Source organism: Homo sapiens, chromosome 3, assembly GCF_000001405.40.
Source record: "Homo sapiens chromosome 3, GRCh38.p14 Primary Assembly".
Classification (NCBI taxonomy): Eukaryota; Metazoa; Chordata; class Mammalia; order Primates; family Hominidae; genus Homo; species Homo sapiens.
In genome coordinates this window covers 145,593,523-145,665,611 of record NC_000003.12, presented here as the reverse complement: position 1 = coordinate 145,665,611, position 72,089 = coordinate 145,593,523, and the positions used below count along the sequence as shown (strand labels likewise).

At 34.4% G+C, this 72,089-nt stretch overlaps 1 long non-coding RNA gene across 2 annotated transcripts, besides 2 other annotated features; it reads left to right on the top strand.

Annotated features, from left to right (window-relative positions):
* The first annotated feature begins 15,053 nt into the window (after positions 1-15,053).
* On the top strand, positions 15,054-42,530 carry LOC105374144 (uncharacterized). Of its 2 annotated transcripts, XR_001740944.1 has the most exons (4): positions 15,054-15,094; positions 20,205-20,461; positions 39,946-40,052; positions 42,491-42,530. It is a non-coding gene; the product is annotated as an uncharacterized LOC105374144 (long non-coding RNA). The 2 variants fall into 2 exon arrangements; XR_924562.2 differs by lacking the exon at positions 42,491-42,530 and having other exon boundaries at positions 39,946-40,167.
* Positions 41,856-42,150: a silencer, noted in NCBI's record as "tiled region #7261; HepG2 Repressive non-DNase unmatched - State 24:Quies". NCBI's record gives its function as "represses a minimal TATA promoter and a strong SV40 promoter by Sharpr-MPRA in HepG2 cells {active_cell/tissue: HepG2}" and the evidence as "EXISTENCE:reporter gene assay evidence [ECO:0000049][PMID:27701403]".
* Positions 47,607-48,106: an enhancer, noted in NCBI's record as "H3K4me1 hESC enhancer chr3:145335293-145335792 (GRCh37/hg19 assembly coordinates)". NCBI's record gives its function as "activates a minimal SCP1, AML or CMV promoter by ChIP-STARR-seq in primed H9 embryonic stem cells {active_cell/tissue: H9 hESC(primed)}" and the evidence as "EXISTENCE:reporter gene assay evidence [ECO:0000049][PMID:30033119]".

Below are 72,089 nucleotides of genomic sequence, written 5' to 3'. Positions count from 1 at the left end.
GAAGCATGACGATATGATTGTGTAGACCTTGACAGACATCTTACTGTCTTAATTCAAGAACCTGCTTGAGAATGAAGCCAGCCCTCTAAGAAAATAGAGCAGAGAGGTAGAGATAAAGATGAGAGAGAGGGAGAGAATATAAATCAATCCCTGATGATTTTTTTAAGGCTCTTGACTCTAGTCATACTTAAAGCCAAAATATTTTATGAATTTTTCAGTTTTGTCAGTCAATTCTTATTATTTTTTATTTTTCTTTTTTTTCTTTCTTTTTTTTTTTTTTGAGACGGAGTCTCGCTCTGTGGCCCAGGCGGGAGTGCAGTGGCGCAATCTCGGCTCACTGCAAGCTCCACCTCCCGGGTTCACGCCATTCTCCTGCCTCAGCCTCCCGAGTAGCTGGGACTACAGGTGCCCGCCATCACGCCCAGCTAATTTTTTTGTATTTTTAGTAGAGACGGGGTTTCACCGTGTTAGCCAGGATGGTCTCGATCTCCTGACCTCGCGATCCGCCCGCCTCCGCCTCCCAAAGTGCTGGGATTACAAGCGTGAGCCACCGCGCCCGGCCTATTTTTTATTTCTTAAGACATTTTTTTTTTTCAATCTTTTTTCCCTCTTACAACAAAAAGGACAGGGTCAGGCTGGGCGCAGTGGCTGACGCCTATAATCCCAGCACTCTGGGAGGCTGAGGCAGGTGCATCACCTGAAGTCAGGAGTTTGAGACCAGCCTGACCAACGTGGTGACCTCTCTCTATTAAAAATACAAAAATTAGCCTGGCATGGTGGTGGGCACCTGTAGTCCCAGCTACTCAGGAGGCTGAGGCAAGAGAATCACTTGAACCCAGGAGGCGAAGGTTGAAGAGAGCCAAAATTGTGCCATTGCACTCCAGTATGGGTGACAAGAGTCAAACTCTGCCTCAAAAAAAAAAAAAAAAAAAAAATGGTGGGGGGGAGGGGGATGGTAGGGTTATGATTTTTTTTCTGAGGTGTCTGAGTGTTAAACTTTCTTTTTTACAATTTTTTTTAGTAAGACCCACACAGGGTCTTACCCTGTTACTCAGGCTGTAGTGCAGTGGTGTGATCATAGCTCACTGCAGCCTTAAACTTCTGGGATCAAGTGATCCTTCCACTTCAGCCTCCAGAGTAGTTGGGACTACAGGTGCACACCACTGTTCCTGGTCAGGCTTTTCTTTGTTAAACCCAAACAAATAGAAACACATTTCATGCTCGTGGATTGAAAGAATCAATATTGTTAAAATGGTCATATTGCCCAGAGCAATCTACAGATTAAATGTTTTTCCAATCAAGTTACCAATGTCATTTTTCACAGAACTAGAAAAAGATATTCCAAAAATCATGTGGAACCAAAAAAGCCTGAATAGACAAAGCAGTCTTAAGCAAAAAGAACAAAGCTAGAGGCATCACATCAACAAATCTCAAACTGTCCTATAAGGCTATAGTAAGCGAAATAGTATGGTACTGGTTTACAAACAGACATAAAGACCAATGGAACAGATTACATGACCCAGAAATAAAGACACACACCTACAGCCACCTGATTTTTGACAAAGTCAACAAAAATAAGCAATGAGGAAATCACTACCTATTCAATAAATGGTGCTGGAATAGCAGGCTAGCCATATACCGAAAATAAAACTGGACCCCTAGATTTCACCATATGCAAATATTAACTCAAAATGGATTAAAGATGTAAGTATAAGACCTCAAACTATAAAAATCCTAGATAAAGCCTGTGAAACACCATTCTGGACATTGGCCTTGGGAAAGAATTTATAACCAAGTCATAAAAGCAATTGCAGCAAAACCAATAATTGATAAATGGGACTAATTAAAGAGTTTCTACACAGCAAAACATAACTATCAACTGAGTAAACAGACAACCTACATAACGGAAGAAAATATTTGCAAGCTATGTATTTCACAAAGGTCTAATATCAAGAATCTATAAGGAACTTAAACAAATGAACAAGCAAAAACCAAATAACCTCATTAAAAATGAGCAAAAGACATGAACAGACATTTCTCAAAAGAAGACATATATGTAGCCAACAAATATAAAAACGGTTCTCATCATCACTAATCATCAGAGAAATGTAAATCAAATCCACCATAAGACACCATTTCACATAAATCAGAATGACTATTATCAAGAAGTAAAAATAAACAATAGATCCTGGCAAAGCTGCAGAGAGGAAAGGGAACACTTACACACTGTAGGTAGAAATGTAAATTAGTTCAACCACTATAGGAAGCAGTTTGGAGATTTCTCAAATAGCTTAAAACAGAACTACTATTTAACCTAGAAATTCCATTACTGGGTATATATCCAGAGGAAAATAAATCAGTTTACTCAAAAGAGACATGTATGTTCACTGCAGCACTATTCACAATAACAAAAATATGAAATCAACCTAGTTGCCTATGAACAGTGGATTGGATAAAGAAAATAGGGTACATGTGTATCATGGAATACACAAGCATAAAAAAGAACAAAAGTATGTTCTTTACGGCAGCATGGATGAAGCTAGAGGCCATTATCCTAAGCGAATTAATGCAGGAACAGAAAGCCATACTGCAGGTTGTCACTTATAAGTGGGAGCTGAACAATGGGTAATCATGGACATAAATGCCGCAACAAGAGACAGTGGAGACCACTAGAGGGGAGAGGATGGAAGGGGAGCAAGGTTTGAAAAACTGACTTTTGAGTATTTTGTTTAGTACCTGGTTGATGTGATCAGTTGTACCCTCGATCTCAGCACCATGCAATATACCTAGGTAACAAGCTAGCACATTAACCCCCTGATTCTAAAAGACAAGTTGAAATTATATAAAACAACCTTTAGGGTGATCATATATCATTTAAACCATGTTGACTTTTAGAGTGAAAGGGGGAACTATTAATAATTACATAGGACCAAAAGGTATACATTTCAACTGTTACTGGAAGATTCAGAATGGTCATGCTAACCTTATTGCAAATATTGGACTGATTGGCCAGACTCCACTCCTTGCAATGAACTTAAATAAGAGGAGAGCAAACCTCTCTTACAACTGTAGATATAAGGATTTATAGGACATTGAATATGTATGTAATATGTTTTTCAAAAAATAATTAGAATAAGAAGGAGGAAATAAGAGTGTTCTTCCTATAATATTATTACAATTGTTTATTTTTTCCTCTTTTGATCTATTGGCTTTTTTCTATTCTTATTTCATTGGTTTTCTCTTCATGCTTGACTACATTGGAAAATATAGATAAATAATAAATATTGTGCTTTATGTAGCACTTTTCTGAAATTAAGCATATTCAGAAATATCTATATGCCTGAAAATCAAGGCTTTGAGATTTATTAAAACTTAATAGAACATTATGTAAAATATTTTTTTAATTGCAGAGTAGTATTTTATTAAAGAACATAATTGCAAATATTTCCCACTCCATTTCCTCAAATTATGCAAGAAAACGCATATTCTTGCTTTCTAAGTCCTCTTAATTTTAAAAAGTAGAAAACTCTTAATTTTAAAAGGTATTCTTTTAATGCCAGTTCTTGATTATAATTATAAATAAGAGCAACACAGTTCTACTAGGGATTATTAAAACATATCACATTGAGAATGAGAGCCCTATTTATTTTTCTCTACTACAAAGCCTGAAACTTTTTTACTGAATAAAGAAAGTTTAGCTATATTTTCAGCCATAAATAGTGCTTCTGGGGACTTGACAGTTTCAGAGTTTCTGCTTATGGCTAATAATTTATTCCACATGTAGATGCAAATTATCATAAACTTTACATCCATTTGTTAAAACTCTCATTCTGTCATTTTTCCCCTTTATTGTAAATTTCAATCTTATAAGACCAGATTTCTTTCTTTACATTTATAACATGACTTTTCTCAGTGCTAGTGAAAGAACCTTAACAAAATAAAAATTAGAAAGGACTTCCTTCTTTCTGTACAGTTGTATTTGAGCAAATAGTCTTCTGCTTCTTAATTGTTCTTAAGATATTTCCAACAAAGAAGTCTTAGAGAATCTCTGGATTTGGGGATTATTTTATTTCCTATGAAATCTATGTTTAACCTCTCATAATATATAATACGATTGAAAATTGTACTTTAGTGGACATCACTGTTTTCTGAAAGGTATAAATACTTTCATTTTGACTTTTCTTAGGTAAAGATAAGTTCTTAAGCACTTCCTCTTCTATGTGTAGAGAAGTAAAATAAAATGTGAGCCTCTATTAGATTTCTTTTATTTCAATAACAATTTTGAAAATCTTTGAATATTTAAATTAATACAAGTTTGACAAAGAGGCAGATTTTTCTCCATACAATTAAATTTTGAAGATTGGAAGAGTTAATGTACTTTTGCTACTATTGTTATTTTAAATTTATTGATATGATACTTAGGTAATCTATGCATCCCATTTCAAAATAACAGCAACCGGATATGAAGGTACAGAATGTGTACGTGAAGGTTTTATTCTCCTCACTATTCCCTTTCCAAAGTCTCACTCTTCTGAGACAATTTTTTTTTTTTAGTTCTTCGAAAGATTACATTATACATTTATATTTTTATATTTAAAGAACATAATCACAAGTATTTCCCACTCCATTTCCTCAAATTATGCAAGAAAACACGTGTTGGGCAGAAACACATATGGATGAGGAGTAGGCCGGTGGATGAAGATCCCCAGGATTTCCAAATAGAGAAAAGTTAATTTGAGGGTTAGATTTCACTGTTGCCGTCATAGCTTAAATTTAGTTTGTCTCAGAGACTATGGAGGTCTAAGAAGACTCTAATCCTGCTTAGGCTCTCTCTTGCATAGCAACATGCAAATAGTCCAGTAAAGAGCAATGCAGAAAATTGTGCATCCTTGGCAGTGAAAACAGCATGTGCAAATGCACAGAGGCAAGAAAAAATACAAAGCATGCATGGATTGAATTAGTTCATTTTATAGGAACAAAGAAAGTGTTCTGAATTTTCTCCTCTGACATTGCCAAGGTCCCAGAAATTCAAAGTTTAATATTGCCCTCAGCTTATGAAAATTGCTCATTTTAATCAGAAAGTTTGTGTGTGTGTACAGAGTTAGGAGAGAATAGAATAGAGCTGTTCTGTACTTCTCTTATCTGAAACATTTTGTTATCTGGTCAACTGCTTCTGATTAGCTTGATTTGTCTATACACAGGAAGTTTCTGCTTTAAAAAAAGAGTTCTTACATTTGTCTCTCTTTTTTTCTGTCTCTTAAGTAATATGAGACTAGTTCTCTACTAGGAAGGTTTACATCTTCTTGAAACTAAATATACAACACAAGAAATTTGTTTACCTTTTCTTTCTATATAGAATACTAGAGAATTGATAGAGGCAAACAGGTTGTATCCCCCTCCCAAATCTGGACTTTATTTGCAAGTGTAGTCAACCCTCCTTGTCTGTGGATTCTTCATCAATTATTTCAACTGATTATAGATTTCAAAAATCCCAAATAAAAATTGTATCTGTACTGAACATGTAGACTTTTAATTCTTGTCATTATTTTTCAAACAATACAGTATAATCACCATTTACATGTTATGTACATTGTATTAGGTATTAAAAGTAGTCTAGAAATGATTTAAAGCCTATGGGAGGATGAGCATAAATTGTACACAAATACTGCATCATTTTATATCACCAACTTGAGCATCCATGAATTTTGGTATCTGTGGAAGATCTTGAAATCAGTCTTCTATAGATCCTGAAGGACAGCTAATATCAAGTCAGTAGCCATGAAGAGACAGAAAATTGAATGATGATAGTGGTTATCATGTATCTCAAGTTCTTCCTTTTATTTTCTGGTTATTGTTGAGTTTGGTTGTAATTGTGTGGTTAAGTCTGGCCAATGAACCTTGAGTAAAGTGATCAACATTAATTAATAGGGTTTTCCAAAGAAACAATACCAATACTAGATAGATAACACAATAGATAATACAGTCACACACACACACACACACACACACACACACACGGAGAGAGGGATCAAGATTTTAAGGAATTGGCTTACATGATTGTGGGCCCCGGCATGTCCAAAATTTGTCGGGAAGGCCGAAAGCTTACAAGTTCATGTAAGAGTAATGTTGCAAGTTTGAGTTCAAAGTTAGTTAGGTTTTGTATTTTTTTTATTATGCAGTGTTGAGGAGAATTCCTTCTTCCTCAGGAAAGCTCACTCAGTCTTAAGGTCCTCAACTGATTAGATAAAACCCATCCAAATATGGAGGGTCATCTCCTTGACTTAATTTACTGATTTAAGTGTTAATAGTATCTTAAAAAATAATTTCACATCAATTTTGCTTTTATGCTCAAAAGGTTAGGAGTGTTGCCTCTGTAGCTGATGCACATTGTTGCTTATCTTCTGGCTCATCTCCTTGGTATGGAGCAGCAGCCAGGCCTGCCACTGCACACTTGTAGGTTTTCCTTCATCTTCTCCAACCCCATGGCCAGCTACTTCCATTTTGAACCACCTACTTTGTGGATTCGGCTCTGGCATCTGACATGAAGACAACAACAGTCTTACAGAGATGACATCAAAACTGAGGCTGAGCATACCTCAACAAGCTGTAGCTGGCATGAGCGGGAGGAATTGTCAATGGAGGTATTTGCAACCCCAAAGCCTTGTTGTGGAATCCAGATATAGAGAGAAGCAATATTGGCAGGATGGCAGAATAAAAAGTTTTCCAGCATCACTCAGTCAAAAAAAGTACAACTAGAAATTATTAAAAGGCAAGAATGCCACCCTGAATTCACCAGAACTTGGATGAGAAGCAGACAAACTCCTTATGCCCAGAGAACTGAGAGAAGCCACAACTGGAAAGAGGAATGGTCATTTGCAACTGCATCATATCCTCCCCATAGCTGGCATAATGCCACTCATGGAGAATTTCCCTCCACCCACAGTATTGAAGGTGGAAGAGAGGAATTGCAGGTGGATGTTTGATCATTTCACCAGTGTGAAAATATTCAGGCAAAGCCCACTCTTATCTCATCTCATGAAAACCATTGAGAGTGCCAGGAGGGCTGAACCACTTAGTACTCTAAGTTGAGGACAAAAGTGGGGGTGCTGATTGAAGTGACAGGTGCATGGGTCTTAGTAGAGATGTCACACTGAGGAGATTGGCTAGCACCATAACACTGCAGGTAGGTATGATTTACAGGAAGGCCCAAATCCCTGCCCCAATTTTCCACAAAGTCTAAGTGCTCACATGGCGCTTTCCTCTGACCTGCAGACAACTGAAAGGTTGGCAATTAAGATCTTGTGCTTGCTGAAATCTTTCCCAGACCTGGAAATAACAGCAGGACAGTAATTTAGTTCCAGTGCAGCATTGACTCTAAGTCTTCCCCAGACTGAGAAGCAATGGCAAGCCAGCAATTAACCTCTGATATTAAGTAGTAAAGGTTTAGCACCACCAACAAATATCTTCAAAAGCTGGAATAAATGGCCCTTTCTGCAAGTGTGCAGGCATGCATGTAAAGACAGGAAGATTGTAAAATTTCAGGGAAATATGACACCACTAAAAGAAACCAACAAAGATCCAGTATTCGACCAAGGAGAACTGAATATATATGAAATGCTTGAATAAAAATTCAGAATAAATAATTCTCTTAAGGAAATTCAATGAATCACACAAATGCAGATAGAAAACTAAATAAAACTTGGAAGACAATCCAGGAACAAAATATGAAATTTGACAAAGAAAGAGAAACCATTTTAAAAACATAAATCTCAGAAATAAAAAAATGCATAATCAAACTGAAAAACTCATTAGAAAACTTCAAAAGCAGAGTTGATCAAACAGAGAAAAGACAGTGACCTCTAAGGCAGAACACATAAAATTACTCCATCAGATAAGCAAAAATGGAAAAGGAATCAGAAAGCATAAAGAAGTCTTACGAGATTTATGGGAGAACATCAAGTGAACTGACATCCACATAATAGGAGTTCTTCAAGTAGATTAGCAGGAAAAAGTCTTAGAAATTGTAATTAAAAATATGATGGCTGAAAATTTATCAATCCTGGAGAAAGAAACAGCATCCAGGTACAGAAAGCTCAGTAGTCACCAATCAAATTCAGCCCAAGGAGGAAATCCACAAGATACATCATAATCAAACTATTCAAAATCAAAGACAAAAAAATAGTAAGAGCAGCAATAGAAAAGACACACATCACATTCAATGAAGCTCCAATACGGCTTTCAGAATATTTCTTAACAGAAACACTGGAGAGAGCAGAATAATATATTCCAGGGACTGAAGGGAAAACAACGACAAGAGCAACTTACAGCCAAGAATAACATACCCAGAAAACTAGCCTTCTAAGACAAAAGAGAGACTTTCCCAGACAAACAAAAGCTGAAGGAATTCATCAACACCAGATTTCTTACAACAAATGTTAAAGAGAGTTCTTAAATTTGAAAGAAAGGGATGCTAAAATATAACGAGAAAATATCTGAAGCTAAAAAACTCATTTGAAAAAGTAACAATACAGACACATTTAGAATAATCTAATGATGTAATTGTGGTGTGTAAACCACTTATATTTTAAGAATGAAGATTAAAGGGCAAAACTATTAAAGACAGTAATAACTACGACAATTTTTTAAGAAATGAGCAATATGAAAATATATAAATTGAAACATGCCAAAATCAAAATGATGGGTGGGGAATGGTGTTAAATTGTAGAGTTTATTTTTGTCACTTTTATTTGAGATCAAAGTTAAGTTGTTGTTAGCTTAAAATAAACTGTTATGGCTACAATATTTTATTTGTAAGCCTCATGATAATCACAGAGCAAAAAGCTATAATAGGTACCTTAAAAGTTAACAGCACAGAATCAAAACATACTACAGACAAAATCACTTAACCAGAAAGGAAGATAGTGAAAGAGGAAAAAAAAGAAGAAAAAATATACAAGACAATCAGAAAACAAGTAAAACAGGTGGCAGTAATAAAGCCTACCTATACATCACTAACAACCTTGAATGGAAATGAATTAAACTATTCAATTAAAAGTCATAGATTGAATGGATTAGAAAAACAAGACCCAACTGTATGTAGTTTACAAGAACTTCAATTCACCTATGAAGACATGAGAGAAAAAAATGAAGGGATGGAAACAGATACTCCATGAAAATGGAAACCGAGAGAGCCTCTTAGCCATGCTTCTATCAGGTAAATAAACTTTAATTTAAGAACAATGACAGAATACAAAGAAGACCATTATATAATGATAAAGGGATCAATACAGCAAGAAAATATAACAATTGTAAATATATATGCACACAACAGAAGAGTACCTAAATATGTAAACCAATATTAATAGGCCTAAAGGGAAAGATTGACTATAATACGATAGAGGATTTCAACACCCCACTTTCAGCAATGGACAGACCATCTAGACAGAAAAACAACAAAAAAAAAACACTGAATTTTAAACTCTAGACCAAATGTACTTAACAGATATTTATATAACATTCCATCCAACAGCTGTAGAATACGGTTTTTTTTTTCCTCAGTAGTACATGGAAGCTTCCCCAGGATAGACCATATGTTAGCTCACAAAACAAGTCTTAACAAAGTTTAAAAAATTGGAATCACATCAAGTATCTTTTCTGACCACAATGGAATAAAACTAGAAATCAATAACAAAAGAAATATTATAAACTGTATAAGTTTATGTAAATTAAATAACATGCTTCTGGACAAAAAAATGGGTCAATGAAAGAAAGTAAGATTTAAGAATTCATTGTGTGAAAAGAAAATGGAAGCATAACATAACAAAACCTATGGGATATAGCAAATGAGCTCAAAGAAGAATGTTTATAGCAATAACTTCCTACATAAAAAAGTAGAAGGATCTCAAAGAACTTAACATTACACCTCAGGGGAACTAGAAAAATAAGAAAAAAAACAAAACCCAAAATTAGCAGAAGGAAAGACATGACAAAAATCAGAGCAGAAATATACAAAATAGGGATTAAAAAACCATATAAAAAATATCAGAGTTTTTTGAAAAATTAAAAAAAACAACAAACTGTTATCTATAATAAGAAACAAGGAGAGAAGACTTAAATAAATAAAACCAGAGATGAAAATGGAGACATTACAACTTATATAATAGAAAAACATAAAATCATTAGAAAAACTATTATGAACAACTATATGCCAACAAATTGAAACATCTAGAAGAAATGGATAAATGTCTGGACACATACAACTTAACAAGATTGAACTATGTAGACATAGAAAACTGAAACAAACTAGTAAGGAGAAATAAGTCAATAGGTACAAAGTTACAGTTAGACAGGAGGAATAAATTATAGTGTTTTATTACACAGTAGGTTGACTATAGCAAATAACAATGTAGTGTATATTTCCAGATAGCTAGAAGAGAAGATTTTGAACATTATCACTACAAGAAAATGATAGATGTATAAAGCGACAGATACAGTAATTACCCAGATTTGATAATTATGCAATATATACCTGCATTGAAACATCACACTGTACCACACAAATTTGTACAACTTTATGTATCAATTACAAATAAAAATTAATGAATAACAAAATACGTTTACAACAGGATCTAGACTGGTGTTTGACCAAGCAATTGTGCACTGTAACCCAGGGAGATTGATACATAATATTAGCCATCACAGTTAACATTGAGCCTGAGCTGCTAAGCTGTAATGTCCTGTACATTCCTCTTTTTTCCACATCAACCCTGGGGATCACATGATTAGCTTCAAGATGGAGAAGGGATATCTAATCCTCATTGTTTTCTGTTTATTTGTTTCCTTTTACATAGACTTTATGTCTAAAACACTTAGGTTCACAGCAAAATTCAGCAGAAAATCCAGAGAGTTCTCGTTAACTCCGGCCCCACACATGCACACAGGCACAGCCTTGCCCACTATGAACATCTTTCATCAGAGTCATCCATTTGTTATGGTTGATGAACCTACATTGACACATCATTTTTACAAAAAGCCCATAGTTTACATTAGGGGTCACTGTTGCTGTTGGAGGTTCTGCGGATTTTGACCAGCATCTGATAACTTGTACCCATGATTATAGTGTCATAAAGAATAGTACCCTGCCCTAAAAATCTCCTGTGCTCTGTTTATTCATCCCCTAATTCCTGGCAACTTTGATCTTTTTATTGTCTCTATGCTTCTTCCTTTTCCAGAATGCCATATAGTTGAAATTAGATAATATGTAATGTTTTCAGATAAGCTTCTTTCACTTAGTAATGTAAATAATACACATTTAAGTTTTGTCCATTTTTTTAAATCGCTTTATAGCTCATTTCTTTTTAGTACTGAATAATATCCCATTGCATGGATGTGCCATAGTTTATTTACCCATTGACCTAGTGAAGGACATCTTGGTTGCTTCTAAATTTGGTGATTATAAATAATGCTTTTGCAAACATTTGTGTGCATGTTTTGGTAAAAAAAAATGGACTTAAAAAAGTCATAATCAACCTTTTCTTGTCACAGGCACTGAGTTTTGAGTTTTGGAGGTAGGTTTGTTGTAGCTACTAGAATTAATTATATTTACTAGAGCTGGGCATTAATTACATTGAAAATTCTTGCTCAGCACCTGATTTTACAAAGGAATTTCAATCCTACAAACCTACCTTCAAAAAAAGGAATTTGCCTTTAATCAACAATGCAAAATACATTTCACCCTTTACTAATAATTTTATGCCTCAATTATTTATTGTTCATTGTCTTTTAAAGCCTAACTCAATGTCAGAAGACATAATTTTTTATTGTTTGTTTGTTTGTTTTTGTTCTGAGATGGAGTTTCACTCTTGTCAGCCAGGCTGGAGTGCAATGGCATGATCTCGGCTCACTGCAACCTCTGTCTCCTGGGTTCAAATGATTCTCCTGCCTCAGCCTCCCGAGTAGCTGGGATTACAGGTGCCCGCCACCATGCCCAGCTAATTTTTTTGTATTTTTAGTAGAGACAGGGTTTCACCATGTTGGCCAGGCTGGCCTTGAACTTCTGACCTCAGGTGATCTGCCCAGCTCGGCCTCCCAAAGTGCTGGGATTACAGGTGTGAGCCATCGCGCCTGGCCGCAGAATACATAAGTTTATCTAGATCATGAAGTCTTAACCTATTATCTATAAATAAGGCTTAAGGTAGATATGAATCCCCTAAAATATTATGCAAAGTTTCATGGTCGTGTACATATACGTCTCTTTTTTTGGAGACTGTTCACTTATTTCATCAAAGTTCTCAAAGGTTTCTATAACCCAAAGAAATTTCAAAATCCGCTCTTAGGAATTCTGACTAGATTTTAATCCTTGAATCATAAAGCAGTGTATCAAATGTATATAGCTGGATCTTATGGTGCTTACTCTCTAGAAAAATACTTCCATTTTTGAGTTCTATTTGCTTCCTATTTACATCTCTATTTATTCCCAACTCAATGGGGACTGTTTTAATTGAATTGTCTCTTAGTGGTACATATGCTTTCATTGGTGGTTACCATAAAAAAATCTTGTAAACTATTCTTACATGTGCCATATTAATATCCTTAAGATCACAGCATCTCTCTGCATCCTGTAAATGAAGACTTGCATGAGATTTAAATGTCTGTAAAGCTTACTTTGGTTAAGATATTTTTATGTACATTTACAATTTCACCTCAAAAAGTAGAAAGTCATATTTTTATACAGCGATTGCATGGCTTCCTTTTTATCTTGGCCGTGCCACTCTATTTTCATTTAAAAAATTACAAGTCATGGTTTTCAAATTATTTATACCAAGAAGATATACATATATATAGTGTGTGTCTATACGTATATGTGTGTATGTATGTATACAGTCAAATAAATAACATACAAACATACAAAAATGTAAGCCATTCTTTAATGTAATCCATTTAAAATCTTTAGGCATATACAAATGACAGATGTTTCTTATGAAGTTGCTATAGACTCAATGCCAGTAAATGGGAGTTAGACTAAATAGTTTTCATGGTGTTTTCTAATAAGAAAATTCAATGAGTTTATAAATTATCAACTAAATAAATGCATTAGTAGAAAGCTTCAGGTAAAATAAAAGCTAACTCTATGAACTTATTGCTCACCAACAAGATGAAAAGATGGCATCTATCCATCAATTGAATTTGGTTACATTGACCTAAATTAGCTCTAATAAAATAAGAAGATAATATAGATATAGATATGTAGATATATATCTTTTGCATGTGAAAATGTTCAATAAGGCATTTGAACAAAGCTTAAACAAAAATACTTCAGGAAATTATGCCAAATCCCAAGCATAAAACATAAAGGTTGTGTGACCTTCTATAATATGTGTGATGTAGCTTGTATCATTTATTTTGAGAAGTGCTTCATATTCAAAATTTTTAAATCAGTGTTGTGAGTCATGGTGTTTGGCATAACGATGTAAGTATGAAACCCTTGGACTCTGCCCTCAAGTAATTCAATATTGTAGAGAAGGCATATATAAAGAAACAAACACAATGCTTGGTGAGAGGGCATCAATAAATGTCTTAAACATATTACAGTAGCAGCACAGAGGAGAAAAGCAAGGTCACCAAGTGTATAACTCTTTCTAGTGATGGGAAAATCAGGTAAGGATTCATGGAAACAGAATATCTGATGAAAGTTTTAAAGGAGGGGCAAATGTCTCCTATCTGTCGTTATTTATAATTTAAGGCACTACAACTTTTATGCTTTCTTACCCAACCTTCCAAATACATACATATAGATATTTTATCAGATGGGTAAAATTATAAAGGTTTTGAGAAATGCACAATTATAGCTGAAAACTTTAAGATAGTAGTGTCTTCAAAATATCAACTAAGCTAGAGGTACATACTCAAGTTTCAGTAGTACCTGTAATAGCCTCTCCGATAACTTGCTTCTCTGTTTCTGATAAAATGCCTTTAAAAACAATGTCCTTTAGGGTTCAATGGACCATGAAATAGTTTCTGCAGAAGTACCCCTGGTGCCAGCACTGAGGCAAACATTCATTTTGGCTGTCAGCTATAAGAACTTGGAAGAAATGAAGCACATTTATTATGTACTGATATATTCTGACTAGATAATCCTTTTTAGTTGGAAGCACTATAAAAGCAGTGCAGATTACTGTTGGTGAAATAGTAAAAAACAAAATTCAGTCGAGCTGCAACAGTTTTGCTTCCAATTTCACAGCTGAATAATTTCCTTTATAAACCTCTATTAAAAAGTTTTGCTGGCAATGAGTATATTATAAATAAATAATTTATAATATAGTAAAGTTAGATAAATCAATGAACCCCCAAAATGACAATTTTCTATGTTTTCAAAATGTGATGATTCTAAGTGTTATATGTTCCATGGTTCAGTTAAGTAACTTAATTAATAAGGATTCACACTATTATTAGCATGAAGGTGTAATTATAGTTAAATTTTTGAAAACCTTTTTAAAGGAAATGTTAAATAAACATTTGTGTTTATAACTGTGGAAAATAAATCCTAAATATTGACTTTTCAGTATTCTGAAATATTAGAATAATAAACGATTTCCTGTTTACCCACAATCTTTAAATAAGTGGTAAATGTTATTAGAAGGTAAATAAAAGAGGACAAGATTAGCTTTTTAAGAGTAAAGTGTGGATTAACTTTTCAGGTGTTGAGCGCACATATTTTAAACACAGTAAAGTAACAGGCTGACCTGATTTTCATCTTTCGAAAGAAAGAGAGACACATTTAGTTGTACTTCGTATTATAGGAGGTGTTTTAGACATTTGCTAAACTGTTATGTTTTTAAATGGAAACTTCTTTGTCATTGCAGAACTATTCACAATAGCAAAGACATGGAATCAACCTGAATGCCCATCAATGATAGACTGGATAAAGAAAATCTGGTATATATACACCACGGAATACTATGCAGCCATAAAAAAGAATGAGATCATGTCCTTTGCAGCAACATGGATGGAGCTGGAGGCCATTATCCTTAGAAAACTAACACAGGAACAGAAAACCAAATGTCACGTGTTCTCACATATAAGTGAGAGCTAAATGGTGAGAACACATGGAAACATAGAAGGGAACAACACACGCTGGTGCCTTTCAGAGGGTGGAGGGTGGGAGGATGGAAGGACCAGAAAAAAATAACTAATGGGTACTAGGCTGAATACCTGGGTGATGCAATAGTCTGTTACAACAAAACCACATGACACAAGTTTACCTAGGTAACAAACCTGCACTTGTACCCTTGAACTTAAAATAAAAGTTTAAAAAGTAAATGTTTGATTAAAGGCAATATTTGTCATCTCTCTTCCTGATTTGAAGCACCTTAGAATCACACGCTGTGCTACATTTATTCCAGTCACGTGTGAAATAGCAATGGAGCTTAGAATGGCACCCAGGTATTCTGATCTGAAATGAGTAATGTAGATGTGTTTCCACCTAGTGCTTCTGCCATTTTTTTTTTTTTTTTTTTAAGACGGAGTCTTGTTCTGTCGCCCCGTCTGGAGTGCAGTGGCGCGATCTCGGCTCACTGCAAGCTCCACCTCCCGGGTTCACGCCATTCTCCTGCCTCAGCCTCCCGAGTAGCTGGGACTACAGGCGCCCACCACCACGCCCTGGCTAATTTTTTGTATTTTTAGTAGACACGGGGTTTCACCGTGTTAGCCAGTTTGGTTTCAATCTCCTGACCTCGTGATCCTCCCGCCTCGGCCTCCAAAAGTGCTGGGATTACAGGCGTGAGCGCTTCTGCCATTTTTATAGCAACTCTCTCAGACTGTCTCAAGTTACAACAGTGTAGACTCACTCCTCATCCTGACATATGCTCTAAGGTGGATTCAGGGAACAATGGCAGCATTACGAAACTTGTCCAAATGTTTTGTCAGTTAAAGTCAATAGGAAACTAATCTGTATAATAAAAGTTTTTTTGTCTGATTGTTTCTTTATTTGTTATCACCTCGTTGGAAAATGACTGGATGATTTTAAACCAAATTTTGGAGAGTAAGTTTGGGATAGCCTAGTTTGGAGTGGACCCTATGTGACACATTGAACATTTCTGTGAAGACCTCAGACAGCGCATCAGAAAGATAACCTTTCCTCAAAGAAGCCTATGTTGACAGTCACATGCACAGCTGTAGGATGTGAATAGTAGCAAAGTTCTACTTCTTTCACAATGGTTAATGATTACAGTAGTCAATGCCAGTGAGGCCCATTAATCCAAAGGAACTCACTTGCCATCACTTTCATAAACGTGTCTTTCAATTAGTCTTATGGATATTAATCTCTATGAACTAAAGAATGGATTCTGATGAAAGAAAGTAAATATGCTTAAACACTTCTTAATTCATATGTGTGTGTATATATATATATTTGATTATTATGTGTTTATAATGTAAACTCCAGCATATGAAATTATATTCCATATTTCATCAAATTTGAGATAATACAACTATTTTTTACTTATCACCAAGAAAAAATGTTTTGTAATTAAACAATTATGTAATACTTTCTTATTTAAAAATGTTAATGGTATGCATTTAGAAAGATATATTTACAATTCATGTAGACATAGACTTTCTTCAAGTCACATGCCATCATTTTGCGTATTGTATTAATTTCTTACTGTTGCCATAATGAATTACCACCAACTTAATTGTTTAAAGCTATATGGATTTATCTGACAGTTCTGGGAGTCAGCAGGGCTGTGTTTTTCTGGAAGCTTTAGGGGTGAATTAATTTCCTTGGCTTTTTCAGCTTCTAGAGGCTGCTGTATCCCTTGCCTCACAGACTATTCCTTTATCTTAAAGCTCTCAGCAGAGTATCTTCAAATTTATTTCCCCCTCCTTCTCTGCCTCTCTCCCTCTCTCCCTGTCCCTCTCCCTTCTCCCCATCACTTCCCTCCCCAGTCTTTGATGTGCTTGGATCATCACATCAACTCCTCTGACTCTGATCCTCCAGCCTCCCTCTTATAGGGAAGGACTTTTGTGATCACATTGGGCCTTGGGCCCACACCTCTAATCCAGGATAATCCTCCCATCTCAGAATCCTTAACCTAATCACATCTGAAAAATCCCTTTTAACATTCAGGGTAACATATGCACAGGTTTTTTGGACTAGGGTGTGGACATCTTTGAGTGCTATTATTTTACTTGTCACACATATGTAAAAGGAAAAATAGAAGTAAAATATGTTTATTTTTTAGCTAAATTTTCATATGCAGAGTTTACTTTTAAAATGCTGACTTATAGGAAATATAAAAATTAAGTAGAGTACAGTAACATATTACAAAGTAAACACCTGAGGCATGACACACATAAAAATGAAATATTGCTTAGAAAAATCAAAAAGTTCCTCTTATGCCATCTCTGACATATCTAAATCTATTTTTCCTCCTTCCATCCCCAAAGTAGCCACTTTTCTGACTTATAAGACTGTTTTGTAGTTTTGTCTGTTATGAATTTTATAGAAATTGAATAATATAGCATGGCTGCACATGCATGTGCATATAGCATGGGTGTGTGTATAGCTTCTTTGGCTTAAAACTATATTTTTGAAATTAATGTATTTTATGTGTGAGCTGTAGTTTAATTCATTTTCATCACAATACAGTATTCCATTGATAGAATATAGTGTATTTTATTTATCTGTTCTGTAGTGGATGAACATTTTGGTTATTTTCTGTTTGAGAATATTATAAGTAATGCTTTTTTGAATAGTTAATTACATGTTTCTTGGGGCACAGGTATACATGTTTATGGGATACATACCTAGGAGTGAAAAAGCATGGTCATTGTCCATAAGTATATTCCATTTCAAGTGACACTGTCATGCTAATTTCTTTTTTTGTTTTTGTTTTTGAGATGGAGTCTTGCTCTGCCTCCCAGGCTGGAGTGCAGTGGCATGATCTTGGCTCACTGCCAGCTCCGCCTCCAGGTTCACGCCATTCTCCTGCCTCAGCCTCGGGAGTAGCTGGAACTACAGGCGCACACTGCCATGCCCGGCAAATTTTTTTTGTATTTTTAGTAGAGACGGGGTTTCACCATGTTAGCCAGGATGGTCTCGATCTCCTGACCTCATGATCGGCCCTCCTCGGCCTCCCAAAGTGCTGGGATTACAGGTGTGAGCCACCGCGCCAGGCCTCTGTCATGCTAATTTCTAAAGTGATTAAAATATTTTTACTGACATATGTAGTTTTTCAAAGTTTTGATTATTTTCTTTGCATTTTGCTAAAAGTTTTATTAGTCTTTTTCACTTTAGGCATTGTGGTGCATGTGTAATAGTGTTTCCAGTTAAACTAGTATTATATTTAAATTCGCATTTATTTTATTACTAATGGGATGAGCATTTTAAGCATATTTTCAGAATTTTTACTGGCTTTTTGAATCTTTTTTGTGAAGAGTCTTCTCAAGTATTTTGCCCATTTTTCTATTCAATTCTGTGTGTCTTTTAGTTTTATTTGTAGAAGTTGTTTTATGTATTCTGGATCTTAGTCCTCTATTAATTACAGGGATTGCAAATGTTTTGGCCCCTACTGTGACTTGCCTCTGTGTACTCTTAATTATGTTTTTGGATTAATAAACATTTTAAATTGTTTAATGTTTATCAATATTTTTATGATTTTTTTGTTTGTTTCAATTGGAATATCTTTCTGTATGCCAAATTCATAAATATAAAGTCTTAGAATTTTTTTTAAATGTTATTTTCCACTTTTACTTAGGTCTATATTCTGCCTAGAATTGATTTGCTATGTGAGTGGGATCAAGTTATTCATAAGGATATCTAATAGGCCCAGCACCATTTATTTGACTCCATGAAAATGAAAATGATATATTCCTCCATTTATTTAGATATTTAATTCTTTTCTTTTAAAATGTTCTCTTCATTGAGGTCTTATAATATGTTCAGTAAGGTGTAAGGTAGTTTTTCCCACAGAATTTTCCTGTATTCCATTAAGAGCACTGCTAATACACCATTTCTTAAAAGACTATGCTACTTTTCTCTATCCAAGCCACTGACAATCATTATGCAAGACTGGATGGAAGTACAACGCCATGTTAAATCCAAACTGCTACCTGGTCTATGGAGATTAAAAGACATACCTGTTTTTAGATATTAACATGTGAGAAAATTTATGTTACAAAATTGGTAAAATTTATAATACAGAATGTAAATATTCTTTATTATCCTCCCCACTAACAATAGTCAGCATTAACTATTTACTGGTTAGTCTTTCAAATTTCATCCTCTGTATATTCTCTAATATTTGATATAATTTTTAATAATTACACAAAAAGTATTGTACAATACATGTGTTCTTTTACAACTTACTTTACTTGGATAATTTTTGGAGCTTATTCATGTGATTATGTGTATATAGATAGATTCAATTCACTTTTAAAATATAAGTATAATGTTTTATTACATGTATATATTTATAATCGTTTTTATGATAGGTATTATATATTTTTTATTTATAAATTCTCTTCAGAACAGTTTCAGTTCTCCCACTTTGTAAAATTATAAATATTAGAATACATGGAGCAGCTATTTGAAACTTCTGAATGGTAGGTAGCAGCTTGTGGCGGGGGGAAGAACACCAGAATTTGAAGTACCATGGCTCTGAGGGTGAGTTTACCATTTCCCTCGTAGTATCCTTCTGCCCAAATCTCAGAAATGAACTGTGGTACAGAGCACTCCAGCAGAAGCCACTCCAATTCTGGCTTGAGGAAGGAGACTTTACAAGCTCTGAGAGATTGTAGAAATCTTCTTTTTATTTCCTTTGTCCCCTTACACCCAAGTCCTAGGCAATCCCATGGAAGCACCCAATAATAGCTCTGAGGGAGAGGAACTTTGTTCTCTGTTCAATAGAGCAACTGTTCCAGAAGGGAAGGGCCATTCCCTATTACCTTTTACTCTCTGTGTTCTATCACTGAAGGATTATTTTTTCCTAAAATGACCACAGTAATATTTCAGGTCCCACTTGTTTTTCCAGAAAGCCACTCCCCTTCAAGAGGTAGAATCTATTTTTTCTACCCTTGAACCTGGGCAGGACAGGGTTTCATGGCTGCTTCTACAAACAGAATGTAGTGTAAGTAATGCTGCCTTACTACAGAGGCTATAACATAAAAGAGGATGTGACTTTGGCCTATTTCTGTCTTTCTAATAGATTTCCCTGGAACCCATTCCTTATACCATGGAAGAAGCTCATTCTAGTCCACAGAGAGAGACATGAAGAGGCTCACATAGAAAGGAATGGAGATCTCCAGCCAAGGGTCAATATAAATTTCCAGATAAGTGAATGAATGAGCCTTCAGATGATTCCAGTCCCCACCCTTTGGGTCTTTCAGATGAGGCCTGAGACATTATGATGCAAAGACAGTCTTCTCTTCTATGTTCTGTCCAAATCCCTTACCCAGAGAGTCGGTGAGTATCACATTACTAAGTTGTGGGTAATTTGACGATTTTTTTTTTTTTTTTTTTTTGCTGTGATAGTATAGTATGTGCAACTCACAATTCCTTTCTCTGAATTAATTTAGCTTTTTGGACATTAAAGCTTAAGTGGGATTATTATCAATGCGTTCTTTTATTCCTAACATTTCTAGTAATAATGTTCTAAACTTTCAAAGAAACTTAAGTAAGCAAATCCCACTGGGCATGGTGGTGCAAGCCTGTATTATTCCCTGCTATTTGAGAGGCTGAGGTGGAAGGACAGCTTGAGCCTGGAGTTGGAGACCAGCCTGGGCAACATAGTGAGACCTTGTCTTTAAAATATTTTTTTAACAAAAAAAAAATCTCAAAGGAGGCTTATAGTAAATGTTATAATTATCTAGATTCCATAAGAGATAAATTATTGTGAGCTATGTTACTTGTGGAAAAAATAAGCATTCTAATCAGATGGAGAAAAGCATTGAACACGTTTTGTTCATAAGTTTTTGCCTCAGAGAAGATCTTGAGAAATTTTGGAGAAAATAATTATATTGGTTTCTTCCATCTGTTTCTTTTGGCTTTTCCAAAAATTTCTAAAACAATTAGGCATTCTTTTTATAATTAGAACACAAACCATTATTTTAAAATGCTTATTTTAGCAAGAGGCAAACTTTCCAAACTAAGAAACAGCCAAACATTCAAACAAAAAAAATGGTACTCTAAATGAAATTATGTGGAGAAGGAGACAGGAACTTTAAAATAATGAATTGTATAATCCAGGACAAACTGTTCTTGAATCTGTGTTGTATATATATTTTAATATTAACTAAGCTTTAAGGATAGCCTGAATAATTCTGGTTTAAAATGGCATAGAAAACATATAATCGGTCTCTTACCCTGAAACCAGCTGAATACACTGGAAAAACAAAACAAAGCAAAGCAAAACCAACAAGAATAAAACAAAACTACAGCTTCAATGAAGCTAGAAATTTGGCACAATCTTGTCTACTGTAGCAATGGAAGGGGTGCTGACTGCCCAGAAGAGCTCCTAGAACATTACTTTAGCCCCATTTGGTATCTTACCACAGAAACAGAGGTTGTGGGGCTAAAAAAAAGAAACTTTCAATCATATCAGCTTTGCCAAAAGCAGGCTGTAAATATATCAGACTGTGGTTTGGTGGCAGTCAACTAAGGCATTGTTACAGAATAAAATAAAATGGTGACTAAGTTATTTCCCTGAAAACCAAGGAGACCCCCTGTTAGCCAGGAACAATATAATCAGTCTTCTCTGTTGAAGACTTCCATTTCAAAGTGGAATCTTGGGCATATGCTGAAACCTTCGCCTTGCTCAAAACACATAGACATTATAGAATAAAAACATACAACTCAATACTTAACTTGAGTTAAGAAAGGAAGAAAACCACTGTGGACCAGAATAGAAGAGAACCATACCCAAAGGCAGGCTATGTGCAAGGGTGTTGGGACCAGACTCTGGGATTATTATGACAGTCTTGGACCGCATGGCTCACAAATTGTGAAAATGGAGGGAAGTGTCTGTGGGATATACAGGAGGTAGCATAGGCCACCATTACATATACAAGCAGCAAAGAGGGAAACAAGGAAAACAAGCAAGTTAAAGAAAAAAGCCACATGAAAAATGCTATAACCTCCAAACTGATGAAAATTATTATCAAACATTTATTCATGAAATCAAAAAAGTGAACTAAAATAGTCTCAAAGAAGCACATGCTAATGGAGAGATATAAGCAATATACCAAAATATCCAAGTCACATCAAAAGACATGGAGAATGGTTACTCTTACATATATTAAAACATACAAAACAATACCACAGGTGTTATGTGTGTGTGTGTTCACTTGTGTGCGTGTGTGTTGTGTGATAAAATGTTAATAAAAGAACAGATGCATGGGCTAAATATATTAGGATAATTATAAAGCTGTATTCTGTAGAAGGAAGAAATAAAGGAAGTTGGAATGAGAAGATGAAATCAGGAACTTCATATGAATACATATATGTGTATATTCATACACACATTTAAATTTTAGGCAGTGTAAAATGTGTTAGCATTTGTTAGTTATGGATGATAAGTCTATATCCCTTATATTGTTATACTATTATTTTGTTATTTTTTTCAAAAGGAAAACTACCATGACAAATATTATTCATCCCAAAATGGCAGGCTTAATTCAATATTTGAATGTTGATTAACATTATTAAACATATTAATCAGTACTAGAAACAACAATATTATTTTCATATTTAGCAAACAAGGTATTTGGTGAAATTAAACTTCATTCTGATAAAAATTCCTAATGAAATATAAAGATATGTGGACATAGGTAACATCATTAACCAGTATCTTGGGTACTAATGAAATTTGAAATTTTCCCTTTATTTACAAGAATAAGACAAGAAAGATCTCTATTGCCAATTTTATTTAATTTTTCCTGTCAGTGATAGGACTGAAATTGAAAAGTAAAATAAATATGTGGCTAAAAAGCAAAGAAGGATTTACAAAATTCTTAACATTTTCAGATGGCATGATTTTATACCTGAAACCCAAAAAGAATTAAGAGAAAATCTAGCATAAACAGCTAGAGAATTCAGTAATAGGTCATTATATGATTAATACAAAAGAAAATGTCTTTGTAATTCATTTGAAGGTCAGAAAATCAAAGAAATGTCTCTCATAAAAATTGCCACTCTTTAATAATGCTGAATCTCTGCCTTCCCTTCACGGATCCAAAATCAAAATGATGAGAACAAAGTATATGCCTTCGTGTTCACTGAAGTGCCCCCTGTTGACAACACTGTACTGCGTTTATAGCATATAATTATAAACATTTAAAGAATGATTGAAAAACAGTGATTATTGAATGATGATCCTCTCATTTTTTCATATTTATGTAATTATATTACTTAAATACATTATATAAATGACTTCTTTATATAGCTTCCTCTCAAAACCTTTCTTCTATATTTCTGTGCTTCTTATAGATAGAGGATTATGTAATCCATTTGCTCAGGCTGCTAGAAATTTTTGGGTTTTTATTATCATTCTCATCAGGGGCTTCTATCTATACATAGTTAATATGTTTATATTTATCTATATCTAGCTATATCTATATCTGTATATCATCTATATCTCTATTTTTTCCTCTTTCTTTCTCTTTTCCTTTCCTACACTCCAGCTAATTTTTCACTTAAGCAGTATTGATGACTATTGGATTTTTGAGACCATATATTTACTATATATTGTCCCTCTGTTCTATTTATCCCTCTGGGTGGTCACCTCTCTCTGACATGATAGCGGGGGCAGGGCAAACTTTATGCACTCACAGGAGACACCAGGAGAGTGAATTGCTACATTTTCCCAGATGTGATTTCTTTTAGGTAGAGATGTCAACTAGTTAGTAGAAGCATGTGAGGGACCTAGGTATTGCTATGTGGTTATTGGAATATAGGATTTATTGATCACATTGACAGACCATGGTGGGATAAGCAATAAGGGTGCTATATCCCGTATGGATATAGCACCCTTATTGGGTGCTATATATTTTTGGATTTATATTTACACAAAAGTTAAGGCCTGTGTCTCCCCTCTTTTTATTTTAACAAGGTTTATACAACTTAGTCTTTCTGGACTCATTCTATTCTCTGTGCTGTCCAATAATGTAGCCTACTTCTACACCCAGACTGGGCATGCACATTTATCTCCATGTAACCAAATCATGAAGCTTTTGTAACCGAATCATGAAGCTTTGCCTTCTAATTAGGTTTTACCTTCTAGTCTATCCTGTTTAGCATCTACACAGTTTGTCCTTGGTGATAATCTTAGTGCTAGCTTATTTTCTTTTAGGCATGTACTATCCATACAATGCTTAGTGACTAAAATTATCCGAACAAACAGACATTTACTAATGATTATAATAGGCAACAGCTGGATTTAACATCTCATATTTAAAAATTGTTTTTGTTCTTTGTTTCTATGTTTTGATGAAAGCTTTTTCCTCTTATTTATGTAATCTTAGATTTACTTTTATAATTTATTTTATTCCTAGCGTTTTATCTCCTTCATATGTTTTCAAATAATGTAAAAACAAATAAATAAAATGACTGAATTATCATCCTTCCTAAACCAGCTTTCTTTACAAATTTTTCATTTGCTATTAAATATACCAATTTTTTTTCAGTTACCTAGATTCAAAAAGCCATACTCACATTTAGTTCTTTACCTGGCAAGCTGTCAAATAATGTAGATTCTATTTCTGCAATGTTTTCTTTTTCCATTTTCTTTCATGTGACCCAAGTTCAAGATCTTAAGGTTTTGACTGGAGACATTTTAAGCCAACCAACATAGCATAGCTAGATTGTTCTTCCTAATGTATGGGTTTATTCATACCATTTAGGTTCTCAAAACTCTAATAACTGCTTATTGCTGACAAATTAATGACAAGGACTTTTGATAAAGAAAGTTTTCTAGTTTATTCTTAATTACTTCTGGAAGCATATCACTCCCTACCTTTGATAGATAATCCAGAATGCTTTATTCACTGTATTTCAGATTACCCTGTATATTTTTAGCTCCACCATTTTGCTCGTGCTACTTTTATTCCTAGAATGCTGTATGCCATATGTTCTTTTGAAAAAGCACATTTGTCCTTCAAAGCCCTTCTCAAATGCCTCCTCTGTAATGTAGCTTCTGCTGCATGGACTGTGCCTCAACTAGATATTGATGAAAAGAAAAGCTTTAGCTTTTCCCTTTGTGCTCCTGTTATGGCTTGAGCCAATATATTACTAGTAATTGATAACAAAGTAGTACGATTATGCTCTGCAACCATTCTCAAGGATGGCCCTTTTAGTGAAGAGTGTTGATCTTTGGCTCAGATTTCTTTGGATACCTTTTATTGTTTCTGTCCTCTCCTTTCCTCTGCTATTCCCTCCTTGGTTTGCTTTCTCTTCCAACAGCCAGAATTTGCAGCTCTTTACCACAAGAGTGCCCTGGAGCTACTGGAGCCTGCTTTTCCTAAGGTACCAGAGAGCTGTGTCTCTAAGTTATATCCTACGGCGGAAGCCTTTAGTCAATGATCAAACTGATGCTAGAGTACCAAAGTCCAGCTCCCCGGCTCAGAGCAACTCAGGAGACATTAAACTGCAATTTTCCCACAGGATCAGGCTGAAGTTGCCTTTTGCAGGACTTTGCCTGTACCTTGCTTGGTTTCACTTCTCTGTCCTGCTTCCTCCATCCCCTTACCAGTTTTCCCTGGGAACTCTTCCTTAATCACAGCCAAAGAGATGCTCATATCACGGTCTGCTTTTCGGGAATGTGCCCTAAGTCTGCCCCATGAAAGCTACCCAAGTTGTTTCTCCATTTATTATAACTAGATATAACTAGGGGGATAAGTTGAATTGTTTAAGTTTGCAAATATCAAGTGCAAAATACTACTTCCCTAGTATTCTGAAGAAGTTCTAATGTACAGTTGCTTTTGACCTAGCTTTAAAACCCCCTATAGGAGTTTAAAAGAGGCTTTTGAAGGAGAAAAGGTTAAACTTTGTCATTTATATTTGTGATAACTGTAGGTAGACATGCTTACCCATGTAAGCATATTGTTACAATGACTGTGATGGAATTGGCTGTAGTTTGTGCCCCTGGCTTGAAGAATTTGAATTCCCTTGGGCTATTAGAGTCTGGAATTTGATTAGTGTGGGCTGCAGTCTAGTCCCTTATCAGCTATTTCTGTAACACATCAATTCTGTGTCATTCAGCAATGCCTTTGCTGGGAAATAATTCTGGCAATCTGTTCTATTTTAAATTTATCAAATAATTGTATGCAGCCCAGTCTCGGTGGATTTTCCACTAAAATGCCCCATATTTTCTTCTTGACAAGCTTCATCTCACTTTCTGTTAAGTTGTGATAAGCAGCCAGTGTCTGGCTAAGAGGCCATGAATTGTATTTTCAGTACTGAGGGCTCTATCAAAATACCTACAATAAAGGATGGGGTTTGCAGAGAACCTTTAAACTATCATTCTCAGGGAATCATACGGGTACTGCTAAGTCAGTCTCCGTTATTTTTATTACCTTGTTCTCGAAATAAAGTATTTCTGTTTTATTTCTCTTCACAATTCTTATTGTCTTTAACAAAATGCCCAGTTACAAGATATTTGTACAACAGAGGAGAGTAATAATTTCAGGCATATCATTTTGTCAGTTATCTGTGTTACACTACACATTCACAGCACTATATTTGTTTGCCCCACATTTGTCATTTCATAGTCTGCTTTCCAGATTGACAATTATTCCGACTTTTTTGTTTTTCTTGCTTTTTTTATTCTAAAATGACTTGAGTTCTTTTTTACTGTTACAAACTATCTTTACTTCCAATAGGAATTTTACTCATGTTTGGAAACTAGCAGTTATAACTAGAAGAGTTAAAGTCAAAGATTTTGCTCCTTATAAAAGTACAAAATGAACTGAAGCAACATACTGATTTGTAAATTATTAATTTATTGTAATTTATAATAATTACATTTTCATGTGCAAAAATATTCAGCTGCCAGTTAATACCATTTTTTCTTGAATACTTTGATACATTTGAAGGATACATTTTATATTCTTTAGTAAGGTATAACAGTTAAGCAAGTATCATAATAATTTTAGTATAGCCTTAGGAGGATGTAACCCAGAGAGAAACTTCTGCTCCTGATATAATAGCCTTGGGAGAAAGTGGAAAGATCAGTTAAACGTTGGTGTCTTAGCCTGTTCAGCGTGCTATAACAAAATACTATAACAAAATACCATATACTGTGTAGTTTATAAATGACAGAAATTTATTTCTCACAGTTTTGGAGTCTCAGAAATCCAAGATCAAGGCAATGGCAGAGTTGGTGTCTGGTGAGGGCATGCTTTCTCATAGATCGTGCCCTCTTGCTGTGTCTTCACATGGTGGAAGGGGCAAGGGAACTCTCAGAGATATCTTTTATGGGAACATGAATTCCATTCATCAGGGTTCTACTTTCATAACTTTATCACCTTCTGTAAGGCTTCACCTCTTAATAATGTCACCTCGGAGTTTAGGATTTTAACATGAATTTTGGAGGGACACAAACATTCAGACTGTGGCAACTGTTTGTTCTATAAAGAATTGAAATTGGGGTGGGTGTGGGGGCAATACTTTAACACTCGAGCTCTGCTTATGGAGATATGTCAGTATGTAGTTATATATAAACATTTTCTTTAAAATGCCGCCCTGAAACCCGATAATACTACTCTAGTCCTACCAATGGGAGAATGATGAGAATGATGAAGGCCCAGACAGTTCAGCCATAAGCTAAAATACCTCTAGAGAAGAATCTAAGAGCTCAGACCCCTAAGAGCCTTCATATGGAAGTCAATGGTGCCATTGCTATGTTTCTATACTTTATATACCGCCTTGTGCTTCTCATTCTGAGATCCTGTAACTTCATTAGCTCTGCCCACATCGTAACTGAATTAAACTTGGCCTTCTTTACTATTTTGCATAAGAGTTGCAATCCCACTCAGCAGTGTTTGACTTTAGCAATCTTAGTCTTGACTGGAAGTATGTAACACGGAATCACAGAGTTCCCTGAAAAGTCTCAGCCATATCAGTACCATCAACCCTGATACTCTCTTGCCTTTCACAGCCCACACACTCCCTCCTAGTTACCCACCTGCTGCATGGAGCACTCTGGATGGTATATCTTTGTTCGTTGCTCTACTGCACTTTCTTATGGGACCCACTGGAGTCCCCATTCTCTAGTGCCCAGGCATTTCTGCCTGACTAAACCTGTCTGAAATGCTGACAAAAGCAGTTTTTTCCATTCTAGTTAATAAAATTAACTAGTTTATAGTATGATACATGCTGGAAAACAGCCATGAACAGAGTTGTATGACAGCACAAAAGAAATAGCAATTCTTAAACAGGAGTGGGGAAGATCAAACAGTCTTCTAAAAGGAGATTATTATGAAATGATACAAAAATTATGAGGAGGATTTAGGGATCTAACTGATGAACAGAGGATAGGAGAGAATATTCTATAATTTTTTAAAAAAAGCTTTCTAGGCCGGGCGCAGTGGTTCACGCCTGTAATCCCAGCACTTTGGGAGGCCAAGGCGGGTGGATCACTTGAGGTTGGGAGTTCAAGACCAGCCTGACCAACATGGAGAAACCCCATCTCTACTAAAAATACAAAATTAGCCTGGCATGGTGGCGCATACCTGTAATCCCAGCTACTTGAGAGGCTGAGGCAGAAGAATCGCTTGAACCCAGGTGGCAGAGGTTGTGGTGAGCCGAGATCATTTCATTGCACTCCAGCCTGGGCAACAAGAGTGAAACTCCGTCTCAAAATAAAAATAAATAAATAAATAGATAGATAGATAGAATAAAAAGCTTTCTCAATGTAGACGGCTCCTGAAAAATAAGACATTGTGACTCATAATTATAGGTTGGTTCTCATTAGAAATAGATCCTGAGTTGGAGATTTGCTGTGGATGGTTTATTGGGAAGAGCTGCCAGGAGCAATATCACTGAAGAGAGAGGGAAGCACGACTGGGCAGAGGGAAAAGTTGAAGTGGGATGACATTGCAGCAGAAGCCTCAGGAGATTGCTCAAAGCCTAGGGCTGGATGCCCTTCAGAGTTGTCCCTGATCAAGGCAAGTGGGGTCAGCCTCTGTATCACCACACTGACCTGCCATGTAATGTGGGCTGCCTCTGAGGAGACAGCATTATATGAGCAGGGCAGCTCCCTTCCAGAGAGCAATGACCAAAGACAGCACAGAGAACAAGACCCAAACTCCTGAAAGGAATCTGGGTGGCCCACCCCAGTATGAATTACACTTGTGGTAGAGCTCAGACACTCATTAGTTGTCAACTTTGACAGCGAATACCAGCTGGATTCCTTTTGCTCTGACTAGTGAAAATGTAGACTGTAATGTAACCATATATACTAGTAGAACTGATGGTTAGTTTTGCTAAGCATTAGAAAATTAATCATGTTCAAAAAAGAGCTTATGTTAATTTTCTGAACATATAACTGAAAATAATGCCTAAACACTTTATTGAAAATTAACAAGAAGAGACATCATGCTCTCTTTTCCATGGCTAACAATTTTGAAAGTTTATGACAATTGGCTGGAGGATTTTACACACTGATTAAGCATATTTAGGTTTATTCTTCTAGGGGTAGAAAATGGTCTAGATGACTTATTTGTGATTAAGCCACCGAAATTGTATCCTGTCACATGATTAAATCTTATGTTAATTGAGTCAGTCACTTTTGAGAAATGCCAAATGCTAAGTGTTGTTTTTCTAATATGAATACTATATTTAACACAGTAAGGTCACAGGTCTAAAATTATAAATAGGCCTATAATGGATTTATTAATAATGTGACAGTATCAAAAGTTAATATTTCTAAACATCATGTATCCCCACTTAATTTTTTGTATCACTAAGCAGTAGATTACTTTATGTTACAGATTTCATGCTATAGTAATTGCAGTAATTAAACTTATTGAAGCTTGACTCAGTATAAAGTGTAAAGATGTATGAATAAACATAGGTCTTGTCATCTTGTCACATGAAAGATGCATACCCTTTATTTTAGAAGAGTGGGGTAGTTTATTGGAAATGTTTTTATTTTTAAATGTGTATTTTGAGAAATAGGAAGAGTAAAAGGTATTTAACTAGTTGAGATAGAGTGAAAAAGTGTATTAGTTGTTCAATAAAATTTGTACTGCATGTATCCACATAAATTAAGGAGAATATTATATATAATTAATTTTACTAAATAGAAAAGCATTTGGCAAAATTCAAGATTTATATATAATAAAATTTGAGAAAACCAAGGATAGTATAGAGGTTCTTCAGTCTTATAAAGAGTACCTAAAAAAAAAAAACCTGTCAAACATTACACTAAACAATTATACATTGCACAGTTCCTCCAAGATGAGAAACAAACAAACAAAAAGGATGACTATTCTCTCCTCTTGTAGTTAACATTGTACTGTGAGTCCTAATCAGGGCAATAATGCAAGAAAATAAATTCAAAGTATGGATTCTGGAAAGGAAACCACTCAAATTAATAAGTGAACTTAGTAAGCTGGCAGGGCACATGGCCAGTATATAAAAATCAAATTAAAATTTATGTTCTAAGAGTATATCATTAGAAAAATTAATTTTAAGTATATCATTTGCAATATATTAATAAATAAAAATATTAAAATAAGCTTAATGAAACATGTAAAACTTCTATAGTGAAAACTACAAAATGCTTTAGAGAGTTATTAAAGAAAACCTAACTATATGGGTTGACAATACCAGTTTTATAAACTTAAAAACTCAGTATTGTTAAGATGTCCTTACTAATCGTATTAGTTTTCTAGGGCTGCATTAACAACATACCACCAAACTGGAAGGTTCAAACAATAAAAATTATTGTCTCACATTTCTGGAGGCTAGAAATCTGAGATAAGAGTGTTCCATTTTTATGTTCACATTTCATTCTCTTCCTATGCGAATTTGTGTCCAAATTTGCCCTATTTATAGAGACACCAATCATCTCGGATTAGAAGCCCCCTCTATGTCAATGGCCTCATCATAAATAATTACATCTACAATGACTCTATTTCCAAATAAGGTCATGTCTTCAGTACTAGAGGTTAGAACATCAACGTGAATTTTGAGGGAAAAGCAATTCAACAAATAACAATCCTCAAATTTAGAAGTGATTTAAATACAATACTAATAGAAATTCCATAAGGATTTCTTTTCTTTTAGAATCAACATACTGATTGTAAAATTTATATGGACTTCATAAGAACCAAGAATAGTAAAATTCTTTAAAATAATATAAATATTAGAAGGTAGATACAATATGACTTTAAGACTTAATATAAATCTACAATTCTCAAAACATGTGGTATTGGCTTAATTTTAGAAGAATGATTAATGGAACAAAATAGATGGTCCAGAAATAATTTATGTGTATAAAGACAATTTATTTTTTAAATAAAGTTGATAAAGTAATTCAATGGGAAACTTTTTTCCAGAATAGGGTGTTCAAACAACTAGAATAATATATCTAAAACATATTTCTCAATCCCTATCTCATTACATACCTAAAATTAATTTTTGGATTATATGCCAAAGCATAAAAGTTAAATTAGAAACATTCGAGAAGAAAACAGAAGACAATAGCTCTGCAGCCATTGGGTAGGAAACATATTTTAGAAATTATAAAACACTAAGCATAAAAGTAAAACACATGCACACTTTACAGTAAAATTTCTTTAATCAAATAAATAAAAATTTCTGCTTTTCAAAAGACATGGGTGATGTAAGGGTGTTGGGTGACAATAGCAAGGAATACTTCATCACAACAAGCAGCCCAGCCTGAAAAAACCTCTAATCAGGGTTCTCAAGAGGGACAGAACTAATAGGATATATGTATACATGAAAGGGAGTTTATTAAGAGGAACTGACTTAAAATCACAAGGTAAAGTCCCATCATAGGTCGTCTGCAAGTTGAGGAGCAAGGAAACCAGTAGTGGATCAGTCCGAGTCCCAAAACCTCAACAGTAGGGAAGCGGACAGGTAGCCTTCAGTTTGTGGCTGAAGGCCTGAGAGCCCCTGACAAACCACTGGTGTAAGTCCAATAGTCCAAAGACAAATTACCTGGAGTCTGATGTTCAAGGGCGGGAAGCAACCAGCACGAGAGAAAGATGAAGGCTGGAAGACTCAGCAAGTTTGCTCATTCCATCTTCTTCTGCCTGCTTTTTTCAGCCGTGCTGGTAGCTAAGGGGATGGTACTCACCCAGAGTAAGGATGGGTTTACCTCTTTCAGTCCACGGACTCAAATGTTAATCTCCTTTAGCAACACCTTCACAGACAAAACCAGGAACAATACTTTGCATCTTTCAATCCAATCAAGTTGACACTTAATATTAACCATCACAGTCCCTGAGGGCCCAAGAATCCCCTCCTCTACCAAGAGGTACCAGGTTTTCCCTGGACTGGGGAAAATCCTTCTACTCCCTAAAACACCACCAGTAGGTTTGTAGTAACACTAGTAGCATCAGATAAACCAAGCAGACCAAAATTAATGACCACACATTCTCTGAAAATTAAACGTATGAAAGTACAACACATAAAAGAAGGCAACACAGTGTAAAGTGTAAACACTTTAAAAAGAATGAGTACCTGTTAAAATAAAAAAAAAAAAATAAGTCCCTGGCCCCTCTAACATAATAGGCAACATGTTCAGCATGCAAACAAAAATTACACATCATGTCAAGACTCAGAAAATAGCACTTGAATGAAAAACGATAATCAACTGATACCAACTTAAAGGTGTTTGAATTATCTGACAAGGGCTTTGCAGTAACCATCATAAAAATGCTCTAAAATCAATGGTAAATTCACTCAAAGCAAATGAAAACATATATGTTCTCAACAGCATAATAGAAATTAAATAAAACAATCAGATGAAGCTGATATAGCCAAAAAAAAAAACAATAGAGATAATGAAAAATCACTAGATTTCTTTAATCTAGTGGAGATGACAGAGCATAGATTCTGTGAATTTATGGACAGCTCAATAGAATTACTCTAAACAATATAGAAAAAATAGACTGAATAAGAAATAAACAGAGCTTTGGGGAGCTGTGGAACAATAACAAAAGTTTTAACATTCATATCATCAGACCCCAGAAGGAGAGGAGAAAGAGAGTGGGACAGAACCAGTATTTAAAGAAACAATGACTGAAAACTTTTGAAATTTAGTGAAAGACATTAGCCTATAGGTTCAAAAAGCTAAAGGCATACCATGAGACCACACCACATTAATACACATCTTAACTAAACTTTTGGGAATAAAGACAAAAAACCTGACATTAGCCAGAAAATAATAAATAGTTCATTGACTGTAGGGAAACAAAAATTTGAATGACAGATTTCTCCTTTGAAACCAAGGAGACTAGGAGGATATGACATATTTTTTCAAGTGCTGAAAAAGAAAAAAAAAACTGTTAACTTGAGAATTCTATATCCAATGACACTAACTTTCAGGAATATAGAGGAAACAGAGACATTCTCTCATAAAGAAAAATGAGAAGAATTTGTAATGAGAAAGTCTACTCCCAAAGATTGGCTAAAGAAAAGTCTTTAAATAAAAAGAAAACGATAAAGGAAAGAATCATGGTGCATCAGGAAGGAAGAAAGAATAATGGAAAGAGTAGACATATAAGCAGCACAGCGGCTATACTTTTCCATATGAGCTTTACAAATTATATATGATGATTTTAAAAAACTATAATATTTCTGTGATAGACTGTGTTTGATGAACACAATATAATAGAAGTAAAAATGAATAATAGAAAAACAATAGGAAAATGTCTACATGGCAATTAAATAGCACACTTTTAAATATTACATGTGTCAAAGAGAATGTCTCAGAGAAAAAAATATATATATATACTCTAACTTAGTGAAAATAAGACGCAACATATCAAAATATATAAAATGCAGCAAAAGCAATGCTTTGAGGAAAATTCATAGCATTAAGTGCTAACATTAGAAATGAGGAAAGGTCTCAAATCAGCTAATCTCTAAATGTCTACCTCAATAAGTTCAAAAAGAAGAGCAAAACAAAGGAAATAATAATAATGATGAGCAGAAATCAAGAAAATTGAAAGTAGAATAATAATAGAGAAATTCATTGAAAAAGAAAGAAAACTGGCCGAGTGTGGTGGCTCACGCCTGTAATCCTAGCACTTTGGGAGGCTGAGGCGGTTGGATTGCTTGAGCTCAGGAGTTCGAGAGCAGCCTGGGCAACTCTGTGAAACCCCATCTCTACTAAAATACAAACAAAAATTACCTGGGCGTAGTGGTGTGTGCCTGTAGTCCCAGCTACCTGAGAGGCTGAGACAGGAGAATTGCTTGAACCCGGGAGGAAGAGGTTGCAGTAAGGCAAGATCGTGCTACTGTACTCCAGCCTGGCGACAGCGAGACTCTGCCTTCAAACAAAAAAAAAAAAAAAAAAAAAGAAAGAAAAAGAAAAAAAAGAAAAGGAAAGAAAGAAAACCAATTGCCAAATAAAATGACATAAAATTATGCTCCTATGTTTTCTAGTAAGAATTGTATAGTATTAGCTCTTACGTTTAGGTCACTGATACATTTTCAGTTACTTTTTGTAGATGATCTGAGGTAAGGGTCAAATTTTATTCTCTCGCATGTTCCAAAAGTTTTCTCAGCACCATTTATTAAACAGTCTATTTTTCCCCATAGTATGGTAATGGCATCCTTGTCAAAAATCAATTAGTCATAGATATGTGGGTTATTTCTGGACTCTCATTTTACATCGCATTGATCCATATAACTATTTTTTGATAGTTCTATATTGTTTTGATTACTGTAGCTTTGTAATAAATTTAAAATCAGGAAGTATGAGTTCTCCAACTTTGTTCTTTTTTGAACAATTCAGGGTTTCTTATAATTATGTATGAATTTTAAGGTCAGGTTATCCATTGTTGCACAAAATTTTGATAGAAATTACATTGAATCTACAGATGAGTTTGAGAAGTATTGGCCTCTTAACTATACTAAATCTTCCAACTCATAAACACAGAATGTATTCTTATTTATTAGGCCTTTATCTCCTTTCAACATTTTATTGTTTCCATATACAAGTCTTTCACCTCCTTGGTTAGATGTATTCCTAAGTATTTCACTCATTTATGTGCTATTGTTCATGAAATTATTTTCTTAATTCTATTTTTATATTCTTCATTGCTTGTATTAGAAATACAATACTTTTGTATGTTTCAAACTATTCTGTGAGTCCACTATTGCTCTGATATATAAAAAAAGACAAAAATAAAACAGACCAATTTCTCTTATGAACTTTGATGCAAAGATCTTCAAATAAAATAGGATACCAAATCTAACAACTATAAATAAAATTATAAAGTATCGCCAAGGTATGCAAGGCTGACTAAGCATTCAAATATCAATCAATGTAATTCGCCATAAAACAGGAAAAAGGAAAAAATATCAACTGATCTTATAACTTTATACAGGCAAGGTATAACAAAATCCAACATTCATTCATGTTAAAAAAAAAAAGATCAGTAAGTTAGGAATAGATAGTAATTACTTACGGTTGATAAGAAATATTCTTTTTAAAAAACCTGCATATCACATAACCATTAATGGTGAAAGATAATGCATTATTTCTAAGCTCAATAAAAAAGGCAAGGATGTCTGCTCTCAAAACTCTTACCCAACATGCAGTAAAAATCTTAGTTACTGCAATGAGACATCAAGAAAAAGACAAAAAAAAATACCAATTTGAAAGAAAGAATTTTCCCCTTTTGTATAGAGCATGATTGTCCATCTGTTAAATACTAACAATGTACCAAAACATCCAACTATAAAATAAATGAGTTAAGCAAGGTCATGGGGCACAATATCAACACAAAAATCTGTTACACTTCTATACAGTAAAAATGAACACACAGAATACAAAATCGAAAACATGGTACCACTTATGATCACATAAAAGATAATGAGGAATCTTTGCAGTGATAGAAATTTTTGTATCTTGAATGTATCAGTGTGAATATCCTGTTCATGATATTAGACTAGAATTTTACAAAATTTTATTTTTGGAGAAACTGGGTAAAGAGTTCATAATCCTTCTGTATATTATTTCTTATAACCACATGTGACTCTGTAATTATCTCAATAAAAGTTTCAAATAAAAAGGACACTAAGAAAGTACATAAGAGGCCCACAGACCGTGGGAAATATATCCTTTGCCAAAATATATTATGATATGTATGATATATATACTTCTTTGACAATGCTAGTATTATAACTGTGATTTTATATGTACACATATACTTGTCCATTACAAGGAACTTGTAAAATTATTCAACTTTCTGAACCTAAAGGAACTTATTAAAAAAAAAGTCAAAGTCAATCATTGAACAGATATTTCACTGAAGGAGTTATACAGATGGCCAACAAACACATGAAAAGATACTCAACATCATCAATATAATGAGTTTTATGAAAAATATATTCTAGCTAGTCACAAAAAGAGTACAAACCATATGGCAGTATTTATATGAAATTAGGTGGTAGATAAAAGTAAGCTATGATAATGGAAGTAATATCATGGGTTTCCTAGGGGTTTGCAGGAAGCTAGAGGAGGAAAAGGCATTAGAAAATTTTCTAGGGAGTTAAAAATATTCTAAATCTTTATTGGAGTGGTGGTTATGCTTGTATACAGTATGTAAAATTTCCAAAGTTCATCAAATGATACAGTTAACATTTAATTGATCATTTGATAAAATACAAATATAAAATATGTATATATAAAGTTGATTAACACAAAAATATTAAAATAAAGCTTTTTACAAAGATATAAAATAATTTAAAAAACAATACACATCTGTATTATCTCTCTGTTTGGTCATTATGCTAAGTAACAATATTTCAGGACAAAGCTCCTTTATTAAAATTATAATCACCATTATGAGTCTCAAGAAAATCTTCCAGTTTACACTTTCTTTTGTCTTGTCCAGCCTTTTATTTTCACTGGTGGCAATGGATATTAAAGTCTGATCATCATTAAGGATCTTGTTTCCTACTGGGAACATGGCTCCTTTGCCAATGCTAGTATTATAAATTCTTCAACATGTACTTACATGCCCCTGAAGCTTGTACAAAAACTGATTTTTCTAGTCTCATGAGAGGTTGTATACAGCTCATTGGTGAACTGAGTCCTTTTTCTTCACTTTTCAGAATAAGTAATTACTTCAGCATGATAATAACTACATTCTCTTTTATGATATTACTTGGAATAACTTAAAGCTTAAAAACTGTTAGTGAATAACTGTGACTGACTGCCTTATTTGCTCAGTTGAAATTTGTTGTTGATTTTATGTAAACATTAAGTCATGTACATTATAAGTGACTTTAGGAAATGCTGTATTCACTGAACAAAGATTGTTTTCATCTAATGCGTATTTAATAAATATAAGTTAAAAAAATTCAATAAAAATTTGCAATATTTATTTAACAGTAAGGCTTCAGGTGATCCTGCAGCCACCCCTACCTTTACCATAAAATAATAATTTTATGAAGTAAAATAAGTTTTATTTGAAGATCGGTCTGCTCATGTTCCTTGAAATTCATAATCTGTTAATTCAAGAAGTGCTTAGTGAGAATCTGCTCTAAGAAGGAATGTAACTGCTAGTCAGCATGGAGGAAGTAGGGAATCATCTAGGGCCTATCCATATCAAATACACGAGAAAGAATTATTAAAATTTTAAATTATACTTATGAATTCTGGACCATTGTTATTCGATTGCTTGAGTTTAAACACACAAGAAAAATGTATTACATAAAGCACACCAAGGTGAAGCAAAGGATAGGGTGGGAAATCAGAATGTCAAATCTTCATTGTGTCTTTACAGCTGACATTTACTTTGTGAAGTGTGTTCTCCTTTAGCGGTTTAAGCAAATAAATTGTGATACATTTGTAATTGTCAGGGCTAATTGGCTTACATTTTATTTTTGTTTCAGAGTATAATACAAATCTTGGCATATAAATGCAGTTTTTTCATATTTCTATTAATAAAAATCAATACGAGTCGCTCCATAGTTGCTATTCTTTTGACAAGATTTTTTTCTTTGTACACTTACCTTAAAATGAGCATTTTAATGAATTATTTTGCCCAACCACTTGCATGAGAGTATTAGAGTCTCTCTACATAAAAAGATAAATAAAATATACTCTGAGATAACTTTCTTTTTTATAAGTTTAGGCTAGATCGGAATACACCAGAATACTTCTTATCACTTCACCATGAGGTCATTACAGATTTTATTAGATGTCTTCTACATGTACAATTTGACCGCCACTATTTTGCCTTTTTCTCCCCTGCACCCGTTTTGAAACATACACACACACACACACACACACACACACATCACACACACACGCACACACACATTCAATATCAACAGTATCTTCAATACTGACCAGGATAATGTATTCATACATTATTTAATACTGACCAGGATAATGTTTTTAGGTACTCATAAACAGGCTTTGATAAAACATAATCTGTCTTTTGAATCATTCTTATCTGACTATTTGGTCAGTTTTTTGAAGACACTCTCCAAATTCTATTAGTAAATGGGCAAAGTTTTACCCCCGATTTTAGAAAAACAATGCCTATTGGCACACTTAGAAAAAAAGAACTCTTACTCTATTCAAAATCTGTCTGGAGGGTGAAAGGGGAATAAATAGTTTAAATGCATAGTGAATCCCCATTTGTAAATCTGACCTGCCTATCCTATTAAATGACTAAATGGGATGCATTCCCCTTCACATTCAATTTGCCAATCACACTTGTCCCAGCATTTCAATGAAGATAAATTGCAACTCTTGGTAATTAGTTAATTGGTAATTTGCTCATCTATCTTTGTAGTGTGTTTTTTCCTCTATGTTGTTTACTACATTATTCTTTCCTCATTTCATTTCTGAATATGGGAACCAAATTTGGAATAAACATCAGTCCTGAAACTCCCTAGTAACATAAATGCCAAGTGGTTTTTATTGCTTAAAAAACTTAATTTAACTTGGAATTGAGTGGGGGAAAGGTGAGGCAACATGAAATAAGACCCAGCCAAAGAAAAGGCAAAACTGCAATACTGAAATAGAATAAGATTAAAAGTGAAAGCCATAGGGGCAGAACATATTTCATACTTATAAGAAGTATTCTGATCATGGATAAGTTAGTTTGTTGCTCTAAACTTCAGCTACATTGTATCAGCCAGTATCCTTAAATTCAAGCAAGAAAAAACACTTTGTCTAGTTAAAAAGAAAAGAAAAACACTCATTAAAGAGTATTACATGGTCAATTGACATTCAGGGGGACTAGAGAATCAGATCTGAAGGCTTTCCAGCAAGGACGAGTGCCCATATCACATCACATAGTTGTCCAACAGAGACTATATTGATGACTCTTAGGAACACACAACAGAGCTCATACCAGTGACGCTGTGCATCTGATGTTAAAATCTCCACCACAGACACATCTCAAAACTTGACACATTCATTACCTCTCAACCATATAATGGTTCTTTCAGGACTCCTACATTTTCATGCAACTTTTCTAAATCAAAATCTTAAGCAGTTACATTTCATTGGTAGCACCTAGATTTTGTGCCTATGCCTTGTGTTCAAGAAAGCTGAGAGTTTCTAGCTTCCTTTGGATACATCAGACTTAATTATATAAATGTCTTAAATTTAGAATGAAAGAGGGTTCAAAAATGCTGCTTACTATAAAATATGATAAATATTTATACATTAATATCCCCTCAGTGTCTTTTTTTATTCTATTTTTTTCTATTCTATTTTTAAACAGAAAAAGTGATTCCCTGCAATTTAATGCAACTCTCCTTGGAAAAGAACAAGAATATACTCACTTCCAGAAATGCTGAAAACGCTAAGTTCCAGTGCATCTAGCACCAGGTATAAGATATCTGTGTGATGCCCATTCCTACACTACCTCTTGAAAATCCCATCTTGATACTCTGTAATCTATCATAAAATTTAAAGCAAATTTTCAAAACTAACCTTATGTTAAGTAGTATAGTAAATGGGAGGAGAAAAATAAAAAAATCAATTAAAATACAAAATTTGTAAATATATAGAAGAAAAGCAAGAATAAATATATATTTAAGCAAATAAAGTCCTAATTTTTGGAGACGGTTTTGAAGGCCTTCTATATGACTTTCTTTCTCCACTATGTATTTCATGTTTCCTCTCCCTTTAGCCAGAACTTCAGCTTATCCAGAACTTTTACCTTACACTGGAACTCAAACATTAATTCGACATCAAGCTCGAGTTATCTTGCCTGTCGAAGTTCGCTTAATGTTTACATGGAAGCACTAAAAGACATCTTAAAAACACACTACATTCCCAACATGCATCTCCATTGGAAAGCAATAATAACATTTCTGTATGATCAGGATCAATCAGTGCATCAATATTACATGTCATTTTTTGGCCCATTCTTCTATGTTATGAGGGGCCCATTAATGGCAATTTTGACTTCCAAGTCAATGGAATTAATATTTTTTTCATTAGCAGGAGATATTTCTTCCTTGGTTTCTGGGGCAGAGACCCTATTATGAATTTACTATATTGCTTCCTCTTTCAAGGACCACAGGAAGACTTTTTCCATTCTTTTTTTTTTTTTTTTTTTTTTTTTTTTTTCTGGCAGTTGGCTAGGGCCGTGTGACAGAGGTTTGGTTAATATAAGTTAGTAAGAAATAACATTAGCTGTTTCCAGATGTGGTCCTTAAAAGAATCTTATTTGAAGCTGCAGATATCACTACTTCTTCAGTGGAGTTAGAGACCATGTATTCTAGTTGTTGTAGTTACCAGATGGGAAATACAGCCTGATCTGCATCAGACTGTGATGTGTGGGGGTGTGTGTGTGTGTGAAATAAATCATTGTGTTATGCCAAAGAGATTTAAGAATTTATTTTTTACCACAGTATAAACTACCATAACATTACTTTTTATGGTGTTAAGACTTCTAACCCAGGCGAATTCAAAAACATAAAGATAAAATATAGTTTCAAATGTGTCAGAAAAGTGACATTTGGATTTCCAAGCCTTTGCTCCTGGATTCACATATTCTGACTGTAAAGGAAAAGTATTACATTGTTCATTAGTTCCAAGTCAATTTCACAATACAGATAATGCCTCTAAGCTGGTCATGTAAGTTATACTTTAATAGATAAGCCCACAATTTTATGCACCTAGCACTTTTGGATAACAGAAGCTCATGTTAATAAGTGAATTCCATGAATAAGGACCATTGAGTTATACCATAATTTACAGTAAAATAATTTTTGGGGGGAAATATAAGGTATTCTGTGATGGTGAATAAGATACTCAGTAAGTCCTTAGATGCTCTTGTTGGCAAAAGCAAAGCAGGCAGAGAATGTAAATCCAAGTCCAAATCAGTATGAAATCAGAAAAACAGATATCTAGAAGTCAAATGTAATTAGTCATGCCAAATGGTTGGCTGATACCCTGAAATATGTTCTCATATCAAGTTAACAGAGTATGTCATTAAGGCTGGCAAGTTGGTCAGTGGTCAACAGTAATAGCCAGAGAAGCCTCAGTTAGAGCATATCCTAATTTTTGAGCCCATGTATAAACTCATTTCTGCTATCATGGCCATTGTGTCTATGAACCCATTGGCTAAGCTGCTCTGCTGAGGAAGAAGACTTACATTCACACTGGACCATTTCGGTTACTTGACTGTTGAGAGCTGCCCCTATATTAGGAAAAATATTGTTGAACATTCACATGGGAGAAAGCATTATCATTTGCTGGGTCCTTTATGAGAGATGCATCTACATAAATTTCTATACAATTCTGTCAGCACTCTAGCAAACCAGTTCCTTTCAAAACAATAAACATATTGCCAAACTATGAGTTATTGCCCATGAGTCAGTATAAACAATTGCATGTTCTTTGGGAGTTTATAGCTACTGTGAATATTTTCCTTCTCAAGTATCATTCAGGAGTACCACTGAAGGGCAAATAGTGTTCTCCTGGCTATATACATTGGTTTACAGTGTCTCCAGAATATGACACAAAGCTAACTCTAAATCAGACAAAATTTTTCAGTTAATATCCTGTGAGGCCATTGGAGTTAGTTGAGAAAGGAATGTAGAAAAAAAATATGCATGCTGGGGATTTGAGACAAATTACTTGTGCCTTTGGGCCTTGCTGGAAATTTCTATTTGATGATGAAATGCTGAACATGATTAACTTTGTGAATTGGTAGATATGGTGGCATAAGTTTCATGATAAAGGGCTGAACTTGCTGATTATGTTTTTTTTTTTTTTTTTTTTTTTTTGACATGGTGGCTTGCTCTGTCACCCAGGCTGGAGTGCAGTGGTGCAATCCTGGCTCACTACAACCTCCGCCTCCCGGGTTCAAGCAATTCTCCTGCCTTAGTCTCCTGAGTAGCTGGGACTACAGGCGCATGCCACCACACCCAGGTAATTTTTATATTTTTAGTAGAGATGGGGTTTCACCATGTTGGCAAGGGTGGTCTCGATGTCTTGACCTCATGATCCACCCACCTTGGCCTCCCAAAGTGCTGGGATTACAGGTGTGAGCCACTGCGCCCGGCTGCTGATTATCTGTTATTCCAAGGTCAAATGTTTGATCTCTACCACAGCACAGCAATGAGACACATTTTGTTCCTCAAAAGGTAACTTGTTTTTGGTGAAAAGGCCTTGGATTTGTTCCAAAATCCTGAGGGCCTCCACTCTTATTCTCATCTCTGTAAGTTCTGCAGGCCTCATACAATACCTTCGTCCTTTATAGATATTTGTAGTAAAATTAGATACATTGGTTTATAAACATCAAAGAGCACAATCTCTTGCATCTGGTTTTGCTCTGACTTCTACTTAATGCTGGAAGTCAATCAAAGCTTCTATAAATGTGCAAAACCATTGCATCCACATGTAGAATATTTTGCCTTCAAAATACAGAAGATTAGCAAACACTATTCCTCTCTCCTGTGGAATGAAGAGGTGAAAGGTGGACTCAGAACCAGAGAATTGATATAGCTTTGAGGTTAAAAACAATGACAAGGTACTGCTCTCCTAGTAAGATGGGTTTAGAGGAAGGAGACACTATTTCTGTCATTTTCTGGTCATTAAGATAAAGACAATATAATCTAGCTTAATTCTGATAGTTTAATCTCTGATAGATTTTTAATGCAAGAAAATTAAAGTTAATGCTGGAGTACAGAAAATGAAAATATCCTGAAATAAAGTATTATAAAAATATTTTTAAATGATTTTATGACATTACAATAAATATATCAGAAAAAAGATGATTTGATATAGAAAGAATTGAATGATTCAACTTTAATCTAATAAAATGCTTATTTTATGACTACTTGTGGATGTTAAACTCTTCAAGATCCAACCATCTTATTTGTGAAACAGTTTTAATGCTAACAAATATTATAAATATTAAATGTTTCACTTATTTTATTTACTTATTTATTTATTTATTTTGAGACGGAGTCTCTCTCTGTTGTCCAGGCTGGAGTGCAGTGGCATGATCTTGGCTCACTGCAACCTCTGACTCCCGGGTTCAAGTGATTCTCCTGCCTCAGCCTCCTGAGTAGCTGAGAGTACAGGTGCGTGCAACCATGCCTGCCTAATTTTTTGTATTTTTAGTAAAGACGGGGTTTCACTATGTTAGCCAGGATGGTTTTGATCTCTCGACCTTGTGATCCACCTACCTTGACCTCTCAAAGTGCTGAGATTACAAGCGTGAGCCACCGCACCTGGCCTAGTTATTTTTAAAGTATGATATAATCTAGTAGATTAATGTTGAGGGAGTTTACAAAAGAGTTACCATTTTTGATGTTTCTGCATCAATCTATATATTTTTGATATGATTAACTTTTCTTCTCTTACTTGACTCTTTCTAATATTCCTTATAGCCAAATACTTAATTGTTTCAGAAATTTCAGAATCCTATGTAACTATCTATAATGCAAAGACAATAAATTGCAATAAAAGTCAGAAGATGAATCTGATTGAATAAGTTATTTTTAATTTTTTTTCAGAAGCTAGCTCTTAATTTAACAGAGACAAATGCAGTGAAGATGAACAACAAGTATTTTGTAATTAATGAATGGTAAAGTCCTCTCTCTCCCAATAGATACAAAGGATAAAGAAGAGATAAACAATTCCAAAGAAAACAGATATCCTGGTAGATATCCCTTGAAATCAGCATGCATTTCTAACTGTCCCAACTCTCCTCCTTTAAGACACCAAAAGTTGCCTTCGATTTAAATCTAACACATACCTTCATCTGAAACTGGTACTATTGCATACCAAGTCATTATAATTTATTGCTTACACTGGCAAACAATGCCTTTTCTCCCCTTTTTTTTGTATTGAACCATATTTGAAGTGCAATGAATTTAAAGTGCATAATTTGATCAATTTGGACACATGTACACAATTATGAAACCATAACCACAATAAGAATGATGAACATTTTCATCACCTTCCAAAGTTTTCCCATATCTCTTTATAACCATCCCTCCCTCCTCTCCATCCCTAGGCAAGCATGGCTCTACTTTATGTCACTATTAGTTTTGAGATTCATCAATTTCTTCATTATAAACATTTTATTATATGAATATACTAAAATTTGTTTACCTACTCACTTGTTGATAGACATGTTTCTATTATTTTGACTGTTACAATTAGAGCTGCCATGAATATTTGTGTAGAAGTGTTTGTGTGGAGATATGTCTTCTTTTCTCTTTGCTAAGTGCATAGGAGTAGAATGCAGTATATGACAGCTTAATTTTCCTTCACATCCTCCTTTTCAACATTTGATAAGCAGCTTTAGCCATCATAATGTGTGTAGTGTATAGACTATCATGTTGAGCACCTTTTCATGAGCTCATTTGTCATTCACAGATCTGCTTTTGTGATATGTCTCTTCAAATATTTTTCTATTTTTAAACTGAGTTGTGTGAGATTTTTTGGTTTCCTGACAGGAGTCTTTTTTTCTGAAATAAAAGGAACAAATATTTTCTACCAGTCTATACTTGAGTAGAATCTTAAGTGATCTACCTGCTTTATTCTTTTTTTTTTTTTCATTAACTCTCAAATTATCAATTTCAGGTCAATGTCCAGCTTAAGAGTCTCAAAAGTTTTCACTTTGTCCTTAGAATACAATTCAACTTCCTCACCATTCTCCACAAGGCTTTATGTAACCTGACTTCTGTCATGTTTCCGGTCACATCTCCTCCCACTTGTTCACTCTGTGCTTCCACCCACCATGTGTTCTTTCTGTGCCTGACACACCAGACTGGCTCCTGCTGTAGGGGCTTTATTCTCTCTGCCTAAAACGCTCAACTCAGACTTTCCCTCTCCCCTTCATATCATGCAGGCATCTGCTCGAATATGAGGTCTTCCCTGATTGCTCCAAATCCATCCCACTATACTTCAGTCACACTATTTTTTTATATTCAAAACACTTAACAAGAAGCTGAAATTATTTTATCCAGCTTTTAAACATTCTTTTTCTGGCTACCCCAACTAGAACCTAAACCTCATAAAACAGAGACCATTTCTACTATGTTCACCACATATCTTTATTACCTCCAACTACACCTGGTATAGGAAGAGCTCAATCAACAATTGCTAAGTGAATGAAAATTAATAACAGCTGCATAACAGTCAATGGTATGCTGGAACAAGCTTATTATGGCTCAGGGAGCCAATCCTGTGCATCTCTCCCTGAATCTTCATTCAGAAGCTTCACTTGGTTGGCATGAAGTAGGTTATGATGAAAATATTTACACCACAGAAATCAGCAAATGCCACAAATTAAGGTTTTTTGTTGTTTGTTTGCTTGTTTGTTTTATTAAGGCCTAGTTGTTAAATATTTACTGGCACACTTAAGATTATAGTAATTTTACTGAATGTTTGTTGACTTATCTTTGTTGAGTTCCCTTTGGACTATCAGAAGATGCTGGTTTGGTGACAGGAGCTTGGAGTTTGTTACCAGGAATCGTGGAAGGAGAGTGTGGCATAATTGGTGAGGGTTCCTGGTAGCTCAACTTTTTGGTAGCCTTACTTGCAGTACTCCACAGTGTCTAGCTACTTGGAGGAAGAACCTATCTTTCCAGGTCTCTTGGCCACATTCACTACTTTATCTTGGAGGTAAATGTCATTGTTACCTTCTGTCTAACGATGACATGGTATAGGCTCCATGGCTCAGATTCTGGAATGTACAGTCCCAGTGATGGCTGCCCTAGGGTCCTTTTTTTTTTTTTTTTTTTTTTTGAGACGGCATTTTGCTCTTGTCACCGAGGCTGGAGTGCAATGGTGCAATCTTGGCTCACTGCAACCTCCATCTCCCGGGTCAAGCTGTTCTCCTGCCTCAGCCTTCCAAGTTAGCTGGGATTACAGGCACCTGCCACCACGCCCGGCTAATTTTGGTATTTTTAAGTAGAGACCAGGTTTCACCATGTTGGCCAGGCTGGTCTCAAACTCTGGACCTTAGGTGATCCAACCGCCTCAGCCTCCCAAAGTGCTGGGATTACAGGCATGAGCCACCGCGCCCAGCCTCTTCCTTTTGTTATTCATTCACTTTTGGCTGAGAAAAAGGTTTGCTTCTGCCTAAAAAAACAATTCTCTCCTTTGCATACTTTCAGCTTTGGTTTACTATTAAAATGTTATCATTTTCTTATCAATTCTATTCTTTTGGAATTCTATAGTTTGTGAATTCCTCACAATTCTTATTCTATGCATAGCACTGTTAATTTTATGTACTCAAATTGAAAAGTATTGTTAACTCAAGGAATTGAGGTGGGATAAAATATGCATACTTCTGTGTAGTGGGCTATATAATACAATGGTGTAATGTGACAACTTAAAAGTGGGATATAAATGAGTTTTGCAATAATGTGTCATACTTTATATTATTTAATACTACTATATTACTTAATAAGAAACTAATAGTGTCTCAGTAGAAGGAGCATATTTGAGCTGGCTAGCTAGATTTTTAAGCTTTCCAATTTCCAGGTCTCTTCTACAATTAAAAATTAGTCTGTATAACAAACTAGAGTGAAGCCAATACTTTAAAGTTTATTTATTATTTTATTTCCTTGCAGTTACTTTTAAAAAATGTTTTGAAAATAAACTTAATCTCTTGGTTCTTTGTCTGTCAATGACAAGGAGAAACAAGGAAAAAATGATAAATCCTTGCTTAGTGAACCAGAGTAAAATGAAACCATTCAGTCATTTAGCTTATATTACCAAGTGTAAACTACGATGCCTTCATAAATATCTATCTAATTCATTTTAGTATACATGATGGATTTGCCTAATCATTCACTTTGAAATTATGGTTGACAAATAAATTATATGAAGAATCCATTCAACTGAGTGAGAAACAACTTTCTAAAAAAAAACTGAATGTATGTGGATCAAGATTAAATGCACAAGTTGGCAATGTGGATAAGATTAGAAGCAGAGGGTTGAGATATTTTGTGCTTGAAAATACGAAAATGTCAGCGGGTGGGGCCAAGATGGCCGATTAGAAACAGCGGCCTTCCGAGGCTCCCATCCAGAAAAACCATAATAAAACTGTGAATCCTTCACTGGCAACCAAGGTATCCAGGTTCTCTCATCAAAGCTGACTAGGAGGCTAGCGTGACCCACAGAGAGAAGGAAGAACAGTGTGGTGCGGCGGCCCACCTGAGAGTCACACGGGGCAGAGAAGCCCCCTTCCCCCAGCCAAAGGAGGCAGTGAGTGAGCATGCTACCCAGCCAGGGAAAGCGTGCTTTTTCCACGGAACTATGCAACCCATAGATTGGAAGATCCCACTGTGAACCCACACCACCAGGACCTAGTGTCCCAACCCTAGAACCCCGGAACATGCAGATTTGCAACAGCCTCTCAGCTGGAATCTGCTTAAGGCTACTGAACTGCCGGCGAGCGGCAACCAGCACCGCAGCTGCAGCTGCCTGCTGTCAAAGCCATTTATTTGAGCTCCCTGGGGGAGGGCAGCAGCCAGCACTGGAACTCGGAACTGCCTAATATGCTAAGCTCCCTGGGTGGGGAAAGGGCGGCATCTATCTCTATTGCTCCAGGCTGAGCTTTTCCCCTGCTGGAGCCAGGGAGGCTGGATGGCTTGGGCCCAAGACTTGTTCCCCACAGCCCAACACACCATCTGTGGCAGTCTGTGGCCAGAGTGCTTCTTCAGGCCTGACCCTGACCCATCCTTCCTCATTGGTAGGTGCTTCCCTGCAAGAACTCCAATAACTCCAGCCAGAGGCTCAGGGACAGAACCTCGATGTCTCTGGGCCTGAGCTCCTAGGGAAAGGGGTGGCCGTAGTCTCTCTTGACCAGCAGACATAGCCTTTTCCTCCGGTAGTTCTGAGAAATCCAGGCAGCCCTGAAAAGTGGGTTTCCCCACAGTGAGGCACAGCCCCTCCACCAAGTAACAAAGTCTTGTTAAATGGGTCTTGTTCCCCATGCTACCCAACTTGGGTGAGACCCTCCAACAGGGGTTGTCAGACACCCTATACAGGAGTGATCCTACTGGCATCAGCTTGGTGCACCTTGAGGTCAGAGGTCCCAGAAGAAGAAGCAGGCACCCATCTTTGCTATTCTCTGGACTCCCATGAATGACATCTCTAGGCACAGGAGCGAATCAGATGAATAGGGCCTGAAGGGAACTCCCAGCAAACTGCAGCAGCCCTACTGAAGAGGGACCTGACCATTGAAAGAAAAACAAACAAGCAGAAAGCAACAACAACAGCATCAACAACAACAACAAAGTCCCCACAAAAACCTCATCCAAGGGTCAGCAGACTCAAAGACCGAAGCTAGACAAACTCAGGAAGATAAGAAAATGAAAAAATCCTGAAAACCCAAAAGGCCAGAGTGCCTCTTCTCTTCCAAATGATCACAATATCTGTCCATCAAGGGCAGAGGACTGGACGGATGATCAGATGGACAAATTCACAGAAGTAGGCTTCAGAAGATGGGTAATAAAAAACTATGCTGAGCTAAAGGAGCATGTTCTAACCCAATGCAAAGAAGCTAAGAATCTTGATAAAAGGTTATAGGAATTGCTAACTAGAATAACCAGTTTAGAGAGGAACATAAATGACCTGATGGAACTGAAAAACACAGGATGAGAAGTTTGTGAAGCATACACAAGTATTAACAACCAAGTCAACCAATCGGAAGCAAGGATATCAGAATTTGAAGACCACTTTGTTGAAATAATCCATTCAGACTAGAATAGAGAAAAGAGAATAAAAAGAAATGGACAAACTTCCAAGAAATATGGGACTTCATAAAAAGACACAACCTACAATAGATTGGAGTACCAGAGGGATACGGGGAGAGTGGAAGCAAGCTGGAAAACATGCTTCAGGATATTATCCAGGAGAACTTCCCCAATCAGCAAGACAGGCCAACACACAAATTCAGGAAATACAGAGAACACCATTAAGATACTCCACAAGAAGATCAACCCCAAGACACATAATCATCAGATTCTCCAAGGTCGAAATGAAGGAAAAACTGTTAAGGGCAGCCAGAGAGAAAGGCCAGGTCACCTACAAAGGGAAGCCCATTGGACTAACAGTGGACCTCTCAGAAGAAACTCTACAAGCCAGAAGAGATTGAGAACCCATATTTAACATTTTTAAAGAAAAGAATTTTCAACCCAGAAACTCATATCCAGCCAAACTAAGCTTCATAAGCGAAGAAGAAATAAAATCTTTTTCAAACAAGCAAATGCCGAGGGATTTTGTTACCACCAGACTTGCCTTTCAAGAGCTCCTGAAAGAAGCACTAAATATGGAAAGGAAAAACCAGTCCCAATAACTGCAAAAACACACCAAAATAGAAAGACCAATGACACTATGAAGAAACTGCATCAACTAGTGTGCAAAATAACCAAATAGTAGCATGATGGCAGGATCAAATTCACATATAGCAATACTAACCTTAAATGCAAATGGGTTTAATGCCCCAATTGAAAGACACAGACTGGCAAATTAGATAAAGAATCAAGACCCATCTCAGGCCCAAAACTCCTTAAACTGGTAAGCAACTTTCTGCAAAGTCTCAGGCTACAGAATCAATGTGCAAAAATCACAAGCATTTCTTTACACCAACAACAGACAAGCAGAGAGCCAAATCATGAGTGAACTCCCATTAACAATCACTACAAAGATAATAAAATACCTAGGAATACAGATAACAAGGAATGTGAAGGACCTCTTCAAGGAGAACTACAAACCACTGCTCAACAAAATGAGAGGACACAAACAAATGGAAAAACATTCCATCCTCATGGATAGGGAAAAACAATATTGTGCAAATGGGCATACTGCCCAAAGTAATTTATAGATTCAATGTTATTTCCATCAAACTACCATTGACATTCTTCACAGAATTAGAAAAAAATTATTTTAAATTTCATATGGAATTTAAGAAGACCCCATATAACAAAGACAATCCTAAGCAAAAAGAATGGAGCTAGAGACATCAGGCTACCTGACTTCAAACTATAATACAAGGCTACAGTAACCAAAACAGCATGGTACTAGTACCAAAACAGACATATAGATGAATGGAGCACAACAGAGACTTCAGAAATAACACCACACATCTACGACCATCTAATCTTCAACAAACCGACCAAAACAAGCAATGGGGAAAGGATCTCCTATTCAGTAAATGGTGCTGGGAAAACTGGCTAGCCATAAGCAAAAAGCTGAAACTGGACCCCTTCCTTACACCTTATACAAAAATTAACTCAAGATGGATTAAAGACTTAAATGTAAAACCCCCAATTATAAAAACTCTGGAAGAAAACCTGGGCAATACCATTGAGGACATAGGCATAGGCAAAGACTTCATGACAAAAACACTAAAAGCAATTGCAACAAGAGCCAGAATTGACAAATGAGATCTAATTAAACTAAAGAGCTTCTGCACAGCAAAAGAAACTATCATTAACCTACAAAATGGGAGAAAATTTTTGCAATCTACCCATCTGACGAAGATCTAATATCCAGAATTAACAAGAAACTTAAACAAATTTACAAAGCAAACAAACAGCCCCATCAAAAACTGGGCAAAGGATATGAAGATACAGTTCTCAAAAGAAGACATTTACGTAGCTAACAAACATGAAAAAAGCTCAACATCACTGATCATCAGAGAAATGCAAATCAAAACCACAATGAGATACCATCGCCAGTCAGAATGGCTATTATTAAAAAATGTCAGGAAACAATAGATGTTAGTGAGACTGTAGAGAAATAGGAATACATTTACACTGTTTGTGGGAATGTAAATTAGTTCAACCATTGTGGAAGACAGTATGGAATTCCTCAAGGGTCTAGAACCAGAGATACAATTTGACCCAGCAATCCCATTACTGGTTATATACGCAAAGGAATATAAATCATTTTACTATGAAGACACATGCACATTTATGTTTATTTCAGCACTATTTACAATAGCAAAGACATGGAGTCAACACAAATGACCATCAATAACAGAATGGATAAAGAAAATGTGGTATATATACACCATGGAATACTAAGCTGCCATAAAAGGAATGAGATCATGTCCTTTGCAGGGACATGGATGAAGCTGGAAGTCATCATTCCCAGCAAACTAACACGGGAACAGAAAATCAAACACCACATGTTCTCACTCATAATTGGGAGTTAAGTGATGAGAACACATGGACACAGAGAGGGGAATGACACAAAACAGGGCCTGTTGGGGGGTGGGAGATGAAGGTAGGGAACTTAGAGGATGGGTCAATAGGTGCAGCAAACCACCATGGCACACCTATGTAAGAAACCTGCGCATTCTGCACATGTATCTGTTTTTTTTAGAAAAAATAAAAAAAATACAGAAAACTCTATTTTATTTTTCACTGATTAAAATTATATATGTGTGCAATCAATTATGAGGTAATAAGAAAAAGAGCAACTCTGGTAAATATTTATGTCTGTAATTAAATACTATATCAAATTATAAATTCTTTGTAATAATTTGTGTAATTTATTATAAATACATTTATATATATAATCTCCACTTTGTATTCATTAATGAGTTTTATTAAAAACTAATTGATGCTCACTAAAGATTTGAGGAAAATAGGGATAAAAATAATAAAAAGCATCATATTCCTGCAACTTTTAAAAAAGCAACAAAGTACTATTTTAACATGTCCTCCTTTGGGCTTCTTTTTAAGGCACACACAGTGGTTGTATTAGTCTAGGTTTTCTAGAGTAACAGAACTAATAGGATAGATGTATATATAAGGGGGTGTTTATTAAGGAGTATTGACTCACATGATCACAAGGTGGAGTCCCACAGCAGGCTGTCTGCAAGCTGAGGAGCAAGTAAGCCAGTGTCAGTCCCAAAGCTGAAGAACTTGGAGCCTGATATTCAAAGGCAGGAAGCATTCAGCATGGGAGAAAGATGTAGGCCAGAAGACTAAAGCAATCTAGTGTTTCCATGTTCTTCTGCCTGCTTTTATTCTGGCCATGCTGGCAGCTGATTAGATTGTGCCCACCCAGATTGAGAATGGGTCTGCCTTTCCCAGTCCACTGACTCAAATGTTAATCTCCTTTAGCAACACCCTTACAGACACACCCAGCAAAAATGCTTTGCATCCTTCATTCCAATCAAGTTGACATTCAATGTTAACCATCATAATGGTTTTCCTTTGTCTTTCTTCCCTGTCCGCAATGTAATTCATACATACTAACATAATTGGCAACATAAAATTTCATGGTAAATTCTGACCAGTGGGACAGTTTTTCCAAGTAGTTACATGTGCCCCACTACATGCTTATTTCTCAAATAAAATATACTAAATTATAATAAGATTGTTTACATTTTTATCACTAAATTGGAGCCTCAATCTCTTAATATTTTTATGAGTGCATTGTGTATCAAATTTCATCATGCATAATTTTATTAGATGATGGCTCTTCTCAGAACTGTGCATAGTTACAGATCAGTAAAGTAGTTCAAAACAATGTTGTTGCTTCTACATCATCTTCTAAAATTGAGCTACTCAGAGGAGGCACTTTTGTTTTATTTTCTCTTTTGTTTTCATTTTTGATTTTTCTCCATTCCTGACATTATGGGGAAAAAAAAGAGTTACGTAAATATTGCAGTGTTTAAATATCTTGACAGAGATAATCCAGAAAGTAGCAAAAATTTACATTCAAATGTGAATCGGCTAAACCTGAATTCCATTCATTTTATATTACAAGTTTAATTAAATAAATAATTTAGTGAAAACAACACAAAAATTTATCAGCATTTGTTTCATTGATTTTTAAAGATTTGCATCAGCTAAGGTATTCAAGGGTCTTCCTTTTTGTGAGACATTTAATTTTCTTATGTTCTTCAAAATCTGCTAATTCTGTTCCCAAAAAGAAGGTGGTGCTTGATTATAGATTCTATACATCTGATTGAACTTACAATAATAAATAAAACTCAATGTAGCATATGTTTTAATAATTTTTATACAAAATGTAATGATTTTATTCAATATATAATGCTAAATCATAAAACATTAAATCATAATCTCAACTTTGACTTTTTCACATTAGCATGCCCTTAAAGATATGTCAGATAGAGGAGAGGTGAGGGATGGTGAATTAAATTCTATAGCAATTATCACCCTACAGAAGAGTCAATTTGAATAACTATTCACGTGTGGAAATATATTCATAAGAGCAGAAAAAAAAACACAGGAGCTATCACAGTGCCTGGTTGTAGCACAATAAGAAGAAGATATGGATTTAAGAGGGTAGAAAGAACAGTTTTACATTATTCGTATCACCCCTACCCCTACCCAGGCAGGACATCATGGAGAGAATTATTATCCATTTAGGAGAAAGAGAGGAAAGTGAGAACAGGACTTTGCCTAGGACCTCAACACTGGGCCAGCCACAGTAAAACCCAGTGCCAGGCAGATCCTCATGATCCTGCATTCCAGGCCAGTATTCATGGACTGAGACTATGGACCTTCCCTGGCACCAGGTTAGCCCACAAAGCCCTAGGTTTCAGGCTTATATAGTGAACTTGATCTCCAGCCTGCACCATCACTAGACCAATATCAATGACCCTGGGCTCCAGAAAGCCCTCAACATCAGGAAGTCATCAGCAGTCTTCAGCAGTCCTAGGACTCTGGCTAATCTCAGCATTTCACCTGCCATAGCAGCTTCAGGTTTCTGATGCTGGCTGGAGCTGCACTGGGCTTCTGGTGCAACCCGGTGCCACACTGACTGCTGGACTTTCCCAGAGAAAACCAGTCTGTGAAGGCTAATAAAAAATTAATAGAGAGATTGAAATAAAAATTATAAAAATCAAAAATCAAATAGGAATGCTATAGCTAAAAAAAATACAGTAAAAAATATAACTGCAACAAGGAGCATCAATGGCAGAATTGATCAGACAGAAGAAAGAATCTGTGAACCCAAACAAAATTTATCTTAAAATGTAAAGTCAGAGGAGAATAAAGAACAAAAGAATGTCAAAAGTGAAAAAAGCTTATAGGACTCATGGGACAGCATCAAAGGAGCAAATATTTTTCTTATAAGAATTAAAGAAGGAAAAGAGGTAAAGAAGAAGAAACTTGTTTGAAAATAGTAGCAGAAAATTTTCCAAACCTGAAGATCTAAATATAGAAGTAGATGAAGGTCAGTGGTATCCAATCTAATTCACTTCAAGGGGGATTAGCTCTACATATATTACAGGTTGCATATTCTTTGTTCAAAATAATTGGGGCCAGAAATGTTTTGCATTTCTCATTTTTCAGAAATATTTGTAGATAACATACTGGTTGAGCATTGATAACCTAAAAATTCAAAATCTAAAATGCTCTGATGAGCATTTTCTTTGAGCAACATCTCAGCACACAACAAGTTTTAAATGTTTTAAAATTTTGCATTTTAGATTTTTGAATTAAAGGTATTTAACCCATATAATCAGATTTTCAAAGATCAAAAACAAAGGGGAATCTTGAAAGCAGCAAGAGAAAATAAACAAATAATATATAAGAGAGTTTCAATATGGCTGGTAGCAGACCTTTCAGCAGAAACCTTATACTCCAGGAGAGAGTGGGAAGATATATTCAAAGGGCTGGAGGCATACACACACACACACACACACACACACACGCACACATACCTGTCAACCAAGAATACTGTTCCTAGAAAAATAGTCCTTCAGAGCTAAAGAAGAGATAAAAACTTTCCTAGACCAAGACAAGCTAAAAAATTATCACCACCAGATGTATCATATAAGAAGTGTTAAAGGGAGTTCTTCAGGCTGAAAGAAAATGACACTAATGAGTAACACAACAACGTCTGTATAAAATTCACTGGTAAAACTAAGTGCACAATCAAATTTACAATATGCTAACAAAGTGATAAAGGTGTGTAAATTATGATATATTGGTATAAAGTTTAAAAGACAAAGCTACTAAAATACTAATAGCTAAAATTATTTGTTGAGGAATATGCAATACAAAAGAATTAAATTATGACACTAAAAATTTTAAATGTGAGAAGGGAAGTAGAGTAAATTTGTAGAGTATTTTTGTTCCTGCTTTGTTTTAGTTTCTTTTTTTCAATCAAAGTTAAGTTGTCATCAGCTTAAAATAACCTATTATAACTATAAGATTTATTTAATACATTTCAGAATCAACACAAAGCAAAAATCTACAGTACCTACACAAAAAATAAAAGCAAAGAATCAAAACATCGCAAAAGAGAATATCACTTAGCTGTAAAGGAAGACAGCAAGACAGGAAAAAAGGAACAGAGGATATTAAAACAACAACTAAAAAACAATTTACAAAACGATAGTAGTAAGTGCTTACCCATCAATAATTACCTGGAATGTAAATGGATTAAAATTACCCAATGAAAAGACACAGATATACAAAAAAAAAAAGACCCAGATATATACTGTCTACAAGATACTGATTTCACTTGTAAGGAAACAGATAAATTGAAAATGAAAGGATGAAAAAAGATATCACACATAAATGGAAAACAAAATAATCCAGGAACAGCCATACTTATATTAAATAAAATAGACTTTAAGTTAAAAACTGTAAAAAAAGAAAAAAGTCATTATAGAATGAAAAAGTAATCAATTCAGCAAGCTGATGTAACAATTGTAAATATATATGCATCCAACATTGGAGTACTTAAATATATAAAGTAAATATTAATACATTGGAAGGGAAGAATAGAATATGAGACAATATCAATATGAAACTTTAACATCCCCACTTTTAGCAATGTACAGTTCCTTGAAACAGAAAACAAAACAAAACAAAACAAAAAAAGTTAGGCTTAAAGTACATTTTATACTAAATGTTCCTAACAGAGATATACAGAATATTCTATCCATAGCTGTAGAATACACATTTTTCTCATTGACACATGGAACATTCTCCAGGACAGGGCATATGTTAGCCCACAGAAAAACTCTTAACAAATTTAAGAAGATTAAAATTGTATCAAGTATATTTTCTGATAATAATGAGATAAAATTAGATATCAATAACAGGATACATTCAGAAAATTTGCAAATACATGGAAATTAAACATGCTCCTGAAAAACCAGTATGTCAATGAAAAAATTAAAAGGAAAATTAAACAAATTTCTTAAGACAAATGAAAATGGAAAAACAAAATATGACAACATATGTGAAAGAGCAAAATCATTTCTTTTTTTACCTCTACTATTTTTTTTTCTTTCCAACTTTTATTTTAGGTACAGCAGGGTACATGTGCAGATTTATTATATGGATAAAGTGCATGTTGCAGGGGTTTTGTGTACGGATTATTTTATCACACAAGTAATGAGCCCAGTACCCGATAGGTAGTTTTTCAATTCTTACACCCTTCTTACCCTCCATCCCCAAGTAGGATCTGGGGTCTATTATTCCTGTCTTTGTGTACATGTATACTCAGTGTTTAGCTCCCACTTATAAGTGAGAACATGTGATATTTGGTTTCCTATTCCTACATTAATTCACTTAGGATAATGGCCTCTCCAGCTCTGACCACGTTGCTGCAAATGATATAATTTTGTTCTTTTTTATGGCTGCATAGTATTCCATGATGTATTTGTACCACATTTTATTTATCCAGTCAACCACTGATGGGCAGCTATGTTGATTCCATGCTTTTGTTATTATAAATAGTGCTATAATGAAAATGTGCATGCATGTGTCTTCATGGTAGAATAATTTCTATTTCTTTCATTATACACTTAGTAATTGGATTGCTGGATCAAATGGTAGTTCTAGTTCTATTTTAAGTTCTTTGAGAAAGCTCCAAACTACTTTCCTCAGGGACTGAACTAATTTACATTCACACCAGCAGCATATAAGCATTTCCTTTTCTCTGCAACCTTGCCAACATCTGTTATTTTTTTGAGTTTTTAATAATAGCCACTCTGTTGTGAGATGGTATCTTACTGTGGTTTTGATTTGCACCTAACGATTAGTGATTTTGATCATTTTTTTATATGCTTCTTTGCTATGTGTATGTATTCTTTAAAATAGTGTCTGCTCATGGGTTTTGTTCATTTCTTAATAGGATAGTTTATTTATGGCTTGTTAATTTTTTTAAGTTCCTAATGGAGTATAGATACTATACCTTTGTCAGATGCATAGTTTGCAAATGTTTTCTTCCATTTCATAGGTTGTCTGTTTACACAGTTGATAGTTTCTTTGGTTGTGAAGAAGCTCTTTAGGTCCCACTCAGTGATTTTTGTTGTGGTTGCAATTGCTTTTTGGAGACTTTATCATGAAATTTTTGCAAAGCCCTACATTCTGGATGGTATTTCCTATGTTTTCTACTAGAGTTTTTACAGTTTTAGCTTTTACATTAAAGTTTATAATTCATCTTGAGTTCATTTTTCTCTATAGTGAAAAGAAAGAACCCAGTTTTAATCTTCTGCATAAAACTAGCCAGTTATACCAGCACCATTTATTGACTAGGAAGTCATTTTCTCACAGCTTGTTTTTATTGGCTTTCTTGAGGGTCAGATTGTTGTAGGTACACAGCTTTCTTTCTGGGTTCTCTAACTTGTTCCATTGGGGTATCCCTTTTTACACCAATACCATGCTATTTTGGTAATTGTAGCCTTGCAATATAGTTTGAAGTTGGGTAGTGTCATGCCTTCAACTTTGTTCTTTTTGCTTAGATGGCTTTGGCTATTTGAGCTATTTTTGTTAAACATGAATTTGAGAATATTTTTCAAATTCTGAGAGACATGTCATTGCTAGGCTGATAGGAATAGCATTAAACTATGAAGAAGTTCAAAACCTGAATAGACCAATAACAATCAATGAGATCAAAGCTGTAATAAAAAGTCTCCCAGCAAAGGAAAGCCCAGGACCTGATGGCTTTATTGCTGAATTATACCAAATACTTAAAGAAGAGCTAATACCACTCTTACTCAAAATATTTGAGGAAGAGAGAATACTTTCAAACTCATTTATAAGGGTAGTATTATATTGATACCAAAACCAGACAAAGACATATTTAAAAAAGAAAACTACAAGCCAATATTCCTGATGAACATTGACGCCAAATTCTCAACAAAATAATAGCAAACCAAATTCAACAACACAATAAAAATACCATTCAAGGCCAGGTTCAGTAGCTCACTTCCGAAATTCCAGCACTTAGGGAGGTTGAGGCAGAAGGATTACTTGAACTGAGGAGTTTGAGACCAGCCTGGGAAAAGTAGGGAGACACTATTTCTCCAAAATTGAAAATAAAATAGCTAGGGATGTTGGTGCCTGCTTGTAGTCACAGCTACTCAGGAAGCTGAGGTGGGAGTATTGCTTGGGCCTGAGAGCTGTGATCTTGCCATTGCAGCACTACAGCCTCGATAACAAAGCAAGACCCTGTCTCAAAAAGAAGAAAAACATAAGATAATTCCTTATGACTAAGTGGTATTTATCTCAAGGATGTAAGGATGGTTCAACATAAGTAAATCAATAAACATGATACATTATATCAACAGAATGAAGGACAAGAATCATATGATCATTTCTATTGATGCTGAAAAGCACTTGATAAAATTCAATATCCTTTCACAATAAGAACGTTTAAAAAACTGGTTATAGAAGGAGCTTATACCAACACAATAAAAGCATTTATGGCAGACTCAGAGCTAATAGCATACTGAATGGGAAAAACCTGAAAGCCTTTCCTATAAGATCTGTAACAAGACAAGGATTACCACTTTTACCACTGTTACTCAATGTAGTACTGGGAGTTCTAGCTAGAGCAATAAGACAAGAGAAAGACATACATGGCATCCAAGTTGGAAAGGAAGAACTCAAATTATCCTTGCTTGCAGGTGATATGATCTATATTTGGAAAGGCCTAAAGAGTCCACTGAAAAAACTACTGAACTGATAAATTCAGTAAAGTTGCTGATACAAAGCCAACACACAAAAAATCAGTAGCATTTCTCTATGCAAACCAGAAACAAAAAAGAAACCAAGAAAGTAATCCAATTTACTATAGCTACAAATAAAATAAAATATCTAGAAATAAACTTAAAGAAGTGAAAAATCTCTACAAAGTATAAATCACTGATGCAAGAAATTGAAGAGGACCCCAAAAAAGAACACTATTCTGTGTTGATGAATTTAAAACATCGATATTGTTAAAATGTCCATAGTATCCAAAGCAATCTACAGACTCAATGCAACCCCTATCAAAATACCAATCAATGACTTTCTTCACAAAAATAGAAAAAAAAATCCTAAAATTTATATGGAACCACAAAAGACCCAGAATATCAAAAGACATATTAAGCAAAAAGAACAAAACAAAGGAATAACATTACCTGACTTCAAATTATATAACAGAGCTATAGGAACAAAAATAGAGTGTTACTAGCATAAAAATAGATACAGAGACCAATGGAACAGAACAGAAATCTCAGAAATTAATCCATACACCTACAGTGAACATATTTTCAACAAAAGTGCCAAGAACATGCATTGCAGAAAGGTGTATGATAAATTATCAATATATATTAGGGATTTTATGAGTTTATATTACTATTTTGGGGGCTTGGAACATTGAAAACAGAAATAATTTACCTTAGTCTGGTTCTGATGAATTTCCATATAACTTGACGCTAATGTCTTAGTAGATTCTTTGCAAAAGTGAAAGCTCTTTATTAGAACATATTGCTAAGAACAGACTGGATTATTGCAGTGAAATTGCTACATCCAGCATTGCCTTGTCTGGAATCTTATGTTTCCTGCTCAAAGGAAAGAAAGAATTCACTGGCAAAAAGAATAATTTCTGGGTCTTTGATTATTTGACTGTAATGTTTCTTCTATCACACTCTGGATTGGCAGTCCTGAAACATTCATTACATTGTTCTTACAAAGTTATCTCAAAAAATTATTTGTCATCAAGCTGTGGCTTGATTATAGGACCTTCATTTATCAGCTATTATCAGTAAAATGGTACATTTTATTAGATGAAATATTTTGCTTTGCTTGGCATGATAACTTGCATATATTTTTAATTGCTTTGGTAGATGTTGCTGAAAACAAACATCTTTACTCAAAACATTATTAAGAAGACATTATATCACAATGTTTTCTGGGTGTCCATTGCTCTTATTGTCTTTTTAGTTTAATCTTCCTATTTTTATTTTTTAAAAATATTATTTCTGTGTATTTTCTGAGAACTGAAGGATCTCTTTCTATTGTATCTCTTTTGTCTAAACAACTCATGAGCTTTTACAATTCTAGTTTTCGTTGCTCTAGTCTAGACTCTAGCATTTTCTTGATTTCCTTCAGCTCATTCATTAAATATTATAGTATAGTGTTCCACAATTTTTGGCCATTTTTTTCTGATGTGTCTTTATTTTCTTTAACTATGTTTCTTAGATACTTACTATCCCCTTTTCTTTGTAATATATTAAAATAGGAATAAACAGCAATCCTTTAGGAGATGGGGTAGTCCAGCTCCATGGTTCTAATTCTTCCTCTTCTCAACTAAGATATCCAGGACATCTCTGTTCACAAACTCCAAAAAACACAGGAGCTATATTTCTCCTGTGCCACCAGAATTCCTGTCTCAATCATTTCGTGTACTATGTTCAGCAGTTACTCCTCAGTGAGTGGTTCTTTTGTGAAGCATTTCTGAAAGCAGAAGGCCTGTACCTTCAAGCTTTCATATTTCATTCTTTCAATTATTTTCCTGTAAAACAAAAGCCTTTGAAATCGTCTTTTACTCTTGATTGTTAACCAGAGATATGCCAATTGATTTCACTATCCAATTAGTTTATTTTCTTTTAGGGTAAATACTTGCAAGAAATTGCACAGCTGCTGTTTTATGAACTCTTTTATTTTTCATTTTCTCCTATTTGTCTATTGAGGTTTTTAATAATATAATTTGATCGAAATTTGTTGGAACTATCATCCAGGAGTTGTACCTTTTGTTAGCCTTGAGGCTCTCTCATTTTGAGAAGCATTAAAGAGATTAAAAGTATTTATTCTTAGGGCCACAGCTGTCTTTTCTCTGTTTGACCAACAATTTACAAAGTTGTATACATGGGTTCTTGACTAAAATTATATTCAGGTTAAAGTGAACATTGCTTATATAGTCCTGATGTAGGTTGATTTGTATATTTACTATCTATTTAAGTCTATTATTTTAAGCAAAACTGAGTCAACACAGATTAACATAATGGATAAAACCATATGAACATGATAAAGACATTCTAAACTCAGGGAGCTTACAAACTCATGAGGGTGATTGAACACCAACACGTAAAACAAACAGTTTTTTTTAGATAGTAGTAGATACCATAAAGTACAAAACACAGTGTGTGTGCGTGTGTGTGTGTGTCTTTGTAATATTTGAGATGGAATCATCAGATAATTTTCCTCAGAAAAGATATTTAAGCTAAAATCTAAAACATAAAGGATAACTAGTTATAAAAATTTCTGAGTAGTAGGATTATTTCAGGAATAGCAAAAACCCTAATATAGGAAAAAGCTTTTTGGGAAAGTAAGAAAGATAAAAAATAACAGTATGGCTGGATCTCAGATGGGGGCAGGGAGACAGGTGCAGTATGAGATGAGGTTGGAGGAGTAGACAAAGGTCAGTCTTACATGGCTCTGTGGGGTTAGTAAGATAATTGAATGTTTTTCCAAGTACAGTATGTGTTGGTAGATTTCCTGATAGGGAAATCAAATTTACACGATTCAATGTAAACTTTACTATTGAATTAATATACATTTAGGAATGTATTTTTACATACATATATTATGTATTACAATAAAAAGATATATATATAAAACACATATAGACAGATATATAAAGATATATATAGCTATTTATAAATCTAGATAAAAGATAGCTATACATATATATAGCTATATATATTTATATATATATAGAGAGAGAGAGAGAGAAAAAATGTGCTGAGGAGTTGAGGAACCCCTAATAGATGGGGTTGTCCTTACATTAAAAACCTTCATCCAAAGCAACAGGAAAGGCTTTTATGAAATGCTAGATAAGGTTTCACAATGCTTTAAATTCAAATAAAACAAAGAGTTGGACAATGTTCAAAAACAATAAAACTGGTGATTAGTTGTGAAAGAGTAATCAGCTTGTATTCTAAGTGATAACCCACTTCACATCCCCACACCTCAACTGCACCTGTACTCCTCACTCTCCTCATCCCTTTCCTTTTGTCAAATTGAACTATAGGTAACAGAGGTACTTGTCACAGAGAAAGAGAGTGGAATCTTCTTCAGTCAGATAGAATGACATGGTAGAACCTAAGTGAGACTTTTAACCAGAAGAACATGGACTCCCCAGTCCCAAAGACAGCTTACTGACTTATACTCTACTCTTGGCATGCCTTGTAACTTCCTCAATATCATCAGGGATACCTTAAATATTATTTACACATTATTCTAATAATCACAGTCATCAGAGACATCTTAAATATTATTTACATATTATTCTAGTAAAGCCTCATAACTTCTATTTAATAAGGATAAATAATCAGACAATCCCAAGTTGAGAGAAATCTAATTCTACATAACAATTCTCCTGTACTCTTCCTAAATGCCAGTGTCACTATTTTTAGGAAACACAATGAAGTATCTGAAGGTGAAGTTTCACTGTATGTGCAGACCAGTTTCCTAAGATTCAGTGAAAAAAATGAAAGAGAGATAAAACAATGTGGCAAAATGGTGACAATTGGGGAATCTAGATAAGGAGTGTATGTGATTTATTATACTGTCCCTTAGACTTTTTGAGTAGATTTAGTATGTTTCTATATAAAGATGTTGAAAAATAAAATAATATTTACACTCTGTGTATTCTTAATCTGATAATTTAAAAAAATTTAGAAAATGCATTATCTATTATAATTGAATAATATGTGTAAAATATAATACTATTTAACTTCCTGGAGTTGATATAAAAATTATCACCAACAGCCAGGTGTGGTGGCTCACACCAGTAATCCCAGCACTTTGGGAGGCTGAGGCAGGTGATTCACCTGAGGTCAGGAGTTCAAGACCAGCCTTGTCAACATGGCGAAACCCAGTCTCTACTAAAAGTACCAAAATTAGCTGGGCGTGGTGGTGGGCGCCTGTAATCCCAGCTATTCAGGAGGCTGAGGCAGAAGAATAGCTTGAACCCTGGAGGTGGAGGTTGCAGTGAGCCAAGATCGTGCCACTGTGCTCCAATCTGGGCTACAAGAGCGAGGCTCCATCTCAAAAAAAGAAAAAAAGAAACAAAGAAAAAAAATCACAAACATGGTGAATTAAAAGAAATTTATTCTTTTACAGTTGTGGAGATACTGAAGTCCACTACCAAGATGTCGAGATCACACGCCTTCCTAAGATCTAGAAAAGAATCCTTCTTTTTCTTTTTCTGCTTTTGAAGCTCCAGGCATTTCTTGGCTTAGAGCTGAATGACTCCAACCTCTACCTGCATCTTCACATGGACTTCTCCTTGTGTGTCTCTGTATATCAAATCTCCCTTTTTTTTTTTTTTTTTTTTTTTTTTTTTTTTAGCTTATAGGGGCACCTTTCATGGACATAAAGTTCATCTTAAATTCAGGATAATCTAATTTCAAGATCCTTAACTTAATTACATCTGCAAAGACCTTATTTTCTCTAAGATCACATTCACAGGTGCTAGGAGATCAGATTTATACATATCTTTTTAGGGGACACCATTTAGCTTACTACAGATATCTAGATAACTTTGGAAAAATATGTTTATAATAAAATTATAACACATGCATACAGTTCGACTGTTATTTTTCAGTCAACTATTTCAATGAAATTGTTCATATACAGACAAAGAGACACATAAAGGTATTGTAATGCCATTCTATTTATACTAGTAGTAATTTGGAAACTATTTGTCTACATGGAAGTGATCCAATAATAGTGTGTCCATAAAATATAAAATTATGCAGTTACTAATAAACATGAAGATTACTATGCTTTGGCATGAACTAATGCCCAAGAGAATTTTAAAAGGAAACAAAATAGCATAAAATATGTATCATATGATCTCATTTAACTTTTTAAACCTATAAAATAAGATCAAGGGTGTAATATGTAAATAAATAAGTAATCTATACACAAACATTATTGAAGAATTTATATTTAAAAGAAAACTCTGTTGACCTTCGAGGAAAAGAGTAGAACTAGAGAGATGAGGTGGTAGTGAGAAAGTTTTTCTGTAATATTTTGCTCTGTTGTAACTTGTAAAAGTAAATATTTCAAGATAAATGTTATGAAATATAATCTCTGAGCAAATAAAACATGAGACAATGAACCCATTATTATAATTGACTGAAGAGTAGCATGCAGAGAAATGTGGTGGTAGCTGGAAGTGCCTTGGCTCCTAGGAAAGAGTTTGATTTGTTTTCTTTTTAAGGACACATTTGAAAGACTATGAGAATGATCTAGATGGAATAATAAAGTGATGGCAAAGGAGATGGAACTAATTAGTTTGAAGGGGAAAGTGGAGCGCTTGAACAGGAGCAGGGACAGTTCCTTCATTGAAAGCAAAGTGTAGAAGGAGAAAGTGAGTGAAGGTTCAGGTAAGCTGTAATATATGTGGTGGAAAGATGATGGAGTTTGCATCAAATAGCTACAATTTTTCAGTTTTTAAAATACAGGATGTTGGAAGTCATTGGTTGAAACTAGAGTTGTGAAGGTACATGGAAGTTTGAGCAAAAAGGATATTATAAAGTAGTCATCTAGGAAATTAGAATGTAAACCTGTGGTGATAAATCATAGTGATACCAATCACATTTATTGTGCACCCCTCCCCCTCCCCCTCCTTCTCCTTCTCCTCCTCTTCCTCCTTCTCCTCCTCCTTCTTCTTCTTCTTCTTCCCATATTTAACTAAGCCCCTGGCATAGATAATTAAATAGTCAGGTTATATATGAAGATAAGAGTTTGCTAGAGAATAGAAATGAAGAATTTAGGAGCAAGAAAGGCAAAAAGAAATTAGTTTTACAAAGGGGTATTAATAAGTCAGACTAGAATCCAGACTTTAACAATGTGGATCTAGGAGAAAGCTGACAAGATACTGACATAATCATTGAATAAATGGTCTAGTATTGGCAATCAGAATAAATTGGTATTGTCCTTGAATAAATGGGATAGGAGGACAAAATGACCTTTGATATTAAGGTTTTAAGGTTTACCTTTTCTGGTGATGACAAGTTCAAGATTTAACTATGACAACATATTACAGATAAGAAAAGGAAAAAGGTCATTGTACATAAGAAGGCTAAGACATGCTTAGATTGGGGATTCATGGTTAATTGATGATAAGGTTACATTTTCTAAAAATATGGACAGGAGTTATGATAATTTAATTTGTTAGTAATTAAAAATACCTGATACAAGCCAGGTGCAGTGGCTCATGCCTGTAATCCCAGTAATTTAGGAGGCCAAGGCGGGTGGATCACTTAAGGTCAGGAGTTCAAGACCAACCTAGTCAACATGGTGAAAACTCATCTCTACTAAAAATACAGAAATTACCTGGGCATGGTGGTGCATGCCTGTAGTCCCAGCTACTTGGGAGGCTGAGGCAGAAGAATCACTTGAACCTGGGAGGTGGAGGTTGCAGTGAGCTGAGATCGCTCCACTGCACTCTAGCCTGGGTGACAGAATGAGACTCTGTCTAAAAAATAAAACCTGATACATAACTACAAGAGTAAATTTATAATAGAAAGTGCAGGGAAAGTTCATTGGAGCACTGTGATACACATTCATCAAATCAGTCACTAAGCTTTTTAAGAACTATTTATTGAGTACCTATAATACTATATATCAAGAAGAGTATTAGCCTTTAAGAATTAATCTTGCTATCTCTGAAGTTTCTGTTCTCCTAAAACTTATTACCTAATGGTGATTGTAACTATTGCCTCTAACTTTACAGTGGGCTTGCAAATGTAGAAAAAACTGATGTCCAGGATATACAGAATAAACTGCTTTTTCTAAATCTCTACTTCTTGTGATTATGTTAAGCGAAGTTCAAAGTAAATACTATACAAACATAATTTCAAAATATGAAAATACTATACAAATAATTTCAAAATATGAAAATACTATACAAAAAATATTTCAAAGTTCAAAATAAATACTATACAAACAATTTCAAATGTTTGTTTAAAAGCATAAATTAATTTAGGAAAATAGAAAACACAGATAGCATAAATAGATATTTAAAATTTATAATCCTTTTTAATTAAAATCATAGGTGAGTTGGCTAGACTAAGGTGAATGCATATTATTAAATATTAGATTTTAATAGGCATTGGTAATTTGCCTATTACCAGAAAATATTATCACAAATTAAGACTTTAATGATTTAAAAGCATTATCACAAATTAAGACTTTAAATGATTTAAAAGCTGAAGAGAATATAGTTAAAATGTGATATTATCATCCCTGTGAAAATTTAGCCCTACTTTTCCTTAAAATAATTTTCCCTTTAAAATTCTAATTTTTAGTTGAGTATTCAAATTTGTAAGACACAGAAACACATAAAGAAATATTTTTGTATATAGTCTTTCATGTGGGCTACATATTGAGAATTAATTATATGTAATGCCTTTGCAAAGTAAGGAGAGTTTAGTTCTGGTGTAGAAATGAAAACTATAATCTGCTCCTTTAGAATGAAATGACAACCATATCTAAGCAAATGTAGTTTGCAAATTAATGTAGTGTCAAAGGATATTGGAAAGATGGAAACTCATTCATGAAATGATTCTAGATGAATGATGCGAAGAAATGATTACTATTTTATTATTCAATATTGCTGCCTTTAAGAATTTTGCATTACCAATAGTTGTTAGTCAAACTCAATGTGTTGCACAAATTCTCTCTTTATCATATTTTAAAAACAATACTATTTATACCCAGCAAACCTATCTTTCAAAAATGAAGAGGGAGATGAAAACTTTTTCAGATAAACAAAAGGTGAGAGAGTTCATTCATCACCATTAGACTTACCTTACAAGAAATGCTAAAGGAAGTTCTTCAAGTTGAAACAAAAGGACAATAAACAGCAACACAAAAGCATAAGACACTATAAAACTTGTTGGTAAAGGTAATTATATAGACAAAAACAGAATCCTGTATTACTATAATAATGGATAAATTGCTTTTAAATATAAGTTAAAGGATTAAAATGTCAGAACTAACTATAAATAATTTTAATGAATACACAATATAAAAATGTAAATTGTGACATCAATAGCATATAATATTAAGAGAGGAGAGGTAAAATTGTACAGTTTTGCTATGCAAGTGAAGTGAGTTTAAAAGAGACTGTTAAAACTGTAGATATTTTATGTAAGCTACATGGTAATCACAAAGAAAATACCCATGGAAGTTACACAAAATAAAAAGAGAAAATGGGTCCTGAGATTTGAAATACTAGGCAGCCATAAAAAAGAACAAGATCATGTCTTTTGCAGGAACATGGATGGAGCTAGAGGCTATTATCCTCAGCAAACTAACACAGGAACAGAAAACAAAATACTGCATGTTCTCGCTTATAAGTGGGAGCTAAACGATGAGCACTTATGGACACAAAGAAGGAAACGACAGACGCCAGGGTCTTCTTGAGGGTGAGGAGGAGAGGAGGGAGAGGAGCAGAAAAGATAACTATTGGGTACTAGGCTTAATTTCTGACTGATAAAGTAATCTGGAAGAACAAATTCCTGAGACATGAATTTACCTATGTAACAAACCTTCACATGTATTCCCGAATCAAAAATAAAAGCTAAGAGAGAGAGAGAGAGAAGAACGAAGTCCATCAGTACCAAAACAACAGCAACAACAACAACAACAAGCATGAAATATAAAGGAAGATTTAAAGCGAGAAAAATAGGGACAAAAGAACTATAAGACAAACAGAAAACAGTTAACAAAGTGGCAATAGTACATATTTCCCTATCAATAATTATTTTAAGATTATATGAATTAGAGTTACAAATCAAAAGATAAAAAGTGGCTGAGTGGATTAAAAATCAAAACACTTTTAGGTATGATGTTAGCTGTAGGCTTTTTGTAGTTAAGTTTTATCAAGTTGAGGAAGTTTCCTTTTATTCACAGTTTACTAAAAGTTGGATTTTGTAAATTGATCTTTCTGCATCTATATGATCATGTGATTTTTCTTGCTTAGCCTGTTGATATGATAGACTACATTAACTGATATTTGCATGATGAATCAGACTTGCCTATCTGGAATAAATCCTACTTGGTCAAGGTGTACAATTCTTTTTACATATTGCTGGATTCAATGTAATGATATTTGGTTGAGGAATTTTGCATCTCTGTTCATGAGTAATATTGGCCTGAAGTTTTCTTTCCTTGAAATTTCTCTTTCTAGTTTTGATATAATAGTAATGCTAGCCTCAGAGACTGAGATAGGGAGTATGCCCTTTACTTATGTGTTCTTAAAGGGGTTCTAGAGAATTGGTATAATTGCTTTCTTAAATTCACTGGTAAACCCATCTAGGGCTTGTGCTTTCTGTTTGAGAAGGTAATTAATACTTAATTAAATTTCTTAAAAATCTGATACAGGCCTATTCAGATTTTCTTTTATGAGTTTTGGTAGATTCTATTTTTCAAGGAATTGATTCATTCATTCATCTAGGATATCAAATTTGTGAATGGAGACATGTTCGTAGCATTTCTTTATTATCCTTTTAAGGTCCATTAATATGTAGTGATGGTCTTTCTTTTATTTTTTTATCAGGAATTTGTGTTCTCTCTTTCTCTCTCTCTAATTAGCCTGACTGGAGACTTATCAACCTTACTGATGTTTTCAAACAATCAGATTTTTGTTTCCTTGATTATCTCTATTGATTTCTTGTTTTCAATTTTATTGATTTCTGATTAAACTTTTAGTATTTCTTTTCATCTGCTTACTTTGAATTAGTTAGCTCTTATTTTTCTAGTGTCCTAGGCTGGAAGCTTAGTCTTGCTATAAATTTCCCTCGAAGCACTGCTTTTGTTGCATCCCACACATTTTGATAAACTGTGTTTTCAGTGTAATTTCATTCAAAATATTTTTAAATTCTCTTGAGATTTCTTTTTTCACCCATGTGCTATTAAGAAGCCTGTTAGATAATCTCCAAGTATTTTAAATTTTTACCAGCTATATTTCTGTTATTAATTTCTAGTTTAATTCCACTGTGGTCAGAAAGCAGACATTGTATGATTTCCATTCTTTTAAACTTTTTAAGGTGTGTTTTATGTCCCAGAATGTGCCCTGTGTCAGTGAAAATTACATGTAAGCATGAGAATAACATGTATTCTGCTGTTATTGGATAAAGTAGGACACATACACCTAGTATATCCATTTAATTGATAATGTTGTTGGGTTCTACTAATATTTACTGATTTTCTACCTTTTGGGTCTGCCTCTTTCTGAAAGGAAGCTGTTGCAATCTCTAACTATAACAGTGAGTTTATATATTTCTCCTTAAAGTTCTATTAATCTTTACTTACATATTTTAATTTTCTGTTGTTAACTGTGTACACATTAAGAATTGAACCTTTTAATTTTGTTTAATGCTTCTGTCTAAAATTAATATAGCTACTTCTGCTTTCCTTTGATTAATATTAGCATAGTATATTTTTCCCCATCCATTCCCTTTTAATCTATATTTGTCTTTATGTTGAAAATCAGTTTATTTTAGACAACATGTAATTAGGTCTTGTCTTTTGATCCACTCTGAAAATGTATATTTTAATTGATTTATGTAGAACATTAAAATTCAAAATGAATACTTATATAGTTAGATTAATATCTATTATATTTTTAATGCTTTCTATTTGTCTTTGTTCTTTGTTCCTCTTTTTGTCTTCCATTCTTTTTCTGTCTTTTGTTGTTTTAAATGAACATTTTATATGATTCCATATTCTCTCTTTTTTTCTTTGATTTTCTGTGCTTTGAAAATAATATGCCTGAGTGTAGTTCTTCTGGCACTTATCCTACTTGGTGTTCTCTTCAGCTTCTGAAATCTGTGGTTTGGTGCCTATCAATTTAAAGGAAATGTTTGATCATTATTGTTCCAATATTTCATCTGTTTCTTTCTTTCTCTCTTCTCCTTAGGTATTCTCATTATATGTGTTTACACATTTTATAATTGTCACATAGTTCTTGAATATTCTTTTCTGAATTCTTTTCAGTCTTTTCCTCTTTTAGTTTTAGGAGGTTCTATTGAGATATCCTCAAGCTCAGAGATTATTTTATCAGTTGTATTCAGTCAACTAATGAGTTTTCATAGGCCTTCCTAATTTCTCCTATGGTTTTTGGATTTCTAGAATTTCTATTTGCTTCTTTATGAGAATTTTCACCTCTACTTGCATTGCCTATCTGTTCTTACTTACGCATTGTGGACTTTATCCATTAGTATTTTTGGCATATAAACCATACTTGCTTTAAATTATTTGTCTAATAATTCCAACATCTTTGCCACATCTTAGTCTGGTTCTGATTCCTGCTTTGTATATTCATACAGTGTTTTTTGTCATTTAGTATATCTTCTAATTTTTTGTAGTAGTCAAACATAATGTACTCAGCATTAGTTCCCATGGAGGTTGCTACTCATGAGTTTCTCCTATTGTAAATGATGACTCTTTATTTGTTTGACAGTCTCTTCAATTTTGTGGGTAGCAATTTGCCTATGACCTCACTTCTCTTGTGGACCTAAGGAGTTGTTACTTTCTCTATATTTTTTAAACTTTGTACTTGTTAGGATGGAGTGGCTACATTCAGGATTCCTGTATGCTGCACCCCACAGTTAGTTTTTAAGAAAAATGTAAGTTTAAGGGGAAATTTTTCTAATTTCTAATTAATTTTCTAATATTTCTAATATTTCTGTAATTAAAGATCACAATTTTAAATTAATTTTAATAAAACTTTGATTTTGGTTATTGTATTACAATGTGATATAAATACTATTTTTGGTTTCCAGGTATTAGAGATAATTTTGACATAAATTAATGTTTGCTAATCATGTTAATAAATAATTATTTTAGATTTAGTTATATTATTTAGTCTGAATTACTAGATTTATATTTTTGTGAGCTGTAAAATTTTTTCTATTTCTAATTAAAAGTTTAAACCAAATTTAATAATTAAATTATTCTGTTTTGTCGAAGGCAAAATTAAAACCACATACTAAAAACATTATTTCCACACTGGACAAGCAAACATTCTGAAATTAAAAATTATCTAGTAATATCTAAAATATTTTTAAATGTATACCAGTTAATAAACTTTGAAGTTTTGTACTTTCAAAATAACAGTATTACATTTTCAGTAGTTTTCCCCGACTTC